Source organism: Humulus lupulus, chromosome 7 (genome assembly GCF_963169125.1).
Source record: "Humulus lupulus chromosome 7, drHumLupu1.1, whole genome shotgun sequence".
Lineage (NCBI taxonomy): Eukaryota > Viridiplantae > Streptophyta > Magnoliopsida > Rosales > Cannabaceae > Humulus > Humulus lupulus.
In genome coordinates, this window is record NC_084799.1 from 63215055 (window position 1) to 63287143 (window position 72089).

The window sequence follows — 72089 nt, forward strand, 5'->3', positions numbered from 1 at the left end:
TTGAGAGTATGTAGAACTGGACCAGATGTGATTTGTTAATACTTGTTTAAACACCGTTTCATAGTATTAATTGAACACATCAAACGATGATCATATACATGATGATCTTAATTCTAAGGTTGCTATGAACTCCTATATATGTCATATGATCCTTTGATTCATGCGTTAAGGTTTGTCAAATGATCAAGCTAAGAACAATTGTTTTAGGGATTCAATGATGTATATGGCTAAGGATGTAGTTTAACAGATATGGAATCTATACATTCTTATAGATTGAATAATGGTTCCCTATTGGGTTGGCTTTTGAAACTGAAAAAGTAATGCCCTGGATAGCCAAGACCGTTACATTGTGTGTTTATAAGGGTGCAAGACTTGCTAATCAAGTCATTTAGTTCAAAACATGTCACTGAAACTATAGTTGAACTGGGGTTAAAAGATTTTGGTCACAAAAGCTGCATTTCTTATAAATAAACCTTTTCTTTCTACATGGGATCCCAAAAGTAATAAGTTAAAGACTGTTTACAAAAGATTCAAGATTTAAATACAGTGATTAGCCACTCTAAGGCAAAACAAACGGTTAAGCATTTCTCGTCCTGTTCCACTCCTCGGCCGTGGTGGCCGAACAGTTGACTATGCACATTCAGCCCCGTAGCTCTCAACCTCAAGGTTGGCCCAACTTGCCTTTGCCTTTATTTGCACCACGTAGCACCTGTGAGCCAAGGCCCAGCAAGAAAACACAACAATAGAGCATAATCATTCAATAGACAATCAGATAACTCATACCGCATAAGCATGTACTCAACAATCTAAGCATTCATGTTAATCAAGTATTCAGCATACCAAGTATATCATTCCATATCAATAATCAATCCACATATGATAACTAGGGTTAACGCCCTTAGGTCGCACGCTCTATTTATCCCACTGAATCCGGCCCGCTTAAACCGAGCTCAGTGAATATTAAGCTGTCATCGGCTACCAGTGGCTGAGTCGTACCCTGTGCACAAGTATAATTTACGGCACCCTTAGGCTGTTTATCACATGTCCCATGGCATAATACCATCTATAACATCATACAGATCTAGGGAGCTCTTAGTCCCTTCACAAACACATAACCGGGTGCAGTTTTCTTACCTTTAGATTCGCTAGCTTTGTTTAATTCAATCCTCAAGCACGATCTCTCCTAATCCCTAGCGTACACCTAGTCATAGCCATAGATCAAAATCATCACCAAACCTCAAATCCAAAACCTAGCCTCGGGACCAATCCCGAGCCCTCGGGAAGCCCTAATTCCACCAAACGGGGTGGTGGAATCAAACCCCGAACCCCCGGGCAAAAACCCATTTCTGGAAACAGGGTAGCACTACATCGCTCTAAGGAGAGCGCTACAACACTACAAACAGAGCCTAAAATGCCCCAGAACATATGGCCTAGCGCTACAGCGGCCAGTGACTAGCGCTAGTCACAGCACAACAAACCCTACATTTTCCTCCTTCGATTTTCCCCGAGCCAAACCTTACCAAAACTCTTCCAAACTTCAACCAAACATAAAAACAAGCCTACCAACATCTCCAACTCACCCCACACATCCCAACCACACATAACTCAATCACATGCACCCCTAATCAAATAATTCACCATAGCTGAACCTAAAGCTCAGAAACTCAATAAGAACAACAGCTAAAACTACATACCTTAAGCCAGAGTTTCTTACCTTTGATGGATGAGCTTAACCTAGGTTATCCTCCTCACTAGCTTGGCCTTCACCTCCCCAAATCTCAGCTTCAATTTCCCTAGAATTCCCCATCAAGACTCAACTCAAAATCCATGTTTACATAAAACCAGAAACTGAAGAAAACAACCTTAGACCTTACCTCAAATGGATGGATTGCTCTTGCTAAATCCTTGCTAATTCTTCAAGCCAGACCAAGGACCCTAGCCTCAAGCTTCTAATCTGACTCTCCCTGAGTTTCTGTCCCAAAAGACCTCAGGAATTGATGAAGAAAAGCTTAAACCGAGAGAGAGAAAGATAGACTTCCAATTTCCCTTTTTTTTTCCTTTTCCTTTCTTTTCCTTCAGACTTCTAAATCCTTCTACTTATTCCACTAAGGTATAAAGCCTAATAACACCTATCCTTTATAAGCCAAATGACCACAATACCCTCCCATAATTCCTAAGCCTTTTAATCCACCTAGGGGCATTTTGGTCATTTCACCCAATTCCCGCTAATTCCTCGAGTGTCTCAAATATCTACTGCTTTCTTCCCGACACCTAACTAATCACCAATTATATTCCTCAATGTCAAAATTTACCCCAATATATTCTCTAAATTCCCAGAAATACCCCCAGGCTCGCCCTAAGCCGTGTATAAATCCCCACTGTGACTTTTTCGCTAAACCGCTCACTAGGATCGCCTCGAATCACAGATTACAAATATATCCACATAATAATGTGTTCTTGACAATTTATCACAAATATATACAGTTATGCCCTCAACGGGCCAAAATTACGATTATGCCATTCTAACCTAATTAGGGCCTACATGCATACTAATACACATAATCATGCATCACATATATTCAAATAGTCATATAACATGTTTTAATCATTAAATCACAAATAATCTAGTTATGCCCTCCTGGCACACTAATCAAGGCCCTTAAGCCTTATTAGTAAATTGGGTCATTACAGAAAAGGTTATGAGCACTAACGTCGCAAACTTGTTGTGACAAAACCTTCACTAGTAAAGTCAATGATACTGTAGGAACAAGATATAGCTGAAATGGTAAAACTATAATTTTATTTCCTTTTAATTATGAACCATTAATAGAGGATTAACGTTGCTTGTAATGATTATATCAATGGAAACTTTATTCTTTAATAAAGTACTCAGTAAATATATGTCTGTAATTATCAAGAGTTCAATCTCATATTTATAGTGGAATAATCATGAGATTAATAAATAAGATTATTTAATCAAAGAGCTTTGATTAATAATGTAACATTTATTTGAGCTTGATATTATAGGTCCATAGGTCCCCAGGGTGGCTCTATCAACATCATATCAATGTAAGAGTTGATACAATGGTATAACTATAATTTGGAAATTTGAGAAGAATTTTATTCTTCGGGTCAAGTATGCAATTATATGATAATTGATGTTGAAAAATAATTTGTAATTCATTATTAATTTTTGAAAAATATATCTATTAATTTATATATATAAATTTTCAAATTTCATATATATAAATAAATTTTTGAAATTTATTATTTTATTTGAGTGGGAGAAAATAAAATTGGTAAGTCAAAAAATAGTTTTTGATTTATTTAATTTTAAAAGACAATGATAATGATGATCATCAATTTGAATTTTGAATTTTGAATTTAAAATTTAAATTTTGAAATATGGTTGTCATTTTTACCTTAAAAAAATAAACACATTATTTTGTGGGAGATTGATTTTAATTAAATAATTAAATAAAAAATGAAAAATCCCTGAAAAGGGAATAGTGGGTCACGCATGGCACAGTCCAGAGACTGTGACATGCGTGCACCACATATACTGATATTGTATCAGTGTAGTTTTTATTTTATTTATTTAATTATTTAATAATTTGAAAATATTTTTTCAAATTCTGTAAGTTAGATATTTACCTAAAATCAAATCCTATCATCACTATTATAATATATTTATATTACTATTATTATAATAAGGTAATATAAATATCTATATATATGATATTGAAGAAGAAGAGAAAAAAAAACAAAATACACAACAACACAATACAAAGACGATTCAGAATAGTTCTTAGAGTTTTTGTTTGGCAAAACTTTTTTCTTCTTCTTCTTATTCTAGCCATTCTTAGACCATAATCCAAGTTCTCATGTGTTGAGAAATACTTGTGATTCCTAAAATTGCAAACCCATGTTCTCTATGTTCCCACACACATCTTGAGGTGTAGACAACACTCTAGAAGATCGTGGTTTGAGTACTCAAAGCTTTGGATAGGAAGATCGATAAAAATACAAAAAGACTCAAGGACACTTGATAGGTTTCAAGAGGTAATGGTTTATGTTCTTGATTTTTTGTGTTTATATGTTATATGTAAATATATTGTATATTTATATATAAATGTTGCATGATTAATAATATTGTATGTTAATGTTTCTGGATTGTTTTCTTGTTCATATAAACTGGTTATATGAGTGATGAAATGTTTTTATTGTTGTTGTTCCTATAAAAATGGGCCTACCACGCCAATTTCACTGCGTGCTCTGAATGTTTTTCCAACATATGATTAATTAATTATGTATTTTGGGCAACGGGCCCTGGTATGATTCATTAATCATTTAATTAGGGCAGCTGCCCCCATATGACGTTGTAGTCATTTATATGAATGGAATGCATGCATGAGTAGGGTTATTACTGCTAGGCATGCTTATTATGATTTGGGAACATGTTATTAACTGCTTATAAGCATGTTTAACTTTTCTTGTTGAGCAGTGGCTCACAGGGTGCTATGTGGTGCAGGTAAGAGGAAATGGAAGATGGACCAACCATGAGTTGGAGAGCTTCGATGGCAATGTGTACATATGCAGCTACTCAACAATCACGGCAAGGGTTTCTCAGAGGAACTAGGTTCAAACCCTAATTTTGCCGCTTAGGTCGGCTGGTTGTAATTTTTGAGTTGTAATTACCCCTTTGAAACTGTAAACAACTTTGTAAACGTTTATTATGGGATCCTATGTACACCTTAATGTTTTAACAAAATAACTATTCTTTTTTACCGAAATTTTTTAACCTTGAACCATTAATCACATTTAGATACATGTTTATGGCCAAATGACTCATTTAGCGAGTCTAACACTATTTAAAATACACAGTGTAACGATCTTGGCTAACCAGGGCGTTATAAGTACCGCCATATGCACCCTTGCCAATGGTTTAAGGTTTAGAGCAAGTCTTTGAACGTTTTAGGAAGCAAACCCCACCCAGCTTCGAAGGGAAAGCCGACCTGATGGTGGCGGAAGATTGAATTCGGTAGAAGCAATATTTTACCACATGGAGCTGAACGACCATTAAAGGGTTTCGTGTACAACTCACCTACTCAAAATGGATGCAAGGATATGGTGGGACGTGGTAAAGCAGACCCGTGAATTAAACACTATGACTTAGGAAAAATTCGTTCAAGAATTTAGCAAAAAGTATTACAGTACAGCTGTACTGGCAACTAGGGTGGATGAGTTTATGACCTTGGTTCAAGGAAACCATTCTGTAACTGATTACACCCAGAAGTTCGATTGACTGACGAGGTTTGCACCTGAAATAGTACCAACTGAGGCCATGCGAGTCCAGAGGTTTATGAGAGGACTTAAGCCCATGATTTCTAGAGATGTCAAGATGAATAGTGCCGAGGTGGTTAGTTACGCTGAGGTTTTTGATAAGGCTCTTAATGCGGAATACTTGGAAGACCACATATGGAAGAATAGTACTGCAAGAAGGGAGGCCAATAGAAACAAGGGTTTCTAGGAGGGTAACAAGAGAAGGTCCCATGAAGGACAAAGCAGTGGAAATAACAAGAGGCCTAAACCCCCGACCCCGAATGGAAACAACCACAACAATTGTAACGGTCACAACAATGGTCACAACACCGGAAACCACCATAACAACAAAGTTGAGTACCCCAGTTGTCATAAATGCTCATGCCGACATCTAGGAGACTGTCAGGCAGGCACTAACAAGTGTTACAAATGTGGTCAGGCAGGCCACCTAAAGAAGGATTTCCCACAATGGAGATCAGGAACAAGGCAAGACAGCAATGGCCATCTAATGCTAGCGATAGTCTTTGCTTTGACCCAAAATGAAGCAGCCAACAGTAACACCGTCGTCACATGTCAGATTCTTATTTCTGGTATGATATGTAGAGACATCATTGATTCTAAAGAGAATCACTCTTATGTTGCTATAAATGTAATGGATAAATTGGATTTTTGTAACTCCCTACTTCCTTAGATCCGTTACTAAGTGGGTTTAAAAACGTGCTTTTAACTCGCTAATCGAGGTTTTAAGTCAAACAGTGTAATTAAGCCATAAACAAAGGAAAGACTTGAGAAATAGTAATTTCCATAGAAAATTATAAAAGTTTTACACTTGGGATCCCAAAATACAGTTTAGAAATGTTTACAACATATAAACTGAACCAAGTCGGCTAGACGACAAAATCTAGGTTTATTTACAAGCATCTCCCAAAATCCTCTGGCTGTGGTAGCCAGACTAGCCAAACATGTACACGCCGCCTCACGCCTGCTGTACTCATGGTTGGTTGATCTTCTCTTTACCCTTACCTGCACCACAGAGCATCTGTGACCCGAAGCCCAGCAAGAGAACCCACAAACAAATAACATATGCAACACATATAACAGGCATATAAAGAGCCCACCAAAGGCTAAACACATACGGCCTAGCTGTCCCAGGCGTTTACCAAGCCCTGGGTTCGCGGACCACGCCGTGAGGATATCCCAGGTATCCTTCTAGGGACTTGCCCTGGCAACTCGCACTCTACGTGCTCAACGCTGCTCCCGGCCCCTTGCCGTTCTCGGCCTTGCACTCAACGTACCCAATGCCGTTCTCGGCCCTACGCCGTTCTCGGTCTACACCGTTCCCGGCTCAAGCTGACCATTCACATCATAATATACATAGCATAACAAGCAAATATAGAATTCTAGCATAATCAGATAAAGGCTACGCCCCGCAGTTCTAACATATTGGGCTCGACCCTGCACATCAATTCTATTCAAACACGTTGGGCTCAGCCCTACACACAAGCTCTATGGGAACAAGGGTTCTCTTACCTGAGTTCCGAGCTTTCTGAGCACCGATGCCCCGAGCATAGTCCTCTAACGTGAGCCTCGCCGAAACCCTAGTCACAACACATTAACAACGTCCATCCATCAAATTCTAATCCAATAAATAACTTCGAGCCATAACCCTAACCTCTGGGTCCTTGAATTCCATCAATCCGGGTGATAAAATCCACCCCGAGCCTTACCCCTTGAGTTCCCATGCCTAAAATACCCTAAAAACTCAAACTGGCACTAAGGGTCGCGGCTAGCCTCGAAACAGAGGCTAGCACCTCACTAACCCCCACACAGGCCGCGGCGCGCATGAACCTCTCGGCCTCCCATGGCCGCGCACGCATGCGAGCCGCGGCGCACCCCTCCTAGGGCCGCGGCGCTCCCCACCGAACCCAGATTTTCACACCATTTTCTAAACCTTTCCTCAAGCCAATTCGTCTTAAAAGTTGGCCAACATTCTTAGATATCCAGCACAGTTATTCCAGCTCAAAAACAACATCAAGACCCCATTAAGATATGCACCAAAATCTCAGCTAGAACACCCAAAGATAAATCATACTTAGCTAACATGCAATCCCCCTTAACCAGCAAAAATTTAAGACTAAACCTTAGTAATTAGAGCTTACCTTGTAGAGCTTAGTCCCTAAGTTTGATCCTCAATACCCAAGCTTCAAGTTCCTAGAGTATCCCAGCTGAAATCCCTTTAATTCCCCAGCCAATTCCTTTGAGTTCCCTTTGAGTTTTGCCTTAGAGAGAGAGAGAGACAAGAGCTATCTTCAGTTCAAAGGAAAATATGTGTCGGTTTCCTCAAGTTTCTAAACAATTCTCCCTTTTTGTTTTATTTGACTTAAGTCTAAAGGGTTACCTCAAGGCTCGAGGTACCAAAACGTACCCGAGGGCAAAATGGTAAATTTCCCAAATATTCCCGCCTAGACATTCTATCCTCAAATATATCTCCAAATATTTATTTTCATGTCTCGATAACCCCATAACTCATCTAATACTCAAATTACCCCTCGACTCGCCCCGAGTCCGAATCTCTACCCCGTTGTGACACTCTGGCTAATCGCTCCCCAGGATTGTCTTGGATCATGCTGTACAGACATATCACATATATACAACATTTATCTCATTTATCACACCTATGCCCCTAATATCCAGACAGGGCCCACATGCACACTTAACTCAATTAAACATGCATCATAATCATATATTCACATAAATCCACATATAAGCATATTAAATCACTTATTGCCCTCCTGGCACACTTAATCAAGGCCCTAAGCCTGATTAGCAAATTCGGGTCATTACAACTATCCCCTCCTTACAGAAATTTCATCCTCGAAATTACCTGAACAACTCGGGGTACCACTCCCTCATCTCTGACTCAAGTTCCCACGTCGCCTCCTCAACCTTGTTGTTTCTCCACAGCACTTTCACCAAGGCGATGGTCTTGTTCCTTAAGACCTTATCTTTTCGGTCAAGAATCTAAACCGACTTCTCCTCATAGGATAAATCTTGATCAAGTTCCAAATTCTCAAAACTTAAGACCTGCGTTGAATCTGACATATACTTCCAGAGCATGGATACATGGAATACATCATGAACCCCTGATAAAGCTGGAGGCATCGCTAATCTGTAAGCTACCTCTCTAACTCGTTCTAGAATCTCGAAGGGGCCAACATACCAGGGGCTCAACTTACCCTGAACACCAAACCGTTTCACACCCCTCATGGGTGAAACCCTAAGGAACACATGATCACCAACCTGAAACTCCACGCTCCTGCGTCTCAGGTCTGAATAACTTTTCTATCGACTCTGGGAGGCGAGCATACGCACTTTAATCTTCTCAACTGCCTCATTGGTCCTCTGAACCATCTCTGGACCTAAATACTTCCTCTCACCTATCTCATCCCAATGAATACGTGATCTACACTTTCTTCCATAAAGCATCTCGTACGGAGCCACACCAATGGTCGCCTGATAATTGTTGTTGTATGAGAATTCAATCAAAGGGAGATACTTACTCCATGATCCCCCAAAGTCAAGCACACAGGCTCGCAGTAGATCCTCCAATATCTAAATCGTCCTCTCAGACTGCTCATCCGTCTGAGGATGATAAGCGGTACTAAACCGTAACTGCGTGCCCATAGCCTTCTGCAGACTCTCCCAAAACTTGGAAGTGAAGGTGAGGTCTCTGTCCGACACTATCGACCTCAGAGCCTCATGAAGTCGAACAATCTCCTTCACATACAACTCAGCGTACTGCTCCACAGTATAAGTTGTCTTAACAGGCAAAAAGTGGGCGGACTTGGTATACCTTTCCACAATCACCCACACTGAGTCATGTTGTCCCACAGTTCTCGGTAAACCAACTACAAAATCCATAGTAATATCTTCCCACTTTCACTCTGGGATTCCCAAAGGCTGCAATAACCCCGCTGGCCTCTGGTGCTCAGCCTTAACCTGCTGACAAGTTAAGCACTTAGCCACATAATCCACCACATCCCCCTTCATGCCCGACCACCAATATAAAGCTCTCAAGTCCTGGTACATCTTCGTCGTACCCGGGTGCAAAGAATAGAGAGTGGTATGCGATTCATCCAAGATCTCTCGCCGGATATCAGAATCCATCGGAACACAGATCCGACCCTCATATTTCAGTAATCCCATCTCTGAGATGGAGAAGTCCTTTGTCACTCCGAATAAGGCATTCTCCCTATGACCTCGCAACTGAGAATCCTTCCCCTGTGCTTCCTCGATCCTCTCAAGGAGTGTAGACTGAAGAGTGATGTTGGCCAACTGACCAACCACCAACTCTATACCTGCTCTGGTCATCTCCTCAGCTAACTTATCAGATATCTGCCTCGAGCTAAACAACTGCCCTGGGCCCTTTCGACTCAATGAATCAGCCACTACATTAGCCTTCCCAGGGTGGTAAAGGATATCACAATCATAATCCTTAACCAACTCCAGCCACCGCCTCTGGCGCATATTCAAGTCCTTTTGGGTAAAGAAATACTTTAAGCTCTTATGATCGGTGTATATCTCGCACTTATCACCATAAAGATAATGCCTCCAAATCTTAAGTGCAAACACCACCGCTGCCAACTCCAGGTCATGCGTAGGATATCTCTGCTCATATTCCTTCAACTGTCTCGATGCATAGGCTATCACCTTACCAACTTGCATCAACACACACCCCAAACCCTGCCTGGATGCATCACAGTAGACCACAAACCTTTCATTCTCTGTCGGCAAGCTAAGTACTGGCACAGTAATCAATCGCCGCTTTAGTTCCTTAAAACTGTTCTCGCATCTGTCTGTCCAGACATACCTGGCCTTCTTCTTTGTCAACTCTGTCAATGGCGTAGCTATTCTGGAGAACCCCTCAACAAATCGCCGATAATACCCTGCCAGACCCAAGAAGCTTCTCACTTCAGGAACATTGCTCGGTCTAGGCCAATCTCTGACCACCTCAATCTTACTTGGGTCAACCAGAATCCCCTCCTTACTGACGATATGGCCCAGAAATGTAACTTGTGGCAACCAAAACTCACACTTACTGAACTTAGCATATAACTTATGCTCCCTCAACTGCTGTAATACCAACCGCAGATGCTGCTCGTGCTCTATCTCTGACTGAGAGTACACTAAGATGTCGTCGATGAATACAATCACAAACTTGTCCAGATAATCCCTGAAAACCCTATTCATCATGTCCATAAAAGCTGCTAGGGCATTGGTTAATCCAAAGGACATAACCAGGAATTCATAGTGTCCATACCTTGTTCGGAAAGCGGTCTTTGGTATGTCCTCCTCTTTAATCCTTAGCTGATGGTAACCTGATCGGAGATCTATCTTGGAAAACACTGTTCTTCCCTGTAACTGATCAAACAAATCGTCGATCCTAGGCAGTGGATACTTGTTCTTAATGGTTAACTTGTTCAGCTCCCTATAATCAATACACATCCTAAGGGACCCATCCTTCTTCTTAACGAACAACACTGGAGCACCCCATGGCGAGAAACTCGATCTGATGAACCCCAAATCAAGTAACTCCTGCAACTGAATCTTCAACTCCTTCAATTCCGCTGAAGCCATTCTATAAGGTGTCCTAGATACTGGCTCTGCTCCTGGTACAAACTCTATAACAAAGTCAATCTCCCTCTGAGGCGGCAACCCTGGCAAATCCGCTGGAAACAAATCCGAAAACTCACACACCAACCTTGTCTCACCCGGTCCAACCGACACCACCCTAGAAGTATCCACAACGCTTGCCAGGAATCCTATGCAGCCTTCCTGCATCAGGTCCCTAGCCCTTAAGGCTGAAATCATTGGCACACGCAGTCCACTAACTGACCCCACAAACACATAGGGTACCTCCTCTTCTGGTTCAAAAGTCACCATTCTGCACCTGCAGTCAATCGTTGCCCCATACTTGGATAGCCAATCCATTCCCAAGATCATGTCAAAATCATCCATCTCTTACTCAATCAAATCAACAAATAATTCCCTACCATCTACCTCCACTGGCAATGCCCTAATCCACTTCCTAGAGACTACCAACTCCCCTGTTGGCAACAAAGTCTGAAATCCCCTAGCATACACACCACTAGGTCTACAAAGCTGATCTATCACCTTAGCAAATACAAATGAATGGGTAGCCCCTGAATCAAACAATGCAGTATAAAAAGAACCAGCACTAGAGATCTAACCTGTCACCACTGAGGGGCTAGCCTCCGCCTCAGTCTATGTCAAAGTGAATACCCCGGCAAGAGCAAGACTGTCACTCTGCTTCTGCTCCTCCTTCTTAACTTGAGGACAATCCCTCTTAGATGGCTGGCACTCCCACAAACAAAGCAGGCCCTGATCCTGCACTCACCCTGATGTCGACGCCTGCACCGTAGACACATAGGAAAACTCCTCCAATTATCACTGCCACCCTGACAGCCAGTAGATGCACCTCACACTCTCCTATCAGAACTAGGATGAGTAAATGAATCTGGAACCCTTCTTTTCTGCTCACTGGGACCACTGCCCCGACTAGACCAAACAATAGGAGGCACCGTCCTCCTGACATCGTGCCTAATAGTGTTGTCCCTCCATATCTGATCCTCAGCCCTCTCTACAGTAAGGGCCTTATCCACAGCTTGACCATAAGTAGTAGTCGCTGGATCCAAGGTAATGTTCACATCACGGGCGATCATGACATTCAACCCCCGCACGAACCTATCCCTCCTGGTCGCATCTGTCGGCACTAGATCTGGCGCAAACTTCGCCAATCTATCAAACTTTATTGCATACTCTGATACTGTCGATCGATTCTAAGTCAGGTTGATAAACTCATCAACCTTCGCAGCTCGTACTGCCACACTGTAGTATTTCTCATTAAAGATACTCTTAAATTCCTCCCATGTCATGACTGCAACATTCCTCCGCTGACTTACCACATCCCACCAGATGCGAGCATCATCCCTAAGCATATAACTCGCACAAGCAACCCTTTCACTCCCTTCGACCCTCATAAAATCCAAGATCAAGGAAATCATGTTCATCCACTGCTCTGCCAACAGTGGGTCCGATCCACCCACAAAGGTAGGAGGTTGCTGCTTTCTGAACCTCTCATACAAAGGTTCCCACTTATTCTCTAAAGCAGACTGAACTAGCACCGGCGTTGCAACCTGCTGCACTGGCAGCCCAGTAACTTGAGGCGGGGCCTGCTGCCTCATCTATCGCAGCTCTTCCTCTGTTCTCTGCAGTCTAGCCTCCATTTCGACCAATATCTGTTGCTAGTTCTGTGGGGCAGGTGGAGGGTCCTGACCCTGATTGTCATCCTCGGCCCTACTGCCGTGGAGTCTAGCTGATTGTCGAGGCATCTCAACAAATATGCCTACAACCAACGACGCCGCTCATTAGGCATGATAACAACATCCATAACCACCTCCCAGGCACATCAGTAATCCACACATAATAACTCATATAGCATATAACACACAACGGGTCGTGCCCTAGCATCATGCATATGTTAATTCATTCATCATGCTCTATACAAAATAGGCAGGCAAACAGGGTATGCAAACACATTTTCAGACATATCAGCCAATCTTACCAACCAACCCTGAGTTAAGCCTATCACTGACTGCGTGTGTACATGTTCGGTCAATCTCCAGAACCAATAACCTTGGCTCGCTCTGATACCAATTTGTAACGCCCTACTTCCTTAGAGTCGTTACTAAGTGGGTTTAAAAACGTGCTTTTAACTCGCTAATCAAGGTTTTAAGTCAAACAGTGTAATTAAGCCATAAACAAAGGAAAGACTTGAGAAATAGTAATTTCCATAGAAAATTATAAAAGTTTTACACTTGGGATCCCAAAATACAGTTTAGAAATGTTTACAACATATAAACTGAACCAAGTCGGCTAGACGACAAAATCTAGGTTTATTTACAAGCATCTCCCAAAATCCTCTGGCTGTGGTAGCCAGACTGGCCAAACATGTACACGCCGCCTCACGCCTGCTGTACTCATGGTTGGTTGATCTTCTCTTTACCCTTACCTGCACCACAGAGCATCTGTGACCCGAAGCCCAGCAAGAGAACCCACAAACAGATAACATATGCAACACATATAACAGGCATATAAAGAGCCCACCAAAGGCTAAACACATACGGCCTAGCTGTCCCAGGCGTTTACCAAGCCCTGGGTTCGCGGACCACGCCGTGAGGATATCCCAGGTATCCTTCTAGGGACTTGCCCTGGCAACTCGCACTCTACGTGCTCAACGCCGCTCCCGGCCCCTTGCCGTTCTCGGCCTTGCACTCAACGTGCCCAATGCCATTCCCGACCCTACGCCGTTCTCGGTCTACACCGTTCCCGGCTCAAGCTGACCATTCACATCATAATATACATAGCATAACAAGCAAGTATAGAATTCTAGCATAATCAGATAAAGGCTACGCCCTGCAGTTCTAACATATTGGGCTCAGCCCTGCACATCAATTCTATTCAAACACGTTGGGCTCAGCCCTGCACACAAGCTCTATGGGAACAAGGGTCCTCTTACCTGAGTTCCGAGCTTTCTGAGCACCGATGACCCGAGCACAGTCCTCTAATGTGAGCCTCGCCGAAACCCTAGTCAAAACACATTAACAACGTCCATCCATCAAATTCTAATCCAATAAATAACTTCAAACCATAACCCTAACCTCCAAGTCCTTGAATTCCATCAATCCGGGTGCTAAAATCCACCCCGAGCCTTACCCCTTGAGTTTCCAAGCCTAAAATACCCTAAAAACACAAACTGGCACTAAGGGTCGCGGCCCCACCCACAAGAGCCGCTGCTAGGCTCGAAACAGAGGCTAGCACCTCACTGACCCCCACACGGGCTACGGCTCGCCCACCAGGCGCCGCGGTGTGCATGAACCTCTCGGCCTCCCATGGATGCGCGCGCACGCGGGCCGCGGCGCTCCCCACCGAACCCAGATTTTCACACCATTTTCTAAACCTTTCCTCAAGCCCATTCATCCTAAAACTTGGCCAACATTCCTAGATATCCAACACAGTTATTTTAGCTCAGAAAAAACATCAAGACCCCATTAAGATATGCACCAAAAACTCAGCTAGAACACCCAAAGATAAATCATACTTAGCTAACATGCAATCCCCCATAACCAGCAGAAATTTAAGACTAAACCTTAGTAATTAGAGCTTACCTTGCAGAGCATAGTCCCTGAGTTTGATCCTCAATCCCCAAGCTTTAAGTTCCTAGAGTATCCCAGCTGAAATCCCTTCAATTCCCCAGCCAATTTCTTTGAGTTCCCTTTGAGTTTTGCCTTAGAGAGTGAGAGAGAGAGAGAGAGAGAGAGAGACAAGAGCTATCTTCAGTTCAAAGGAAAATATGTGTCGGTTTCCTCAAGTTCTAAACAATTCTCCCTTTTTGTTTTATTTGACTTAAGTCTAAAGGGTTACGTCAAGGCTCGGGGTACCAAAACGTCCCCGAGGGCAAAATGGTAAATTTCCCAAATATTCCCGCCTAGACATTCTATCCTCAAATATATCTCCAAATATTTATTTTCATGTCTTGATAACCCCATAACTCATCTAATACCCAAATTACCCCTCGACTCGCCCCGAGTCCGAATCTCTACCCCGTTGTGACACTCTGGCTAACCGCTCCCCAGGACTGTCTCGGATCGCGCTGTACAGACATATCACATATATACAACATTTATCTCATTTATCACACCTATGCCCCTAATATCCAAACGGGGCCCACATGCACACTTAACTCAATTAAACATGCATCATAATCATATATTCACATAAATCCACATATAAGCATATTAAATCACTTATTGCCCTCCAAGCACACTTAATCAAGGCCCTAAGCCTGATTAGCAAATTCGGGTCGTTACAATTTTCCTTATAAACTGTTTGAGTGTAGCTTTAGTACTATGTTACCATTAGGAGACATTATGTCGTCAATTAGGTGGTTACAGTCACCTTCATAATAGCTGAGGGCGAGAGTGCCCAACAGACCTTATAGAGTGAGACATACCAGATTATGACGCTATACTTGGCATGGATTAGTTAGCCAAATATGGAGCAATGATAGACTGTCGGAGAAAGACAGTGGAGTTCAGACCTGAGGAAGGAGACCTCTTTTCTTTTATTGGAAAAGTGACCAGATTTCGCACACCTATCATATTTGCATTAGAAGCTCAGAACATGATGCAACATGGGTGTTCAACATTTTCGGCAAATATCATGGATAAGACAAAAGAGACTGAGCGAAAACCTGAGAATGTTCACACTGTTTGTGAGTTCCCTGAGGTGTTTCCCGAGGACTTACCAGGTTTACTCCTAGACAGGGAAATCAAATTTGTGATCGAACTTGCACCAGAAACAACAATAATGTCCAAAGTACCCTACTGAATGGCGCCTGTAGATTTGAAGGAACTCAAAACCCAGCTACAAGAATTGTTGGACAAGGGGTTCATACGGCCTTGTCATTCGCCATGGGGAGCACCATCTCTGTTTGTGAAGAAGAAATATGGAAGTATGAGAATGTGCATCAATTACCGAGAACTCAATAAGGTTATGATTAAGAAAAAATATCTTTTGCCTAGGATAGATGACCTCTTTGATCAACTATAAGGGGCAGCAGTGTTCTCAAAGATTGATCTGCGATTCGGGTACCATCAGCTGAAAGTGAAGGAAGGAGATATTCCTAAAACACCATTCAGAACCCGCTACGGGAACTATGAGTTCCTAGTGAGGTCTTTTGGACTCACTAATGCCCCAATGACATTCATGGACATGATGAACAGAGTGCTTAAGGATTACTTGGATAAGTTCATGGTGTTGTTTATAGACGATATCCTTATCTACTCAAAGACTAAGGAGGAGAATGAGGAAGACCTGAGTTTGACGCTCAATAGACTACGAGAACACCGAATTTATGCTAAGTTATCTAAGTGTGAATTTTGGTTGGAACAAGTGACTTTCCTAGGGAATATAGTGTCCAAGAATGGAATAGCAATGGATACAGCAAAGATAGAGGCCATTAGAGAGTGGCCTCAACCCAAAAATGCCTCAGAGGTTCAAAGCTTCTTAGGGTTAGCAGGTTACTACTGGAATTTTTTCGAGGGTTTCTTTAAGAATGCCACACCCTTGACAAACTTAACCCGCAAGCACCAAAAGTTCACATGGACTGAGAAGTTTGAAGAAAGCTTTCAGACTATGAAGGATAAGTTGATCTCTGCACCTATCCTTTGTGTTCCCATGGAGGGTGAGTAGTTTGTGGTGTATTGTGATGCATCTAAGAATGGTTTACATTGCGTATTGATGCAGAAAAAGAAGGTGGTAGCCTATTCCTCAAGGCAGCTCAAGGACTATGAGTAGAGATATCCCGCCCATGATCTTGAGTTAGTAGTTGTAGTGTTTGCACTGAAAATATGGAGGCATCATTTTTATGGGGATAAGTGTGAAATATACACCGATCATAAATGTCTGAAGTACTTCTTCACCTAGAAAGAGTTGAATATGAGACATTGAAAATGGTTAAAATTAGTAAAGGTCTATGATTGTCAAATTCTATATCACCCAGGCAAGGCCAATATGGTGGTCGATTCATTGAGTAAGTGAGAACATGGAAGCGTCTCAGCTCTAAGCACAATAGAGACACCTCTGCAGAAGAAATCATTAACGCTGGTATTGAGTTAGTGACAGGAGGTCTAGAAAACCTTACTCTATAGTCCTCCCTATTGGAACATATCAAAGAAGGGCAGAAGGTGGAAGAAGCCCTAATGAAGCAAGAAACTTTGGTACAGGAAAGTGGTAGCGATGACTTCGCTATATCTAATGGAGGATTGTTGAGATATAAGGATAGAATTCATGTGCCTAACGATGATGAGATTAAGGCAAGTATTATAAAAGAGGCACATACAACGCAATATTCCTTACATCCAGGGTCGACAAAGATGTACCAAGGCCTTAAATCATTGTATTGGTGGCCTGGAATGAAGAAATATGTTGTTGAGTTTGTCGCCAGATGTTTGACATGTCAATAAGTGAAAGCGGAACACCAAAGGCCAACAATGCTACTTCAACCACTTTGTTCCGAAATGGAAATGGGAAGACATAGCCATGGATTTTGAGGTAGGGTTACCTAGGACAACAAAACAACATGAATCTGCTTGGATAATAGTAGACAGGCTCACTAAGTCCGCCCATTTCCTGCCAGTTAAGACCACCTATTCAGCAGACCAGTACGCATAATTGTATGTTAGCAAGATAGTGAGACTTCATGGGGTGCCAAAGTCGATTATCACTGGCAGAGGGGCAATGTTCACATCAAACTTTTGGAAAGGATTGCAGAAAGCTATGGGTACAAGGTTGAAGTTCAGTACTGCTTTTCATACCCAAACTGATGGGTAGTCTGAGAGGACCATTTTGATTTTGGAAGACATGCTGATATGTTGTGCTTTGGACTTTTCAGAGTCTTGGAGCCGATACTTACCCTTGATGAAGTTCTCCTATAACAATAGATATGAGTCCACTATTGGGATGGATCCCTATGAGATGCTTTATGGGCGCAAATGTAGATCTCCCTTGCACTAGGATGAGGTTGGAGAAAAGCAGATTTTAGGCCCTGAGACTGTTAGGAAAGCTAGTGAGGTGATTGAGAAAATTCATCAAATGATGATTACCATTCAAAGTAGGCAAAAGAGCTACGAAGACCTTAAGAAAAGGGACATCAAGCTTTCAGTAGGCGAGTTTGTGTTCTTGACAGTCTCGCCAATGAAAGGTATTATGCGTTTTGGGAAGAAAGGGAAGTTGAGCCCGAGATTTATATGTCCATTTTTAGATTTTGGAGAGAGTTGGGTAGGCTGCATACTGTTTATCACTACCCCTAGCACTAGCCGAGATGCATAATCATATCTCGATGTTGCGTAAGTACGTGTTGAATCCCTCTCGTGTTCTGAGTTATGAGCCGTTGCAGCTGAAGCAGAACCTAGGTTACGATGAACAACCAGAGCATATCAGTGAAAAAGGAATCAAGGGACTGAGATCCAAAAGGATTCCATTAGTTAAGGTCATGTGGAAGAATATTGCAGAAAGAAAAGCAACATGGGAGCTGGAGGAAGACATGAGAGACCCTGAGTTATTTGGTAAGAAAGGATTTCGGGATGAAATTCCTTTTAAGGAGGGTATATTGTAGTGCACCATTTTTTTTTAATTTTATTAATTTGTGTTCGTTGTTTTTTTAATTAATTATTAAGTGTTAGGAAATTGTTTTTAATTTTATGGTAGAAATTATGTGAATTTAATTTTGTTATTTGTTTTATTTAATTAATTTATTTTAAGAGCCTTCTTGATATTTGATTGTGTGCACCAAGGTGCATGGTCATTAAAGATACACTTGAGCACTTGTGTGTGTGCATGTGTATGATTGCATGGTGAGCATGCAATAGTTTTCCCATGAATTATTAAATTTCTTTTATTTATTTTCCTATTATTTTTTTTATTTAATTAATAGAAAATAAGAGATTTAATAGGTAAGGTCTTGCACCAATTTTGGGAAAAATTGGGAAATTGAAAGCAAGAGAAAGGGAAAGGGATTGGCGTGGAAGAGAGGGGGATAGAGGAAATTCCTTTTTCTATTTATTTTAAATTTTTAAATCAATAAATAAAAATAAGGTAAGAGCATTTGAGGTATTGGTTGTCATGTGCTAATTTGGAAAGTTGGAATATTGGGAATGAGTGTGAATGGCCTTGTGGCCAAGACATAAAGAGAGAGAGGGAGTGATGGGGTAGTCGGTCAAGGCAAAGGATTTAGTTTCCCTTTTGTGCTCCATCACTTGAATTTGGGGGAAAATAATCAAGGGGGAGGATAGTGTTTTGAATGAGGATATATCCTCTTAGGGTTTGGCTTGGTGGAGATAAAAGGAAAGAGAGGAAATTCTCTCTACCATTGAGCATTGTGGCTGACTGCACCTAGAGAGAGAGAGAGTGAGAGGCGAGATTGAGAGAAAGAAAGAAAGGTATAGAGAGAGAGAGAGGGGGGGGGGGAGAGAGATTGTGAAGGAGAAGAAGGAGGAGGTTTTACCGATTTATGTTTTGTTGGTTTCCTCTTGATGTGACATGGACAATATGGGTGCCATGATCACATGATGTATGATTATGCTTATGATTATGAATTCTTAGGATTACGATATGATTATGATTTATTATTCTATGCCACGAGTTTACAATATGTACGTAGATTGCTTTGTGTTTCTTTTTTATTGATGTATTTTGTTTGTACTTCCTTATTGGGTTTTTAGCTCACCCCCTTGCTTTCCCCCTTTCAGATAGGAAATAGGATTTCCTTTTGGCACGCACAGTGATGTGGGGAGTTCCAATGTCTAGGCATGTATGATGCGGGGTGTCCACGAGCGATTAACGATCTAGTTGAATGCCAAGAAAGTTTATGAACTTTTATGATATGGTTTAAGTTTTCATTTGTCACAGTGAAACCTATATTTTTATTTTAAGATTGCATAAAGACACTTTATTTTTATTTTAAACTATTGGGTCCAAATTGCATGTTTTGACAAGGCCCCACTAAACATTTTCTCTAGAATGTTATTTCTAATAAATATGAATTGAGCGACGTTTTTTTACAAAGTAAATAGTTTTGAGTGATCTTACATTCAGAAACTTACATCACTGTGTTTGGTTATGTAGTGAAATCTTATCTATAGTTCCTGGAAATAATATGAAAACTGTGTTCGATTGTGGATAGAAATCATTCAATTTTTCATATTTTCATCAATTTAAAATATTATATTATATTTATATTAAAATAATCTAAATTTTAATCATAACTAGCACATGCCCTTTTAAAAAAAATATACCAAATTTTTTGTTAGATTATAATTTATGAACAATTTTACTCATGAAATAAATTTTAACAAAATTCAAAAATAGAGTTAAAAATTACTAGAATAAATGTTTAATTTTAAAAAACACAACAAAAACCTATATATTTTTTTAATCGTATTTGATTTGTTATTTTAAACTAAACAAATGATATAATAACTTTATATATCAATTTCTTTAAATAAACAAATATTATTTACCATTTTATAGTTTGTGTATAATTGTTTTTATATTATAAGTTTCAAAAATAAAATTATTCATTTATAATAAAACTATTGATATATTTTTTTAAATAATAATAGTTGTGGAATGTTTCACAATCCTGGGCATCTTAAAATCAACTGTACAAGTGGATTTCAATTGAACCCAGAATCTGGAAAAATTAAACCCCCTAGAGTTCTTGCTCTTGGGTTGCAAAATTTCAATTGCGATACCAAACATAAGAAAGAGTTCAAATTATCATTCTCGTGTTTAGATTTCAATAAACCAAAAAGCCTTTAGAGATAACCAAATAACTTGTTGGGTTATCCAGACAACTTGAACTGACATCCACATAACTTGTGAAATTCACCAGACATAGCACTTTAGAAACTTATGTCTGCCTCCCAAGAGCACGAGAGGAGCTATTCAAATTTCCAACATTTCCAACATGGATATCCAAACTATTTGTTCTAATAACCTATTTAACATTCCCAGTACCCATCAAAGTTAATACTTATATATTTGAAATATATAAGTTTTTAAAGGATTATCTTTACAATTCTCAAACTAACCATTGGATCCATAAGTCATCGAATTGATTGTATATTCATTTCCTACTTTTTATTTTGGCTGAGTGCAACTTTGGTACTATTTATTACGAATAATTATCATGTGGTATCCTCTAATTGTTAAATCAGTCAAAAAAGGTACCCTCCACTTAAATTTGGTCAATAATTTTTTTAAATGACAAATTTGCCTTTTTAAAACCTACTGAGTTCACAAGGTCAAGCTCGGTACAAATTTAGCCATGGATATTTCAGGTACTTTTGATATTTTAGGTTAAGTATGATTTTATATTTAAATTTTGAATATGGATATTATGTATTTTAATTTGTTGATTTTAATTCTATAAATATTTTTATTTATTAATTTGAGTGAGAAATTGATATCAGCTGGTGTCTGGGAGTCTTAATACTAATCGTTAAGCTGTTCTATTGTATTCCAGAGTGTCTCTTCTAAGGTGATGGAAGCCTTGGAGAATCGGCCTGTCTCCATTAGACTACGGGGCTTGGTAATAATATTTGTATTTGTTTAACTCAAAGAAATTTCATTGAGAGAAATAAATAGGGGAGAAAATATGATCTAACTTTGATGTAGATTATGATTATGATTGTGTGTGTGCTTTTTTTTTTTTTTTTCGTATTAGTCTGAATAAGTACAAACATTTAGATTGGTTTGGGTTGTGAAGAACAACCAGAAAATTAAATTTAGGGTAAATTTCACAAAAGCTTGTTAAATGAGAAACACATGTCAACATATTTGTACTATAGTCCAATTTTTGTAATAAAAATGAAGGAAAGACTATACATGGTTAGTTTCCATCATTCACGTGATTACTCCTATATTTACATACACGAAATGTACATATGCAATCATCTTTCCCCTCCCCACCCCTCCTTTAAAAAAAAATACATTCCAATAATTTAGTTCAAGTGTAAGATTTGATTATCTTACTTTGTGCTTAGTTTAAAACAAGTTAATTTATAAACAAAAATTAAGTTATAAGAGTCCTCATTCTTATTTTCCAACTCGTTGGAAAAAAAAGCAAGTCCCATATTTAGTGAAAGAATAGAAGCCCCTCATTAAGAATGACACAAGATTTCCAACCATTGAAAGGTCATTTCAAGTGTAAGACATCTTGAAAAGAATAAAAAATAAAAAAATAGAAGACCCTTTATTGAAAGGTGACTTCAAGTGTAACATATGGTTACCTCATTTCATACTTATTTTAAAACAAGTTATTGTATATATACATTTACATATAAATTAAATTATGATAGTTGTCATGGTTAGTTTAAAAATCATTCATGTGCTCATTGTCACACACATACAAATGTACATACAATTATCTTCCCCACCTAAAAGAAATAGTACAACAATACCCCTTGAAAGGTCACTCCAAACTAATTATTGATTATCCCTTAATTTAACTAAAAAAACATGTGAAGATACCTTTACTTTTTAATTATTTTTTATTGAAAAAATAGGAGTAAAACAACCCCATTTATATGTAAATTTAAAGTGAGAATGAAAGAAACTATATTACGGTTTTAATATTTGTTTAATTTTTCAAACAAAATGATAATTATTCATGACTTTAATAGGTCACTTTCATTTACAAACCTCATTTCTATATAATAAAGTCATTATTGTCACAGCTTGAACTGGTGAAATATGTTAAAACGGTAATGAAAATAAACCAACAAAAAAATTTCACTTCTATTTCTTTGTTTATCGTTATTTAGTGAAATACCATCCTCATTGACCCCAACCACAATAAAGTATATACAAAATTAACACAATTTACAAACGGGTGTCCATGTCTTTTATGTTAAAAACTGGAAAAAAATTTCCGACCCTTTTCTCTACGCTTGTATTACTATTTAATTTGTGCTCAGTTCAATCTTTTACAAAATAATGGAAATATCAGACTTTAATTAAAAATATTACGCATTCACACAAGATTATAAATATAAAACATCAAAACAATTTATCCATAATAATAATGTTAAATAAAATTACAAACATAACATATTAGGTCTGCAAAGCTAAATAAGAAAGTAGAAACACATCTAAGTGAATGAACATAACTAAAAGTACCTTACTAAAAGGTATCACTTTTCTAGTGTATTACTGGCAGCCTCTACAATATGCACGAGTACGTCCTGTCTCCTGTCCATCTCCCGAACAACAACTGTCAAGGTAGCCATCTCATTTGCTGCAACATTATACATTTCTAGGACTTGTTTCGCCAATTGGATGATTTCGCCACGAATATTTTCAGATTTCTTCATGGATTCAATTGATTGTAAGCAATTTTGACAATGATTCTTTAGTATTGGAACATTGAACTCATCCCCGCCATTCTCGAAGGCGCTCTCACTCTTTGAATCGCTTCCACCTGTGAACAAAGACATGATTGTAAGAGAATTGAACAATGAATAATATGTTTGCATTACCATCTGAAAAGCTTACAATAGAGTTTATATACCACTTAAGAGAAACAAAAGAACTAACAGAAAGCTAACAGAAACAATTACAAACAAACTGTAAAACAGAAGTAATACAACAGAAACTTTTAACTCCTAACATCCCCCCTCAAACTAAGAGGAGATGAACAATGAACTCGAAGTTTGTCTCTCAAGTGTTGAAAATGAGTTGTACATAAAGCCTTTGTAAAAATGCCAGCCACTTGATCTTGGGACGGAACATGTTTGACAGCAAGTTGTCCTTGAGCTATCTTCTCTCGCACAAAATAGAGATCCAGTTCAATATGTTTGGTGCGTTAATGCAAAACTGGATTGGAGGACATCAGGATAGTGCTAACATTGTCACACCAAAGGACTAGAGTGGCTGGAACAGAGACTTGTAACTCAGATAACAAAGACCTTATCCAAGTTATTTCAGCAGCTAAGTTTGCTAGGCTTCTATATATCAGCCTCAGTGCTGGAACGGGACACTGTAGGCTGTTTTTTGGATGACCAAGAAACTAATGTTGTCCCCAGAAAGACACAAAATCCAGATGTGGAACGTCTGTCATCCGGATTTGACGCCCAATCAGCATCGGAATATCCAATAATATTCATGGTGGGACTAGGTGAAATTTGCAAGCCATGATCTACAGTACTTCTGAGATACCTCAATATCTTCTTAACAGCTTTCCAATGAGAATAAAGAGGATTTTGCATGAATTGAGATACCCGATTTACAGAGTAAGCAATTTCTGGTCTTGTTATTGTAGCATATAGTAATGCTCCAACAAGTCTTCTGTACATGGTAGGATCGGGTATAAGATCACTTCCATAAGCAATAAGCTTCTCAATAGTAGACATAGGAGAAGGTAATCCATTGGCATATTGCATTTTGGCTCTCCCGAGAACATCCAAAATACACTTTGTTTATGACAAGCCCACCCCTGTAGCATTTTTGGTAACCTGAATCCCAAGAAAATAGTGCACATCACCCAGATCTTTAAGAGCAAACATAGTATGAAACTTAGAAATTAATCTCTTAATTTCAATCATAGAACTCCCTGTTATTAATATGGCATACACATAAATCAAGAAAAAAATAACATGAATTGAGTTGACACAAATAAACAATGAGGAATTAGCCTTGGAACTGTAGAATTTGAAACTGAGGAGTGCTTACTTTAGCTTCTCAAACCAGGCCCGAGGAGCCTATTTCAAACCATACAATGCTTTGTGTAATCGACAAACTAAATGAGGATGCTTAAGATCTTTGAAACCCGAAGGTTGAGCCATATATATTTCTTCCTTCAGATCACCATTCAAGAATGCATTATTGACATCCAATTGTTTAATGTACCATTTCCTTGCAATAGTAATAGTGAGCATTATCTTGATTGTTGTCGGCTTAACTACCGGGCTAAACGCTTCATGAAAATACAGTCCTTCCCTTTGAGTAAAGCCTTGAGCAACTAGGCGAGCCTTGTGTCTTAGTATACTACCATCTGGATTTTCCTTAATCTTGAAAATCTATTTGCACCCAATGGATTTTCGTTGAGGTGGAAGCTCAACCAATGACCAAGTTTTATTCGCTTTAAGTGCTGAAAGTTCATCAACCATAACCCTTTTCCATTGATCATCTTGCAGGGCATCAACAATTGACAATTGCTCTTGAGATGTCATAAATACCTTAGGTTTATGAATACCAGCTTTAGATCAAGTTACCATAGTGTGAGTATTAGGGGTTGCAGTTGGTATATTGGAAACAGTAGTGACAAATTCATTCTGAGATGAAATAGGTGGAGAACAGGGGAATTATTTCAACTAGAGGACACTTCAGTGAAAACATCTTGTGAGTTTGACAAAGTCCTAGAGTTTGTATGTCCATTTGAAGAAATATTAGGCATATCTTCAACAGATTGAATAAGCTGGTCATTTGATGGAGAAGCAAGGTCCTAAGTTGAATCACTTATATTTGGAGTTCTTTTTATAGAACTCAAAGTGGGAATGCACACATACACTTTATGAGCTAGAGTATTAGAAACAGTAATAGACTCTTTAGAATTAGTAAAGGAAGGAAACCTTGCTTCATCAAAAATAACATCTCTAGATATATATAGATGACCTAATTTATCCAAACACTTATAACCTTTGTGTTTGAAGCTATACTTCAAGAAAATGCACTCAACAGACCGAAATTATAATTTGTGTCTATTATATGGACGTATGTTGGGGTAGCAAGCACACCCAAAAATCTTCAACTTAGTGTAGTCAGGATTTTTGTTGAAAAGAAGTTGAAGAGAAGTGGAGTTAGCTATCACTCTAGTTGGCAATCTCTATTGATGAGATAAACGGCAGTTCTGACTGCCTCATCCCAGAAAATAAAAGAGATATTTGCATTAGCAAGAAGAGTGAGAGCTGTTTCAATGATGTGGCGGTGTTTACGTTCTACCACATCATTTTTCTCATGTGTAGTAGGACAAGACAAATGATGATTGATGCCATCATCAAGTAAAAATTGTGTGCATGCCCTATACTCCCCACCCCAATCTAATTGGACAGATTTGATTGTAAAACCAAGCTCATTTTCAACTTGTTTCTTAAAATTTATAAAGGTTTGAAGTGCTTCAGATTTTTGTCCTCAAAAGATAGACCCAAGTAAATCTAAAGTATGCATCTGTAAAATGGATGTAATATTTATAACCATTGCTAGACACATGAGAGGAAGGACCCAAAATATCAGCGTGTATGAGCTGTAAGGGCTGAGTGTACTGAGTAGTAGATGAAGGAAATGGGAATTTGTGAATTTTTCCTTTATAACATGCTGAACAAAAATCATTGTGATCTTTATTACTATGAGAAATGTTACAAGATTTCAGTATATTTGCAACAATCTTGGCTGAGGGATGTCCTAGCTGATTGTGCCAAAGCATATACATAGAAGACATGCCATTAAAGGCTTGTACAGAAGGAAATGAACTACAAGACTCATTTTGAACTTGAAAAACTTTAGCTGGAGTGGAACTTTTGTCTGATAAACGAACAGATGAGACATCAAGATTATATAGCCCTTTGTGAACTTGGCCCTGCATCAAAACTTCCCGAGTGACCTGATCCTTGATAAGACAAAAGGTTGGATGAAACTCAAAAAAGACACCATTATCTTGAGTAAATTTTGACACTGATAAGATTTTTTGTGAGATTTGAAACAGGAAGAACTTTATTGAGATATAAGTGTCGAGAGTTGAAATTGGAATTAGAAGTTAAGGTAGCCTTACCAATGTTAGAAATGGTCAGACCTGTGCCGTCCCCAACATGAAGTTGTTCGGATCCATTGTAAGAAACTTTGGATGTTAAATTATGGTCATTGGTTGTGCAGTGATGTGTAGCTCCAGAGTCCGAATACCAGGGCGGATCATTGACTGAGTCTGTTGTCGCCACCATTGCAGTCATAGCTTGAGTAGATGTGTCTAGAGGAAATGCACCAAACCCTGGAAACGACTGATTTAAACGTTGATAGCACTTTGAGGCAAGATGACCTGGTCTGGAACACAATTGACAGATTGGTCTGGTGCCAACTTTTTGAGATGAGAAACCCCCTCGACTGCCGCCTCTAGTTGCCTGATTTGAAGTAGATCCAATAGTTCTAGGTGGGGTAGCATAGGGATTCCATGAAGAACCATGACCAGCAGGTGCTACACTGAAATTGGAAGAAGAAAATTTAGGGAAATTTGATTTTGACCTTGGATTGGAGCACTGACCTCGTTTTTGGGCTTGGGCAAAATGTGCTTGAGGCAATTGCGAGTCCAGCTCCTGTGATTGCTTCTCGATTCTGCTCTCTTAAGCCAACAACAGAGATTCCATCTCAGCCACAGTGTATGGTTTGAGATCTGGAATTGACAGAGATGATGAATGTATCGTACTCCAGATTTAATCCATTGAAAATAGCCGCAATATGCTCCTTTGCCGATACCATTTCCCCTATTGATCGCAACTGATCCACCAGAAATTTATTCTTCAACAAATACTTATTCAGCGAGAGAGATCCTTTCTTGATGTTTCTGAGCTGCGACTTGAATTGATCCGCCTTCGCCACTGTCTGTGCAACAAAATACTCATCAAGCATATTCCAGACTTCAACCAAAGTCTTTGCTCCAATGATTCTTGTAAGTATTCCTTCAGCATAGAAGAAAGTAACCAAGAATACAGTAATTGTTCTTGTTTCAGCCATTCCTTGTACTTAGGGTTTATCTTCTTCAACGCTCTGTCAGATTCATCCACGAACTGAGGAGGCGGATCAAAATCTTTGTCGATGTAATCGTGAAGATCGTGACCACAGATTGCAGCCAAGATTTGAGGATGCCATAGTAAGAAGTTATGGTTGTCAAGATTTACGGAGAGAGTGTGAGAAAATACTACAGCCGATGGAGAAGATCCAAGAACACCCGATGGAATTGAGGATGCCATGAACGATTGCGAAGAAACGAATGGAAGAAAAATTGAACAGAGAATACCCAAAGGATCTTACGTCTCTAATACCATGTATGAGAATTGAACAGTGAATAATATGTTTGCATTACCTTCTGAAAAGCTTACAATAGAGTTTATATACCACTTAAGAGAAACAAAACAACCAAGAGAAAGCTAATAGAAACCGTTACAAACCAACTGTAAAACAGAAGTAATACAACATAAACTTTTAACTCCTAACAATGATTTATCACTAGAGTGCTTCCCCCTCTAATGATTTATCAATTTTTCTGCCAAACAATTTTAAATTTTGTAAGAGAATATGAACTGGTGGTTGTAGGGGCATACTATTTTTATAGTCTCTAAAATTTACACAATAACACGAGTAAAATTATTTACCAAATTACCTTTGGAAGGGAAAAACAAATTTTCTTTGGAAAAAGTTCACAAAAAATGCAGTAAAATATAATCAATTTCATTTGTTTCGGGTAGTGAGATTTCGTTGTCCACCCGACAAATGAGTCAATATTCTAATATTAAAAACAGTGAAAAGACAAGACAAGACATATTTGTCTTCTTCTAATTTCACCTATTTTTAATCCAAATCAACTAAACAAGCCTTCAAAAAAAAATTGTATATTATTATTGTATCCTAATAAGCAATAATCATTATTAAAGGAAATTAATTAGTAGCATATTTAACTTTATGTTCGTTACTAATAAATAATTCACTAATATAAATTATAATTTTTATGCGTGTTACTAATTAAAAATTCACTCCTTTAAATTATATTTATCATGTTTGTTACTATTTGGAATGATGTGACAATACAAGAAAATAATTTAAGAAGTATTACTTATTAATATGGATGGGACAACTCAAACTTTTGACCTTTGGTATAGGGATCCACTGTCACAAAGAGGATACAATTTTTTATCCGGTTCTAATATGTCCATCGGTAGAGTATTCTGCTCTACTCTATCATTCAATGTACCTCACTAGAACCTACACTTTCTATCATTCAATGAGAATAGGTGAACAAAGTTAATGGTATACCCCGTTAATAATATTCTAATACAAAATAATTTCCTATCAGACATATTTTCTTAACAAAATAAATGAATACATAATTTTTTTTCTAATAAATAATTATAGAAATGTATATATTATATTTAAGATAGATTAATATTAATTTGTGTGGTTTCGGAAACAATAATTATACAACTTTCATTCTATCAGTGAACAAATTTAATTTTTGACGGTTACTTTTTCTTTTAAAAAATAAATTACTTGTTATTCTGCAGTAATTGCAAAATAAAACAATTTTAGTTAAAATGACATGTTTAAAGTTTGAGAAGCACATAGTATCAACTGTGTCCCTTCCTACTACAAAATGTGATTAATATTTTGTTTCTTCATACAGATTATTTACAGAAAATTAAACTTGCGCAATGAAATTCAGATTTAATCTAAGAGAAAAAATATGGATGAGTCAAAATAATAGATAGTTTTTAGTGCATATTTTATACACAAGTCGTGCCACGTACTTTTAAAATAGCATGATAAATAAAGTATCACCTAATTCTTTGGTCGGAACAACTGCACCAATTTATAGTAAGACAAAATTACATATAAATTGACATATTGTTCTAACCTAAGTACAAAATATTTTCGGTTAACCAATTCAAAATATTATAAATGGATTCTTACGGATACAAGGTTAATAATAAAATTGCTACTCTTAAAAGGACTTGTATTGTGATTTCTAGCATGATTTCAATGCTAGAGGTCAGTCTATAGAAGTAATACTCTCCTCCAAAGATTACAGATTATTTAGTAGGTTTGTAATCTTCTCAATAACTGCATCAACACCCCTCATTTGTTCCCTTACCAAGCTGGACGTTTTCAATAGTTTGAAAATAATTTCACTTAAGTCATACAAAAAGTCCCTAGCTTCAACACATTGTGTGTTAGCCTTTCACTTTAATCGCCTCTCCTTGTCCAACTCATCATCTAAAATGGGGCATCTCCCACACTTGACAACTTTGTGAGCCACCTTCACTACACCAAACATCCATTACCATAACACATCATTATAATAGTATTTGAAAAGAGTTACTGTATATATATAGAGCACATTGTGTGTTAGCCTTTCACTTTAATCGCCTCTCCTTGTCCATCTCATCATCTAAAATGGGGCATCTCCCAGATTTGACAACTTTGTGAGCCACCTTCACTACATCAAACATCCATTACCATAACACATCATTATAATAGTATTTCATCATTATTATAATAGTATTTGAAAAGAGTTATTGTATATATATATAGAGTTATTGGGTAAAGTCACACGCGCGGCAAATTAAAAATAAAGCGCCAAGTGAAAAAAAAAAGAGGCAAATTTTTCTCATTTTCACTATCTCGGACCGGAGTCTTCTCTCTTTCTCATTTTCCCTTTTTTCCCCTTCTCCTTCTCGTCTCTCTCTTCCCTTCGCCCTAGCCGCACTCCCGTAACCACCATCATCCTCAGCTCCGACCACCTAACCACCATCCTCACACCCGTTTTTCTCCGAGCCAAGCTCCAAATCTCAGGCACATGTGAACCCAACCCCCGAACCAAGTGACCCCAGGTGCGAGCCCACCTCTGCGTGCCTTCGACCCAGTGCGACTTCCATTCGCGGGCCACCACCAAGCTTACGCCGTTGAGGAGAAGATGAAAGGTTCTTTTCATTTTCCTTACGACGTTTTATTTTTCTTTTTTTGTGGAAAATATTGGTATTCTGCTCAAGTATGTATTCACTGCATTAGATGTCAACCGATGGTTCCATAAGTAGTTTTCTACCCTTGAGCCTTTTACATTCCTAAAACTGTGTAGGCTTATCCAGCATTTTGATCCTCAACCAAGGCTATCATGCAATGCATCATTTGTTAGCATCAGATGAATATGCATTTGGATCCCTAGTTTGTGTTGTTTCTGCTCTTGCTTTTCAGGGTTGATTTCCTTCATTGGGTAGTTTACTTCACTGGGTTTTGATTGTATGCAGACAAAAATTCTCACTCAAGTAGAAAGTGCTTCTATATTTTACTAATGCTTGTATTATGTCATCTATGAGCAGGCCCGTGAGGCTGAAATTTCTGTACAGGGGAAATTGGTAGATCCCCAGCGCAAAAAGAGCAAAGGTTGGTATTTCTTTAGAGTTTTAAAAACTTGAACGATGGTGTGCTCAAATTTGTTGTGGAAGTGAGAAAAGCACTATGCAAAAACCAGAACTCTGGCTAGTATGTGACATTATTTGATTAATTGAGCTGGGAGTAGAAACAAAACGTTGCCGTTGGTGATAATAATGGTTTAAATTTTGTGTGATTAGTATTTATTTTAATTTTATTGAGAAAGTAATTTGATCACTGCTATTTTTCTAGTTGCCTCTGCTTCTTTGATGGGAATGTTGGCTCTGCTACTAATGTCGTCTTTTTTTTTTCTGCAAGTGATTTAGGTCAAGTTCTTTCAAAAAATATTTATATCTTCGTTATTTTATTTTTTGCTGTAAACTGTAAGCAGTTTTATCTTCAATAACAATTTAAGTCTGAGATGTATGCCAAAGCATTTTTATACAATTGAGAATTACTTAATCTAATGTGCAACTTTAACTTGTAAGATTTCACCTACAAATAAGTAAATAAAAATTGTATTGAGGGCTGAGGCAATTGCTTTATGCGTTTTGATACTTATCTTCGTGGTGCTTTATATATTTTACTCAAGGATAAGTATACTCAGTTCTATTATTTGTGTGTTACTGCAGGCTGCAAGTTTGGATTCTATCACTTCACTCGTTAAGAATGACTTGATAACTATTGAAACACTGGTAAGAATAAATTACCTTCTTGTCAGCTATAATTAATTGATTTATGTTCTTATATCTGGTTTTCTGTAATTTAGGTCAAAGAGATGGAAATGTATCTGACCACTACAAATAATGTCATTCGAGCTAGAGGTAAGTTGAAGTTGAATTCATTAAAAATTAACAAAGATTTAGATTTTTGTTTAAATGGTGTTCACTCCACAACTATTACAAAGTTGGAAACATAGTGGTCACATTTTGTATTGCATAGTGATTTTGTTAAATATGGCCCCATAGATTCTACTTTTAGTTTAGACTATACTAGTGAATTTTTACTCTAAACTTTAAAAATTCATTCTTCTTACTGTTTTGGAAACTGCTGTTCTGTTTGTGCTTCTTTTTGAGTAGCATAGTTATTTTTCCTTGGTATATCTGCATTGTACAACAGGTGCTTCAATTTATTCCTGGCAGTTAACCACTTTCTTTCTTTTTTCCCACAAGTTTTTATCTATTTAATTTAATCTGAAAATCTCATAGATTATGTCCTCATCTTCAGGTACCCTTCTTCTTGCGGAAGTTCTTGGACGTCTTGCTTCAAAGCCACTAGGCAGTGCTATCATTCATAGCTTAATTGGATTCTTCACAGATAGGCTGGTGAGTTAGTGCTCTTTCCCCTATGCAATTTGTTTGTTTTAAGTTGGTTTGATGGTGAAGCACATTGTCACAAGAGTTAATTCTTTGATTAAACGCTTAACTTTTGCTGTTAATGTATTATTTTGTAATGATATTAGGCAGATTGGAGAGCATTACGTGGGAGCTCTTTCCCCTATTAGAAGGAATGCTTCAATGGATGCAAGTCTAGAACAGGTACATTTATTACCAGTTGAGGGAATTTTTTTTCTTGATGCATTTACCAGTTGGGTAAGTGGGGTCTTGGATCCAGAAGGCAGTGCATCTGGAGATGTTGTTACATCAGTTAAAAGGTAGGCTCTTATTTGTTATCTTTGTTTACCTATTTATGTAGTTTCTGCTTTAATAGTTGGTGTAATTTGTTTTTGTCTTTTCTGTATATATACTCATTTGTATCATTACTTCTTTAATGAGAATTGATTCTATTAATTCAGTCACTAAGTTTGATTCTATCTGCTTTTCTGAATTCCATTGAGCAAGGAAGTTGTCTCGTTTTGCTTACCTTTATGTACATGTTTCTCTTGAAACTTTACACAAAAGTATTGTTTTATGTACATGTTCTAATTATCTATTTATTTAATTAAACAATATCACAATCACAGTCTAAATTCATACTGATCACCTAAGCGGGTCAGGGTGATATCCATTGGTCATTATGATGTACCCAAAAACGAACAGTGTTTTTGGGAGGTGAAAGGAAAACGATCTGCGCATGATGCTGAATGCTCCGAAGAAAAATTCAACAAATACACAGAGCAAAGATGTAACTGTTGTTAGCCCTGATAAACAAGCGCAAATGACAACCCCTAAACGAAAATCACCTACTCAGGGATCAGCTTCTCGAAAGGTAAATTAAATGAATTGTAGTTGAGTGGATTGATTCCATGTCTTCTTCTTCTTCTTCTTCAGAATGATGCAAAGAGACATGTGAATTGGAACTTTCAGTTATTTTTTTTAATTGCATTTTTGGCAGGCGAGAAGAAGAGGATCCGCAAATAGTACTCCAAAGAAAAATTCAACAAATACACAGACGGAAGATGTAGCTGTTGTTATGCCTGATTTGCGGTTAGAGGGACAGCCCAGGTTAGTCAATGTGATCTCTTGCCTTAAGGAATGTTCACTGTGTAACTAGTCTCTTTTCAATTGCTTCTTTTGTAACCTCCAACAAAATAAAGTTGTTCTGAACTCAATCAATTATAGGCATTATAGTCCCTCAGCGTTCTTTTTTTCTTTAGTGTTGTTCCTTAATCTAGCTTCTCAAAATATAGTCAATTACAGTGATGTTGGTTTGATGATGGCAAGATTTTAACTCGAGTTATTAGCTTTGATTTCCACATTACCTATTGATGTGGTGCTAAGTTTCCTTCGTTCACTTTCAACAAGAAAATTCACGGATGTTTGCAGGAAAAAAAACTTCATCCCTTTTTTTCATCTTGGAAGGAAGACAAGAAAAATCGAGGGGTAATTGATGTAGAGGGTAAAAAGTTAGCAGTTGGTAGGCAAAATAAAGAGAAGACTTGTGCCCTGATTCATGTATTTGAAAGAAGCCAGGTAAGCTTATCTCAGGCTAGCTCTTACTGCTATTATGGTAATTTTCGAGTTGCGGAAACTGAGACTGCAGTTATTGTTCTGAGTTCTGTTAAAACTTTCTGCTACAGGACACTGACATGCCCCTTGACTGGGGCACCTGGAAATTTTCTGAGGAGATCTTTAGGAGAAATATTTGTGACCTAGAAAGCACATGCCAATCAATTGTTGAAGGCTCCATTGAGTGCTTAAGTTTTCAAAAGTTTCCCCTCATTTTACACCCCGACAATGCATCAAGTTTTCAGGATAATGTTTTTTCAGAATGTGTTATTCAAGAAGATTGTATTTATGAAACATTTCCAACTGATGATCAAACAGAGGTATGTTAAGATGCAGGTGCTTCAGTAAAAATTTGTTTCTTTTTTGTAATTGTCATCCTGTGATTCTCATTACAAATTAATTATTGTGCAGGATAGTGAGATAAATAAAGTTGATTCCTTCAATGGACCTACTAGTGTGGTAAGAAAGCTAAACACTAGGAAGGGAAGTAGATCACTTGAGGACAGTTCAAATGATCAGGCATGTGGAAGATTTCCGGAGGACAGTTCAAATAGTCTAGCATGTGGTTTGCTCCCACAAGGTTTGAGGTTTGAGTCCCTCCTGAATACTGCATAACAATTATTATAGTTTCTTGGTAAAAATAATAAAATTTTCTGTAGCTGTTAATTTTTACATTGGCTTTTTTAGTAGAGTCAATATTAAATGTGTTTCATTTAATTGCTTTCACCCATTGTTTGTTTAATCATACGATATCTTATGTGTGTACTTTTTATCTTATTAGCTCCAATAGTGTTGAATTGATTATCATAATGTGTTTGAATAGTTAAGCATTGTTCTTAGTTGTAATTGTTTAGTCTATCTAGATATTTTATTAAGCTTATAGCTGCATTTTATTGCAGAATGAAGTCATACTATTTTGGTTGTGGTAATCAACCAAGGAATAGCTTATGGACTTACAGTTACAAGCCAAAAACTGCCATGGAGGTTAGATTTCTTGGACTATTTCTTCTTTGACTAGTACATTTAGAAGTTTCTTGAGTCTCTTAAACTGGAGAAAAAAAACATTTTCCTGCAGGTCTGTGGTAATGATGAATCTGTGAAGCTCTTGAGTGGGTGGCTACAACAATGGCGTGAAAGAGAGTTTCAAATATGCAAGGATCATATTGATTGTGATACAAGTGATAGGGAAAAAGATGATTATATCTATTCTGAAAGTGACTCTAATTCAGGAAGCCAATATGAGGAGGATAGGCTGAAAAACGTCCTCTTAGTTACAGGACCAGTTGGGGTAACTACAAAGACTGCATTATCTTGTTACAACTATGATGAGTCATGGTACTTGGTTTTGTTTCTAGATTACTTTGTGCCTGATGATGAAAACTTTTATTTTTGTATTGATATGTGCATTGATTTCATTTTGAGCCTCCATCTTTTCTACTCTCACCATCTTTGGTTCTCACCATGATCCATTATTTTATTTTATTTATTTATTTATTACTATTTTCTCATGTTGGCTGTGGTGATGATGATCTGTGTTTGCTGTTGGTGGTGGTGAATGCCAAAGGTGATGGTTAAAGTGGTGGTGTTTAAACCTTGAAGATGTGATTGGTTCTTAATGAATTTTCAATGTTCATGAAATTTCTAGCATTAATCTCGGAAGGCATTTAAATATTAAAATGGTCTCTTTTTACAGCTACAAAATATATATTTTATTGCCTTATGTAATAATATGAAGATATTGTCATTTTTTTTTGTTAGTTTTCACTTTCTTTGCATGCTTATTTGCCCTGTGATGGAAAATCTAATTTTCAGAAGCAGTTTCATGGTTTTGCATTATAAGCCTTCTCTCTCTCTCTCTCTCTCTCTCTCTCTCTATACATACATATATATTGCTCTCTCTCTCTCTCTCTCTCTCTACTTTTTCACCAGAAAAAGTCTATTTTACAGAATCTATTGTGAGTGCTCTTAAGGCTTATAATGAAAATTCTCATGTACACTGTTAATGACCATATTAGCTTATGAGATCTGAGGGCTTTTGAATATCCAAGTTTGTTATTCTCTATTTTATAATGCTTTATTTGCTTTATCACCTGTTAATAGATTAGAGGAAGAATTATTTAAAGATTACCTTTATTATTAATCTGTTTTATAATGCATGTTTTTGAACACCACTTGACAATGCCTTTGATGCTTTTGTATCAAGTAACTTGAGCCTGTTTGCAGTGCATTCTTGTTTACATTGGATTTGATTTTGTCGATATCTATTTTGGCCCATCTTTGCTTCTTAGATTATGAACTTTTTTTTTTTGGCCCGATGATGATATTTGTCTTCTGTTTTTGCTAGTCTACTTAGTTTTGTTTCCTCAACTGAAATATATGAGTACTGCCCTGTTTTTGTTTCTCAGGCAAGTAAAAAAGCCTTGGATCCAGTTGCTCCAGTTTATAAGTACTGCCTTGTATCAGTATCTAACATATTTACTTCAACATGCCAAAATGAGGTTAGTTGTCTCCATATTGACAGTTACGTATTTTAATCCTTGAAAACAAGTCATTGAGTTTTCTTTCTTTTCTTTTTTTTCTTTTTCTTTTTCTTTTCTTCTGGTATTGATGATGATAAGTAGTAAAATAAAAAACCCTGCTTTTTTCTGGACCTTAATCTCTCAAATATTTGGTCCTGCTAATATTTACGTATATATGGTCAAAGGATAAAAGAACTCTTGGCCTTAGGACCATAATGTCGGATCAAATAATTCAATGCTGGCAGTTAACTTGGTCCTAGTGTCTTACCAATTACTATAATAACATCTTTTACTTTTAAAAGCTTCTTGCTTTGCTTTTTCTGACTTTAGCTCCGAAAGTCTCCAATTTTTTGAGCTCTCTTAATTCTCATTAAAAAATCTATCTTCAAAAGCTAATTTATTTTCGAACCATATATAGTACATAACCAACTTACAACATAGTGACACATAAGAATTTTCCTTTTCTTTTTTATTAGGGTGTGACTATCAACACAAATGCCTGGACTGATGCTAGACATTCTGTGAATCAAATCTATGACATCCTTTACATGATGGGGCGCGATGATATCGCTGTTAGAGTTGGCGGCGAAGGTGGAATACTAAAAGATGGTACCATTCTTCCTAATGTTGGTGGATATCTTCCCATAATAGAACAGGCATGAGCTCATTGATTGCCTTCTACATGTTTGATTTTTGTTTTTCCTCATAAAAAAACTTAGTACATTGCCATAACATGTATATCATACAATCTCAGTTAATAGCCACTCTAATTTGCCTTCTACAATGTGCAGGTATATTGAGATGATTTCTTTGGAGCAATTCTTGACAACATTTGTAGTTGAGGCCTTTAGAATGGATGAATGCATTTCACTAATTTTTGTATACATTTCTTGTTTTGTATTTAGTGATAAAGGAATTTGAATTGGGCATAAATTATGTTGTAATATGATTTCTTAAGCCTAGACTAGTAGACTAAATATTGTAATTACATTTGAGTAATTAATAAAAATCTATTTATGTTAGCTTATTTGGCTTCAATTTTCATATTTGATTTCCTAGTTTTGTGTAAGTAAAAAAATATTATGTTTCTCTAAGCTAATATAACACATGTGTAGTATAACACAAAAAATGTGTTATACTAAAGTGTATCATAACACAAAAAAAGTGTTATCCTAAAGTATAGCATAACACAAAAAATGTGTTATACTAAAGTATAGCATAACACAAAAAAAGTGTTATACTAAAGTGTAGTATAACATAAAAAAAGTGTTATATAATCGACTATAAATAACATAATTAAACACTTATCTATATATTAAAATAACACAGAAATTGTGTTATCGTTGACAGTACAATAACACATCTGTATAACACTGATAAAGTGTTATGTAAAGTACCCTGACCTACGATAACATAGTCTGTCTTAACACATCAGAAAGTGTTATCGTAGGTTTTGATAACACATTTTCGGTGTTATTAAAAGCATTTTTTCTTGTAGTGCTTCCACCCACGACTCAAAATTACTGAAACCTTATTCCTTGTCGATCCATGAGTCTCGAAAACCATGGGGGAAGTACTTATTGGGGTACCATATTCTCTGAAAGATATTCCATTACAATTAGTTTTTTTGTTTTTTGGCCAAGAATTTTTCCAAAGTTCCAATTTTGTGGAATAAATGTAATCAACATAATTTCAACAACACATGCCTTTTAAATAGGTCTATTTTGACATTGTATAACAACACTTGTAGCCCAAAGACATAACATAATAGATTTCACATGAATAAAATATATTTTTAGAGTATCCATGTGCCATCACAATGAATAATTGTAATATCCAAACACACACATAATTTTAATTTAATTATTTATTTTCTTATATTCTTTTAATTATGTTATTTGGCTATTCTTTAATTTATTTATTTAATTACTTATTATAATTATTTACTATTTTGGTTATTCTTTTATTTATTTGTTTACTTATTTTAATTATTTACTATCTTATTTACTACATTGGTTATTCTTTTTGTCAAAAGTGGAGGGAATGAAGGGTTTGAATATTTGTGAATTAATGTGTTCATACATAAGAAAGCTTAAGAAAGGGGATTGATGAGATTTTCTTCTTCATTGAGAGAGGGAATTTCAAAATTGAGTAAATTAAGGAAGGTGATTGGTGATCTTGGTATTAAATGGAGAGATTGTAAGAAGATGGTGGAGGAGCCTAAAAATATAGATGCTCTAGTTCTCTTTTCCTCACACCAACAAGGAGAAGGCGTGAAGGAGAAGGGAAGAAGGAGGGGGCGTGAAAGATAGAAGAGAAGGAGGAAGAAGGAGAGGGGCTCGAAATCTTGAAAGAGGAAAGAAAGAAGGAATCAAGTTTGTAAGTTTTTTCCTTGAGAAGTTCTTTTCGTTAAGTTTATAGTTAACAATATATTTATAAGCTAAGAAATGAATTATTGCGTTGTAGAAGCTATTTTGGTAGGTTTGGGTTTGAAATTATCATTGATAATGTTGTAGAATATTGTAGCAAAATAATATAATATTGGACGCATATGCATGACCATGCAACATATGAGGTGTGTGGCATAGGGTATTAATCTTGGGGTAGCCTTGGAGTTATAAAGCTAGATCTTTCAATGATTATAGTTTGGTAACAAGATTATTTATTCCATGGAGATAGGTTGACTCTAAGCAAGTTCACACTCTCTTTTATCTCAGGAATCACCAATGTGCCAAGGAAATGAGGTTAAATATGTTTGCTTGATTGCTAATGTTTTATGGAATGTTGTTGTATGCTATATGTGTTCAGGGCATGTACTTGGAAAGGTAAAAAGAAAAAGAAAAGGAAGGAAATATGGAGAGTGGGCGCATGGCGTGTGAATGCAAGCTAGGGAGTTGTTTCCATCTTTTTGAAGATTCCCACATTAGTATGGAATTGAATGGGAAGAGAAAAGTCCACCACCCTTTATTAGAAATATAGGAAATCAAGGAATAAATTAAAGAAGAAATTGAAGTTACCTTTTCTAGAGAGAACCCTAGGGTACTCAACCACTAGGTAATAAAACGAAAATTTATCTTGGTCTCATTTGCATGGTGGCTGGCCAAGACATCTAGAGAGCGAGGGAGAGAGAGAGAGAGATCATGCAAGAGAAGAAGGAAAAGAAGAAGAAGATGAGAGGTTCAAAATTGTGCTAGGTATGGTTCTTTGTTTTTTATCCTCTAGGTCTAAGTTCCTTCTCCTCAATCCTAAGAATTTTCTTCTCTTTTCTTGATATGGGTTTCGAAAACCCTAGGTTGTAAAAAGAGGATGGCCATTTGTTTTGGGTACTTGATTTCTGGCAAGAGAGGTAATGGGAATCTACAACCTTATTGTTGTTGTTTTGTTACCTTGATTCTTGTTTGTTCTTGTCTTCAAGAGAAAATATGTTTAAATGATTATGGTTAATTATTTTTGTGTTATGGTCTTGATTTATGGAATAATTCCATTATTTATTATGGGAAATTTTAATAAAGTTATAGTATGAAAAGTCTTGTTTTTTATATAAGCTATGGTTTGGTGCATGATGATAGGTTAGAAATCCTATTACTATATGGTTGCTTGGATTTTGTCTACTAAATATATGTTGATATCGATTTTCTTTTAAATTTTAGAAAACATGCAAGGTGTTTGTTGTTGGTGGAACATGTAGAATTCGGCCTAGGGGTCCTTTGGCATGTTGGGTTATATTTTTTTTATTTGTATTACATGTTGTCATTTGTGATTATAGGAGTATGATAGGTTTTGCTTTGGGTTTGGAAACAACAAGAGATAGAAACAAGCCATAGGTTTCGGCCTAGTGCTTTAATTAAAAGGTTGTGAACTTTGTTTGGTTTTCTTGACTTTACTTTACTATTTTGGGGTAATGAGCATACTGTTAATTGTGATATTTCATGTTATTAGGTTGTATAGAATTCGACATGAGCATGCATTATGGTATAAGTTTGTTTTTGTTTTGATTTTGATATTGGTTTTGCATGATTATATGTATTATTGAATTGTTCAAGTGTAGAAACATGTTAGGTTATGTTTTAACCTAATTAAAGGTGTAATTTTGATAAATATATGTTTGCTGTTTTTTTTTTTTTTTGTGATGGTGATGATAAATCAATGATTTAAAAATGCACAAGAGAAGCCTCGAAGTGGTGTTTTGATTTTATATAAACAAAAGACATTTTACTTCACATGTTAATGGGGTTTTTTTTTTATCAAAATAAACACATGCAGATATTTTTATATTTTGTGAAAGAAAATATGGTTTTAATTCAATTATGTGATTTTAATCAAATAAAATGCTTGCTGGAATTTTCGGTTTATTAAGAGGAGAAATCTTTTAAATAAAATAAGTAAAGCATGTGCTCGAATAAATTAAGTCTTAGATTTCATATATGATAAATGTGATTTTTCCACACCTTAAATATGTATTTTCTCATTTATAATTATGCAGATTTTATTTGCAAAATAATTAAGTGAAATTATTTTTTTTAAAAGGTGATCAAGAAATTCATTTAGTAATTATAAGTAACTACAAAATTTTGTCATGTTCTTTTAAATTTTATTAAATAATAAATGGGGTTATTATTTTACACAAACAAAAGTTAAGGAATTAGTTTAGTAAATTAAATTTTCGTAATAGAATTTAAGAATGACAAATGTGTGATTTAAAGGAATAATGTAGTATTTACTTAGGTGGAAAATTATTTATGCTTGCTGAATTTTTAAGAAAAAGGCAATGAAATGAGCATGTAGAATTTATCGACTTTAAACGTTAATTTTAAGAACACTCTCACGTATGCATGCTACATGCAAGTGTATTTTTACGTTCAAACATACGCCTATTATTCAACCATATGATTTTTGTTTTGTACCTATGAAGGGTTGATTGGAAGAATTGACATTATTCTTTATGATTCTATGTGACGTTGTTGTATGAATAGAGTGGTGGTGCAACTTGTGCCAAGTGTGCATGGCCCATGCACACATGGGATATGTATGTTGGGCATGTGCATTCTTACGTGATTTTAAAGACAAACGTTTGATTATTATTATAGGCTCGTTGTGACATACTCGCACTATACTTTTGCTTGGACTTGAGGTAAGGAAGTTAGTTAGAATTTTTCTATTAATTATGTTATGAAATGTATGAATTGTTATGTTGCTAAAGTTAAAGTGTTATGAAAAGCATATGTTGTGATAAGCCAAGTGCTATGGAAAGTGTGAATTCTATGTTTTGATATGAACTGTTATACATGCGCTTGTATGATGTATGATAAGCAATAGGTTTCTAGCGTGCTAAACGCGACAGAACAAAGGAATTACTAAGGATATGACATAGCTCATAGGGTGGACGTACCGAGGTTATTCGAGGACCTGGGATCTTGTTTACCTCATAGAGGAGGTCTTACTAGTTTATGCTTTTGCTGGTTACCTCACGATAAGACATAAGTAATAGGGGTGCCATGATCACAAAGAGTGTGATTATGATGTATGACTATGACAACGATTATGATTATTATTATGATTTATGAGTATGAATATGATATGTTTTTCCCTGAGTTTACGATACGAATATGTTTTTCTTGTGTTTTCTTTGATATTGTTGTATTTGTTTGTACTTCCTTACTAGGCTTTTAGCTCACCCCCTTACTTTTCCCCATTTTAGGTAAACAATAGGGTTTCTCTTTGACACGCAAAGTGATGGGGGGAGTTCCGACGTCTATGTATGGCATGGGGTGTTTAATGAACGAATAACAATCAAGATGAACGCCAAGAATAATTAAGAAATTTGTGTTATGAACTTTGTTCAAATTATTTCAGTAAAACTTATTATTTTATTTCCAAATACTGCATAAAGGCATAATATTTATATTTCAAACTATTGGTTGCATGTTTTAACAAGGCCCCACTAAACTTTTCCTTAAAATTGTACTTTTCTAATTCATGTGAGATGAGCGATGTTTTATATTGTAATAGATTAGGGCACTCTTTACAAATGGTTTCAGAGACGGTCGTTCATGTTTCAAACGACCCTCCACATACATACTAAAGACGGGAAAATCTCACATCACTATGTCGTAAGTAGTTGCTTTAATTTTTTTTTGTTTTTCTTGTTTTAAATATTTAGTTTTGTAATTGCAGTATAGAAAGATGCTTCCTATCATTAGGACCACTAAGAATAGTTACTTAAAGAGATCCGCGCTATACCTAAAGTGCAACTCAACGGGGATAATGAAGATTGGAGGATTGATATACTTAAGACGACTGCAGTAGTATTCGAGTGTATTCAGAGAATGATTAACAAGAAAGGAGTGCTGCTTTGGCCCATTGAGCAATATTGGATGTCGAGGGAATCACTGTCAATATACCCCGAGGCTCTCCTTCAGTTGACCATAGCATGGCATGACATCGTCTAGGATGACTTGGACTTCGACACTATCGAGTACACTATTTATGACCTTGTGGACAACTATGAATTCAATTTTTTAGAGGCGGTCCTAGTTAGGAAGGATGATGGAGAGATGGAGGAATGTTATGAGATGGTACATGACATTGAAGGGGAAATGGCACGTCAAGAAGTAATACACGCCACACCAAAAGTGAGCATCAGGATGCAAGCGATAGCTAACGCCCCTGACTACTTCCACATCTCGAAAAACATCTTCGATTACGATTCAGAGGACAAGTCCACAATCGAGGACTAGAGTCCGTCTCAAATTTCCATAAATAAATCTTATTTAAATAAAATAGGACTTCCTTAAACACATTTAAAAACCTATGGATTCTTTTTATGGTTTTATTTTGACACTTTGTTGGATGTTTGATTTATGGGGTACTTTTGAGAAAAATTTGGATATTATAGTTTTATATTTCTCTCTCTTGCAAACTCTAAATGATGTGTGGATGTGAGTATGTATGACAAATTTCATGATTAGCTTTTAGGTAACCAAAACACGATGCGATTTATCTCCTCACATGATTTTCTTTTGGTGACATAGAATTTCATAATGTCATCAAGAGGAAGAGGAACAAGAGGTGGAAGAGGAAGAGGCTGAGGACAAAGAGCCTCTACAAACCTAAATGTTGCAGAAATCCTTGAAATGAGAATGCCACCGACCCAACCAGCAACCCCAGCTGCACCAGCTGTGGATTTGGCTGCAGAAATAGCAAGATTTAGGGAACAATTGAGACAGAGGGATGAGGAGTTGGCCCAAGCCAGCCAAGTACCCCAAGCGCCCCAAGTACCGTTGGCATAGCCTAAGCCTCCAGTACCACCACTTGTACCATTGCCAATGGCTTACAGTTTTGAGCCAGTCTATGAACACTTTAGGAAGCAAGCCCCACCTAGTTTTGAAGGTGAAGTCGACTCTATGGTGGCAGAAGATTGGTTGAAGTCAGTAGAAGCTATCTTTGACCACATGGAGTTGAACGACCATAAAAGGGTTTCGTGTGCAGCTCACATACTCAAGATGGATGCAAGGATATGGTGGGACGTGGTGAAGCAAACTCGTGACTTAACACTATGACCTGGGCAGATTTTGTTCAAGCATTTGGCAAAAAGTATTACAATTCAGTTGTACTATCAACCAAGGTGGATGAGTTTGTGACTTTGGTTCAAGGAAACCTTTCGTTACCGATTAAGCTCATAATTTTGACAGGATGGCTAGGTTTGCACCTGAAATTGTACCAACTGAGGCCATGCGAGTCCAAAAGTTTATGAGAGGACTTAAGCCCATGATTGCTAGAGATGTCCAGATGACCAGTGTTGAGGTGGTTAGTTATGCTGAGGTTTTGTATAAGGCTCTTGAAGCATAGTACTTAGAGGACGTCATATGGAAGGACAAGAGGCCTAGATCCCGACCACAAATGGCAACAATCATAACAACCGTAACAGTCACAAAAGTGATAGTAACAACGGAAACCGCCAGAACAACAAAGTTGAGCACCCCAGTTGCCCTAAATGCTCTTGTCGACATTTGGGGGAATGTCAGGCAAGCACCAAAAATTGTTACAAATGCGGTCAGGCAGGTCATATGAAGAAAGATTGCCCATAGTGGAGAGCAGGAGCAGGGCAAGGAAGCAATAACAATCTAGTGCCAACAAGAGTCTTTGCATTGACCCAAAAGGAAGCAGTCAACAGTAACACCGTTGTCACAGGTCAGCTCACTATTTTTAGTATGATATGTAGAGTCCTCATTGATTCTGGAACGACTCACTCTTATTTTTCTATGAATGTAATTGATAAACTAGGTTGCCTTGTAAATTGTTTGAGAGTAGTTTTAGTACCATGTTACCATCAAGAGACATTATGTCGTCGACTAAGTGGTTACAATTAACTTCCATAATAGTTGAGGGCAGAGAGTGCCTAGTAGACCTCATAGAGTTAGACACACAAGATTATGATGCTATACTTGGCATGAATTGGCAAGCCAAATATGGACCAACGATAGATTGCCAGCGAAAGACAGTAGAGTTCAGACTGGACGAAGGGGAACTTTTTTCTTTTAGGGGAGAAGTGACGGGATTTCATACACCCATCATATCGGCATTAGAAGCTCGGAACATGATGCAGCATGGGTGATCAACATATTTGGAAAATGTTGTGGATAAATCTAAGGAGACGGAGTTAAAACTAGAAAATGTCCACATTGTTTGTGAGTTTCCGGAAGTGTTTCCCGAGGACTTACCAGGTTTAACCCCGGACAGAGAAATCGAATTCGTGATCAAACTTGCACCAGAAACAACACCAATATCCAAAGCGGCCTATTGAATGGCACCTGTAGAGTTGAAGGAAATCAAGACCCAGCTACAGAAATTGTTTGACAAGGGGTTCATATGACCTAGTCATTCACCATGGGGGGCACCAGTTCTGTTTGCGAAAAAGAAGGATAGAAGTATGAGAATGTGCATAGATTATCGAGAACTCAATAAGGTCACGATTAAGAACAAGTATCCTTTGCCTAGGATAGATGACCTCTTTGATTAACTACAAGGGGCAACATTGTTCTCAAAGATTGATCTGCGATCCGAGTACCATTAGCTGAAAGTGAAGGAAGGAGATATTCCTAAAACAACTTTCAGAACTCACTACGGACATTATGAGTTCCTAGTGATGTCCTTTGGACTCCCTAATGCCCCAATGATGTTCATGGAGATGATGAAAAAAGTGTTTAAGGACTACTTGGATAAATTCGTAGTGGTGTTTATAGACGACATCCTTAGCTACTCAAAGACTAAGGAGGAGCATGAGAAGCACCTAAGGTTGACACTCTATAGAATACAAGAGCACCAACATTATGCTAAGTTCTCTAAGTGTAAATTTTGGTTGGAACAAGTGACTTTCCTAGGGCATATAGTATCCAAGAATGGAATAGCAGAGGATTTAACAAAGATCGAGGCCATTAAAGACTGCCCCCAACCCAGGAATGCCTTAGAGGTTCAAAGCTTCTTAGGGTTAGCGGGTTATTATCGGAAGTTTGTCGAGGATTTCTCTAAGATTGCCACACCCTTGACCAACTTAACCCGGAAACATCAAAAGTTCACATGGACTGAGAAATGTGAACAAAGCTTTCAAGCTATGAAGGATAAGTTGATCTCTACACCTATCCTTTGTGTTCCCACAGAGGGCGGAGAGTTCATGGTGTATTGTGATGCATCTAAGAATGGTTTAGGTTGCTTGTTTATGCATAATGGGAAGGTGTAGAGTCCAAGAACTTTACTTAGCTAGTTAGATAGTAGTAATAGTAATAGCTAGTAATAGTTATAGTATGTTTATTATTGTGGATTTTGGTTCAAGTCAGGACTTAGTTGGGCACTCGTAGCAACACTTGTAGATTTTATAAGTTTAACCTATATTTTAAGAATATTAATTATAACCTAAGGTTTGATTAATATGACTGATTATGGAGATGATATTTATTATACTATAAGGTTTAGATAGACCCAATAAGATAATAACACTTGTCAGATGTATGTTTAATGAGAAATTAAGTATTTTTTAGGAATAATTTATTAAGAATAATATTTGAAAATCCTAGAGTCTGCCAGCAGCTTTGAAATCGTTAAAGGACTTAGTCAAGGCTGTTTACTCAATTCAAATTAGGCTGAAAAAGTGTAATTACGTGTATAATATTTCAGCGTATGCCGATATATTGCAGCTCTAAGGGGCAATATATCGCTATACAGGGATATGGAAAACACGTAACTTCGCACGACCATTTTGACGAGCCTCGGGAATATGAGCCCAGGCAATATATCGGCTCTAGGGCTATATTTTCAAATGATTTTGAAACCGAGCTCATTTTATTCCATAAACCTCTTGATAAGCCAGAATCTTTTTAACTGAGTCTTCAGCCTCTGCTGAACGATTATTCAAATGTTTTTCAATTAAAAAGCAATTATTTTATTTAAGCTAAATGAAGATATTTTCATTGTTGAACTCTATAAATAGGACCTAGTACCCAGCCATTTCTTCATTCTTCAAGCTGAGTTCAGAGCCTATAAGCTGCTAGGATTACTTTAGAGTGTTAAACACTTGGGTTGGGGTTATAAGCTTTATCATTATAAGATTATCAAACACTTGGGAAGTAAGATTTATAGTGTATTTCAGTTTCGAGGTATAGTTTGGTTATAAAGCAATCAAAGGTATTCCTATTCCTAGTTCATCTCTGTATATTTCCTTAGTTTTTTTTTTATAGTTTTTCTCTACTCAAATCCTAACTCAGTATTCTTTATTCTTGGTTAGGCATCTAAGTTCTTTGAACTTGAGGTTCTTGTTGGTAAGTATCTTCCCGATGGTTTAGTTCATTCTTTTCATCTCTTTTCTTTTAGAACACCCACCTCTCTATTAATGGTTTTTAGGAGTGTTCCAAAATCTCGACCTTGTTCTCATCATCCCGGTATTTTGGTAAGGAAAGTAGGATAGTTCTTATGTGATATGTGCTATGTTTATATAAAAGTGTTATGATTATGCTATAGTATGATTTTATGTGTTACGATATATGCATGTTTTGGGGCTTATAGTTGTTATATAACAAACCCTAACACTTTTATGTTTTGGGCTTATAGTTGTTATATATCAACCCCCAACATTTTTATGTTTTTGGGGCTTATAGTTGTTATATAGCAAACCCCAACACTTCCATGTTAGACACTTCCATGTTATCGCCAATGTTATCCAGTGGGCGATAACATGGAAGTGTCTAACATAAGCCCCATAAGACACTCTCAGCACAATGGATACACTTCTATAGAATGAGATTATTAACGCCAATATTGAGTTAGTAACAGGAGGCCTAGCAAACCTCACTCTACAGCCCTCGCTATTTGAGCAGATTAAAGAAGGGTAGAAGGTGGATGAGACCCTAATGAATCAAGAGGCTTTGGTACAGGAAATGGGTAGTGATTATTTCACTATGACCAATGATGGATTGCTGCGATATAAGGATAGGATCTGTGTGCCTAACAATGACGAGATTAAGGCAAGTATTATGAAAGAGGCGCATACAACACCCTATTCCTTACATCTAGGGTCGACAAAGATGTGCCAAGACCTTAAAGCGTTGTATTGGTGGCCTCGAATGAAGAAGGGTGTTGCTAAGTTTGTTGCCAGGTGTTTGACATGTCAGAAAGTTAAAGCAGAGCCCCAAAGGCCAGCAGGGATACTTCAGCCACTTTATGTTCCGAAATGGAAATGGGAAGACATAGCAATGGATTTTGTGGTAGGGTTACCTAGGACCACAAAACATCATGATTCTACTTGGGTAATAGTGGATAGGCTCACTAAGTCTGCCCATTTTCTACCAGTAAAGACCACCTACTTGGGGGATCAGTATGCAGAGTTGTCTGTTAGTGAAATAGTGAGACTTCATGGGTTCCCAAAGTCGATTATTTTTTATCGAGGGTCAGTGTTCACATTGAACTTTTGGAAAGGATTGCATAAAGCTATGGGTACAAAGTTGAAGTTCAGTACCAATTTTTATCCTCAAACTGATAGGCAGTTTGAGAGGACTATTCAGATTCTAGAAGATATGTTGAGATGTTGTGCGTTGGAATTTTCAGAGTCATGGAGTCGATATCTACCCCTGATGGAGTTCTCCTATAACAATAGCTATCAATCCACTATTATGATGGCTCCCTATGAGATGTTTTATGGATGCATATGTAGATATTGTTAGAGAATATATATTTATACTCAATGGAAACATGGAAAAACCAAAATACAACTCCATGCAAAAAATACAATAGACAAGATAATATTGATTAAAGAAATATTACAACTCATTTGCTCAAAATACAAGTAAATAGAAAGATGTAGAAGAAGAAGATTACAAACTCAAACAATAATAATACAAGTAAATAAGATCAACAAGATCAAAATAATGAAAATAAAACCAATAAAAAGAACAAACTCTCACACAACCAAAGTGTAAAGTAGTGGGGATCACCAACTTGAACAAGGTTCAAAACCTTTGTCCAAAAGCTTATTTCCCCCTATTCTCTAAGCACTAAGGGATCTCTCTAGGAAATAACTCTCTGGAATTATCAAGCCTCTATAGTGTATTTTCCAGCCAAGTGCTTTGTGGATGGAAATTGGTGTGTCTTACAAGTGAGCATTAGGCTCCTATTTATAGAATTTTTTGAGACACCCTTTGAATTTTAAATTCCACCAACCCCCATGGCTGTTACCAATGATTAATTGGATGTTTATGAAATTAAAATAGAGATTTGGGAGTTGCTTGGCTGTTGGAAATGTTCAAAATTGGATAAAACTGAAGTTTGGAAAATGTTGTCAGCCGCTCAGGCCGCGGCCTGAAAAACATGAGCCGCGACCCACGATGTTTTTTGCCTCTTGGGCTGCGGCCTGAAAAACATAGGCAGCGGCCTAAGTCCTTTTTTCAACAACCAATTTTCCAAATTTGTCAAAACGTTCCAAATTCATTCCCACTTGATTTTGTAACTTCCATACACATTATGGGAGTTAGAATCACATCTCTAACAGCCATATCTCTTATGGCTTTTGAGAAATTCAAATCAAAATGTGTAATATCAAATCTACACATTATTGGGTAATATTTGGGAGTTACAAGTTTTTTTTTTTTGTAACTCCAAAATATGTCACATTTGCCACACACATGTATCCAATTTTTGTGACTCTCAATAATATGTTACAAGTTGTGACAAATCACATTATGTCACATTATTTAATCTAACATTATATTATTTAAAATAATATAACATATCTCTCTTGCACTAGGATGAGGTTGGGGATAAGCAGATTTTAGGCCTAGAGGCTATTATGGAAGCCAGTGAGGCAATTGAGAAGATTCACCAAAAGATGTTTTTTTCTCAAAGTAGGCAAAAGAGTTACGCCGACCTTAAGAGAAGAGACATCGAGTTTTCAGTTAACGAGCTTATGTTCTTGAGAGTCTTGCTAATGAAGGGTTCTATGTGTTTTGGGAAGAAAGGAAATTGAGCCCGAGATTTATAGGTCCATTTGAGATTTTGGACAGAGTTGGGCAAGTTGCGTACCGTTTAGCACTGCCCCCACCACTAGCCGAAACGCATAATGTCTTTCATATCTCAATGTTGCATAAGTACATGTCAGATCCCTCTCATCTTCTGATATATGAGTCGTTACAACTTAAGCATGACTTAAGTTATGATGAGCAACCAAAGCGTATCATCTAAAAGGGAATCAAGGAATTGAGATCCAAAAGGATTCCATTAGTTAAGGTCCTGTGGAAGAATAGCACGGAAATAGAGGCAACATAGGATTTGGAGGAAGACATGAAAGAAAGATACCCTGAGTTATTTGGCAAGAAAGAATTTCGGGACGAAATTCCTTTTAAGGATGGTATATTGTAGCGCACCAATTTTTTTATTTTATTTTATTAATTTGTGTGCTTTATTTTATTATTAAATGTTAAGTGTTAGAAATTATTTTTAATTGTTGAAATTATTTAGTAGGAATTATGTGAATTTAATTTTTGTTAATTGTTTTATTTAATTATTTTATTTTTAAGAGCTTTCTTGAGTATTGGTTATGTGCACGAAGGTGCATGGTTAGTAGAGATGCACTTAAGCACTTGTGTGTGTGCATGTGCATTGTTCCATGGTGAGCATGCAATAGTTTTTCCCATTCATTATTTCTTTTATTTTTATATTTACTTAAGTAATTAAAAAGAAAAAGAAAATGAAAGAAATAGGGAGAGTGGGTGTGAGGTGTGTGAATGCAAGCTAGGGAGTTATTTCCATATTTTTGAAGATTCCCACATTAGTATGGAACTGAATGGGAAGAGGAAAGTCCACCACCCTTTATTAGAAATATAGGAAATCAAGGAATAAATTAAAGAAGAAATTGAAGTTACATTTTTCTGCTAGAGCCCTAGGGTACTCAACCACTGGGTAATAAAAGGAAAAGAAAAATTGTCTTGGTCTCATTTGCATGGTGGCTGGCCAAGACATCTAGAGAGCGAGAGGGGAGAGAGAGAGAGAGAGATCGTGCAAGAGAAGAAGGAGAAGTAGAAGATGAGAGGTTCAAAATTGTGCTAGGTATGGTTCTTTGTTTTTTATCCTCTAGGTCTAAGTTCCTTCTCCTCAATCCTAAGAATTTTCTTCTCTTTTCTTGATATGGGATTCGAAAACCCTAGGTTGTTCAAAGAGGATGGCCATTTGTTTTGGGTACTTGATTTCTAGCAAGAGAGGTAATGGAAATCTACAACCTTATTTTTGTTGTTTTGTTACCTTGATTCTTGTTTGTTCTTGTCTTCAAGAGAAAATATGTTTAAATGATTATGGTTAATTGTTTTTGTGTTATGGTCTTGATTTATGGAATAATTCCATTATTTATTATGGGAAATTTTAATAAATTTATAGTATGAAAAGTCTTGTTTTTATATAAGCTATGGTTTGGTGCATGATGATAGGTTAGAAATCCTATTACTATATGGTTGATGGGATTTTTTTCTGCAAAATATATGTTGATATTGATTGTCTCTTAATTTTTAGAAAACATGCAAGGGGTTTGTTGTTGTTGGAACATGTAATATTCAGCCAAGGGATCCTTTTGCATGTTGAGTTGTATATTTTTTTATTTGTATTACATGTTGTCATTTGTGATCATAGGAGTATGCTAGGTTTTTCTTTGGGTTTGGAAACAACAAGAGATAGAAACATGATATAGGTTTCGGCCTAGTATTTTAATTAAAGGGTTGTGAAATTTGTTTGGTTTTCTTGACTTTACTTTACTATTTTGGGGTAATGAGCATATTGTTAATTGTGATATTTCATGTTATTAGGTTGTATAGAATTTGACATGAGCATGCATTATGGTGTAAGTTTGTTTTGATTTTGATGTTGATTTTGCATGACTAAATGTATTCTTGAATTGTTCAAGTGTAGAAACATGTTAGGTTATGTGTTAACATGATTAAAGATATAATTTTGATAAATATATGCTTGCTGTTTTTTTATTTTTGAGATGGTAATGGTAAACCAATGATTTAAAAATGCAAAAGAGAAGCCCCAAAGTGATGTTTTGATTTTGTATAAACAAAAGACATTTTACTTCGCATGTTAATGGGGGTTTTTGTTGGGAAAACATATACAAGATCTTTATTAATTTTCATGTAGATCTAATATTAAACTAATTAATATGAGATAACCTAGAATATATTTCTAAAATTGAATTCAAAGAGAAATAATGATAATAATACTAACATTATACGCAGCGGAATAAATGAGACTTTCCTTCAGTTTCTCTAACCCTTGTATCCTTTTTGTCACAAAGTATTACCAAGAAACTGAACCGATCTTCAATTTTCTTCACAGTCTTCCAAAGTATCCTAAGAATCACCTAGACTAGAGTGGAAAATTCTCAACATATGAGATGGATACATAGAGAAGAAGAGAAAATAACATTAAGGCTTAGAAAAGGACTTATGTTTAGAGAGAATCTAAAACCTATCAAAAAACCAGTGTCTGTCATCTGAAATCTGACTTGTGTTTTCAACTATCTCTTAGCATTCCTTTTATAGACTCATTAGGTCATTTATTTAATTAAAAAATTAATAAAATAATCACCAATTAACAGCCCTAGGTCAAAATTATCACGGGCTCTAGGCCCGTGAAATTTCTCATTTGATTATGAGCCCATTGGACTTAAAATCAAGGCCTATATTTTTTTCTATTGATTTGATTAAATAAATAATTATTTAAATCTTTTATCAAATTAATTATATATAATTTGAACCTTGATTTAAACTTATTTATTAATTTAGATACAAATTTATCTTAATTAATTAATCTGCCTTAATTTCTCTTTTCTTCTCAAAATTATATAAATTTGTGAAACTATCCAAAATTGACCTGGTCAACTTTGATAATTAAATCAATTAATTGAGACTATCTAAATGATTTTATCCAAGGTATAGTGGGGACCATGGGCCTATGAAATCAAGCTCCAATAAGTTATCATAAATCTAACAAATAAATTTACTAACTTATTAATTCCTTGTGACACTATTAATTATCCATTGTTACAACAATAATTGTCACTCAATCCTCTATAGATGGTCTACAATGAGATGGGACTAAAATACCGTTTTACCCCTCATTGTATTTTATCCTTAAAACACTTAGTTCCTTGTAAATGATATTTTAGTAAACTAATTAAATTACTGAAATGAGATCTCTATCATTTAACACCTTTAACCAAAATAAAAGGAAACCATCATTTCACGTCTTCATCAGAAGCTATAGATGTTCATATATATGATTAACACTCCCACTCAATTATACTACCGAGTTCCCAAGATGTAAGTATGGGCTAGTCCGTAGGGTAAGCTGGTAACGAACAAGTCAAAGAACTCAAATAATATAATCAGTTAGAATACTAACAACTCAGAATTGATATTGAATTGACCTATGGTCAACTATATGATATGACTAGAATAGATAATATCGGTATGTTTACTTATCCTATCAACTGTCAATATTGGTCCAGTCCGATGTAACAAATACATCTGATCTTAATATTTTGAACATATAAATACGATTATCTATATGCTCGAGATTTAATAGAAGTTTATATTAAACAACTAATCATGAAAATAAAACATGTGAGCAAAATGATTGACCATGTCAAAAAATGATATCTATTCTTTTATTGATAATACATGAGATTACAAAGAAATTGGGTTTTAATTAGGGAATAAAACCCTAACAAACTCCCACTTGCACTAATTGAAACTAATGCCTTAATTCTACTAATCTCATTTCCTTGATATGCTTATCAAATGTAGCTTCTGGTAGTGTCTTCATAAACGGATCTGCAAGATTGTCTTCAGATTCAATCTTCATAAACTTCACATCTCCCCTGACTACATATTCTCGAATAATGTGATACTTACTTTCTATATGCTTACTCCTCTTGTGACTATGAGGTTCTTTCGAGTTGGCTATGCTCCTATATTGTCACAAAACAACACAAGCGGTTTATCCATTTCTAGAATAACACCAAGATCTGAATAGAACTTCTTTAGCTGCTTTTGACGTGACTATGTACGCAGCCTCCATGGTGGAATCTGAGATTGCAGATTGCTTTACGCTTCTCCATATCATAGCTCCACCCCCAAGAGTAAGCACCATTCCATATGTAGACTTCCTGCCATCGACATCAGTCTGAAAATCTGAATCGGTGTAGCCTACAGGGTTTAGAACACCACCCTTGTAGACTAACATATAATCCCTAGTCTGCCTTATACTTCAGGATATGCTTAACTGCCATCCAATGTTCCGGTCCTGGGTTTGACAGATACCTGCTCACTACTCCCATTGCATAGCAGATAAATGGTCTAGTACACAACATGTCATACATCAGACATCCAACTACAGATGCGTAAGACACTTTTCTCATTGCATCTCCCTCTTAAAGAGTTTGGGGAGACTACTTCTTTGAAAGATGAATTCCATGGTGGGACAATAAACGTCATTTATTGGAATTTGTCATTGGGAATCGTTCAAGCACTTTATCTACGCAAGATGCTTGAGATAGAGCTAAGAGTTTGTTCTTTCTATCCCTGATGATCTGGATATCTAGAACATAACTTGTTTCACCCAAATCCTTCATCTGGAATTGAGTGCTCAGCCAATTCTTCACATCTGATAATTTCTTAACATTGTTTCCAATGAGTAAGATATCATTGACATAAAGAACAAGGAATACCACTATTTGATTTGCCTTCAGTTCATAAACACAAGGCTCATCAATACTTTTTTCAATGCCATAGGTCTTGATTATTTCATCAAACCTAAGATTCCAGGAACGAGAAGCTTGCTTAAGTCCATAAATGGACCTATTCAACTTGCAAACATTTCCTTCTTGTCCAGCTACTTTAAATCCTTCTGGCTGATCCATATAAATGACTTCGTCAAGCTTCCCATTAAGAAAAGTTGTCTTGACATCCATTTGCCAAATCTCATAGTCGAGAGTGGCTACTATGGATATGAGGATGTGAATGGACTTGAGCATGGCTACCGGACTAAAAGTTTCCTCATAGTCCATGCCTTCTCTTTCGGTATAACCTTTTGTCACTAATCGAGCTTTGTAAGTCTCAATATTTCCATCAACACCTCATTTCTTCTTTTAGATCCACTTGCACCCAATGGCCCTAAAGTCACTAGGTGCTTCCATAAGATCCCAGACGGAACTTGAGTACATGGAATCCATTTCCTATTTCATGGCTTCGAACCATAGCTCCTTTTTAGGGCTAGCCATTGCCTGTTTGAAAGACAATGGATCATCGTCACCAGTGTCACCAACAACCATATTGGTTTCACCATCCAAACCATAGCGAACTAGGTTCTTGTAAACCCTCCCACTACGACGAGGCTTCATGAATGTTCGCTCAAGAACAGTGGTGCTGTCTTCATTTAAATCGATTTGCGTCGGTTCGACATGAAGAGTGGGAATTTCATCATCAACTCGCGTTGATGACGATGGACATTTGTTGGAGTCAATTCTTTAACCATCTCTTCTAAAACTACTTTTCCAAAAAATTAGCATTCGTAGAAGTAAACACTTTCTTTTTTGAATGACTATAGAAAATTCCATCCCGAGTACCTTTAGGATAGCCAACAAACATGCAAACTTCAGTTTGCGGTTCTAGCTTTCCTTCCTTTTTCCTCAGGACGCGGGTGGGACACCCCCAGATTCTATAATGGCATAAACTAGGTTCACAACCATTCTAGCGTTCTAAAGGTGTTTTGGGGATTGATTTAGACGGCACGACATTGAGAATGTCGTTCATGGTTTCAATTGCTTGACCCCAGAACAAAGTTGGTAGAGTTGAGTAACTAAGCATGCATCGAACCATTTCCAATAAAGTTCTGTTCTGGCGTTCTGCTACACCATTTTATTGCGAAGTACCTGGGGCAGTTAGTAGTGATAAAGTCCCAAGATTAGTTAAATGATCTTGGAACTGCATATCCAAATGTTCTCCACCCCTATTAGATCGCAAGATCTTTAATGTTTACCTAATTGGTTCTGAGCGGTTGCTAATTCCTGAAACTTTGAAAATATTTATGATTTCCTATGCATTAGGTAAAGACATGAATATCTAGAGAAATTGTCAATGAAAGTGACGAAATACACAAAACCACCCCTGGCTTGTACATTCAAAGGTCCAAAAACATATGAATGCACCAAGTGGTACTTTGGTACTTTGGCCCGATCACCCTTTGCAGAGAATGGATGCTTGGTCAGTTTGCCTTCTAAACAAGATTCACCGACAGGTAATTCACCTAAGGTGAGTTCCCTCAAAGGCCCATCCTTTGTAAGTCTTTGAATCCTATCATAGCCAATGTGACCTAGTCTCAAGTGCCATAAATACGACATATTTTCGTTATAAGTCTTTTGACGTTTATTGGTCCTAGGTTTAGCTACTTTGAATAAATCATTGTTAAGAGCGAGGGGTTCGTTAGGTCGCAGAATATAAAGCCTGTTTCCAAACATGCAATACACAATTGTGATCCATTGAAAGAAATAGATATATTAGAACTTGCGAAAGTCATTACAAATCGTTCTAAATGCAACATGGAAACTGAAATTAAATTTCTACTAAAATTCAAAATAAAAAATACATCATTTAAAATTAATTTTTTTTTTCTGAACTTCAGACAATCTCTTCCTCTAGCTTGGACCGCAACGAACTCCATTCCCAACTCTAAGCTTTAAGCCGCCTTCGTCCACTTCCTCCCATGATTCAAGAAGTTGTAAAGAGTTGCAAACATGATTGGTAGATCCAAAATCAATAATCCAAGCGAAATTATCATTCTCTAAAAATCATGTTTCTAAGATAAATGAACTATAATCATTACCTTTGTTTTTTGTTGCTAGAAACTTGGGGAATCTTATTTCAAATGCCCCTTCTTTTTGCAGTGAAAACACTTATCTTTACCTATCTTGTTTTTCTTGTTCTTCCCCTTAGGCATCTGTGCATTTGGTTGTGCACTCGTCTTTGTATCCTTTCAAGGCTTGGGGTTGTTGTTTTGTCCACCTTTCCTCTTGTTTTTAGCTTTTGATGACGAAGCTTGGTTAGCTTCAGCCTTAGTTGGATCAACAACAACACCAGTAGTCTTATTTTCTCCTCCTTTACTAGTTCCACCCATGATAGGCTCAATAAAGTGAAGCTCGTTCATGTGCTGCGTCAGACCATAGTTGAGTTGATCACGAACGTGCGAACATGGTGCCATTCGAGCATTCACGGTGTCATCACGTATGTGCGTTGACAATGCTATCCAAGCATTTACGGTGCCATCATGAGCATTGACGATTCCATCACGAACGTGCGGACACGGTGCTCATTCTGGGGATTCCTCAATCATGACGAACTCAGAGTTGTCACCAATCAACTCTATGTTGATATTCTGCTTCCAATTAAGGAAGTTTTCTCCAGTGAGTTTCTCCATCGGAAGTTGAGAAAGGATGGGAGTAGACACAGACACTACTTAACTTAAAACTACAAATTATCAATAAAATAGAACGCAATCACATTTGCTCAATAAACCTCCTATTCACACAAATTTCAAGAAATAGCACAACATATATAAAAAATATGTAAGTTATGAGAAAAAATACCAAAAACAAGCATATCTCTATTTCTTTAGGTTTTTGACTAATCTATGATATCCTTGTCCCGGTTGGCGAGAGTAAAAAATAACACTAGTTAAATAAAGTTGTAAACTTATTTAATAATGGACACAATTATTAACAACCTACCATTCGATCAAAATAAGAAAACAAAATCTCTTATTTTATGAGCTGGACCCACGGTTTCGATAATCACAGATTTAGACCTAGTAGTCACCATAGATGTGAGTCTAGTAGAATTTGACCTATAACTATCTATCTTTCGAAATTTAACTTTGTTAAAATAACGTATGAGCACCTTCCGTAGGGGAACGAATCAAAGTGTCTCGATGCTCCATTAAGCTATTGACTTTGTTAAACCAACGGTAGAGAATGAATATAATTATTAAAATAAGCTCATTATAAAATTAAAAAATAGTATTTTTATTATTTATTTTTAGAAAATTAATGACTATGTGTTGACCCAGATTTTGGTCAACTGACACGGAGTCAGAATATGCTTGACTATGTGAATGAATGCGTTGAAAAGAACCAAATGACAAAAAGTAATAAGAACACGATATTTTATAGTGGTTCGGCCCCAGGATCTGGTAATGACCTACGTCCACTTAGATTGTTATTGATATGAGAACCAAAGGAGTGATCAAAGAACAAGGGTTCAATGAGTTTCACCAACCTATGAAGAACAATACAATATTTCAAATAGAATTACACTAGTCTCAAGTAATTCCAAAGCCAAAGGTAAAGTTCCTCCCTTGAGCTATCTTTTTCTATTTATAGGCTCAAGGGGGATTACATGATTTTGTTGCCGATATTCTCTCCTAAATAACCGGATATCCAGGAGATTGTGTGAGTTAAATTCGGGATCTACAAAGATCTTTATAGTAATATTACATTGCATGCGGAACCATCGACCAGACTGGTCGTAGGTGAGACTGGGCCGCCTCCTGCTTAAAATGTACCTTCTGGTCGATACACTAGCAGAGTTCCTCCAGATGTCAGCCACGTGTCCAGGGATCACTTGCCACGTCATCAATGCCAATTTTTTGGATAACACTATGGTTTACCAAAAAATTAAAAAAATTAGAATTTTTAAAACCAAAGTCCTATAATTTCCTATAAATTCTAAAGTGTCACATTGAAACAAATTCAATTAATTTAGAATCAATTTGTTGCTAATCAATAATTAGGTTTAACTAATATAATGAACCTATACAATTAAGTCCAACTCAGGTAAATGGGTCTTAACAACTGGGCTTATATGGAGGAGGGCTGGGTCCAGTATGTTGTTCCCACTACAAAGGCCCCCAATCTTCCATACAAGGTCCAAAAAACAAGAATTTAAACATTCGTTTTATTAATTGATTAGGCTCACTATAGTCATGCAAAACAAATGGGCCTTCACAAGTGGAATGACCCACTAGAGAGGAATTTAAACTTTACATTTTCTAATGGGCCCAAATAAAACCTATCATTTTATGAATATTTTATTTGGCAAAATCCATATATCTAACAAACATATGGGCCACTATATGCATCTAAGGCCAATTGCAAAAATACCACATATAGTGCAAACAGACGTGTTATAATTGGATGGGCCTACTCATGTTATTATATGAGCAATTCTATAAATTTATGCAAAAATATCACAATTGATTTTATTTGCAAAAATACCACAATTAATTTCTAGAATTTATCAAAATTTTACAAAAAATAAGTCAATTTAAATAAAATTTATCAACAATTAACAAAGTTAATTTAAATTTCATTTATCAACAATCAACTTGGTTTAGCTTAATTTGAAAAAAAATATATATCAATTTAATATAAATAGGATTTATCAACAATTAACCAAAGTTAATTTAAATCTCATATATTAAAAAAATATTTAATTAATTGGTTGAGAAAAATGATATTTTTCAAATTTTAAAAAATTTTAAATTTTAAAATCAATATCTTAACTGTTTTTCAAAAATATCTTGTGTTGTTACAACAATAAGCTAATATTTCAACCATTTTAAAAAAACATATATTAATGGTTATAACAACCATAAAATATCTTAAAACAGTTAAACAAATTCAAATATCTATGAAAATATCTAACTAACAAATTTCAAAATTTAAATAATTTAAATATTAAAAACTATAGAATAAAGAAATATTTATATTTTCAAATAAAGATTTAACAAAAAATATCAAGTATTTAAAAGAAAATATCTTAAATATCTCATATCTTAATTCTAATATTTCAATATTTTAAAAGATTTAAAATTAAGTTGTTATTCTATTTTTAAATTTGAATTTGAATCTTTGTAGAAAACATCTAATTATTTAAATCTCAACTAGCAAAAATATCTTATTTTAAAAAACAATTTTAAATGATAAAATAAATCTGATATTTTTGGTTTTGTTATAAATAATCAATTTCATATTTTTATTTAAAAATAAATAAATAAATTCTGGGATGAACAGTGACGCGCTGCGCGGGTGCGTGCACGCATGGACAGCCAGGCCAAAAAAAATTCAGAAAAACTTTTTGTGCAAATTTTTAAACCAAAAACGTTTTCTAATTAATTTTTAAAATGTTTTACACAAAATAAAGCATATATAAAAATTAATGACATAGAAAACTCAACAAAATAATCTAAAAATTGCTAAGAATCACATAAAATCAATATGCTTCATAAAAATATGAAAATCCATCCAATTATTCAAACACATCAAATAATTCAATTTTTAACATGTTCATGCCAAAGGCTTTGAGGATTACCAAAGGCTCTGATGCCAGTTATTGGGAAAACTTATATAGGATCTTTATTTATTTTTATGTAGATCTAATATTAGACAAGTTCATATGAGACATCCTAGAACATGTTTCTAAAATTGAATTAAAAAAAGAAATAATGATAAGAACACTTACATTATACGCAGTGGAATAATAGAGTCATTCCTTCAGTTTCTCTAACCCTTGTGTCCTTTCTGTCGCAAAGTATTACTAAGAAACTAAATCGATCTTCAATTTTCTTCACAGCCTTCCAAAGTATCCTTAGAATCACCTAGACTAGGGTGGGCAATTCTCAACACATGAGAAAGATACAAAGAGAAGAATGGAAAAGAACAATAAGGCTTAGAAAATGACTTATGTTTAGAGAGAATCTTATAATCTATCAGAAAACCAGTGTTTATCATCTGAAATCTGACTTGTGTTTTCAACTCTCTCTTAACATTCTTTTTATAGACTCAATTAGGTCATTTATTTAATTAAAAAATCAATAAAATAATAGCCAATTAACAGCCCTAGGTTGAAATTATCATGGGCTTTAGGCCCGTGAAATTTCCCATTTGATTATAAGCCTATTAGACTTAAAATTAAGGCATGTATTGTTTTCTATTGATTTAATTAATTAAATAATTATTTAAAGCATTTATCAAATTAATTATTTTTAATTTTAACATTGATTTAAACTTATTTATTAATTTAGATACCAATTTATCTTAATTAATAAATCTGCCCTAATTTCTCTTTTATTTTCAAAATTACATAACTATGTGAAACTATCCAAAATTGACATCATCAACTTTGATAATTCTAATTGATAATTAAATCAATTAATTGAGACTATCTAGATGATTTTATCCAAGGTATAGTGGGGACATGGGCCTATGAAATCAAGCTCCAATAAGTTATCATAATTCTAACAAATAAATTTACTAACTTATTAATTCCTTGTGACTCCACTAAAGACTCAGAATTGCACTCTTGAATTCATAGAACGCTCTATAAGCAATATAGATACACTATTAATTATCCATTGTTACAACCATAATTTTCACTCAATCCTCTATAGACGGTCTACAATGAGATTGGACTAAAATATCGTTTTACCCCTCATTGTATTTTATCCTTAAAACACTTAGTTCCTTGTAAATGATATTTCAGTAAACTAATATTGATTACTGAAATGAGATATCTATTATTTAGCACCTTGAACCAAACTAAAAGGAAACCATCAATTCATTTCTTCATCAAAAGTTATAGATGTTCATATCTAAGATTAACACTCCCACTCAATTATACTACCGAGTTCCCAAAATGTAAGTATAGTTTAGTCCGTAGGGTAAGCTGATAACGAACAAGTCAAAGAACTCAAATAATACAATCAGTTAGAATACTAACCACTCATAATTGATATTGGATTGACCTATGGTCAACTATATGATATGACTAGAATAGATAATAACGGTATGTTTACTTATCCTATCAAATGTCAATATCGGTCCTGTCCGATGTAACAAATACATCCGATCTTATCTACTTTGCTAATGTTCTAGAAAGAACATAACATTGCGATGTGTAAGTAGATCATATCATAGATTGGCAAGTCAGTGTAAATCCTGTGCATCGACTAGTCTTAGGACTAACTTATTTTGAACATATAATCATATATTATATTGCACTGTGATTACATCACTATAAATACGATTAGCTACATGCTCAGGATTTAATAGAAGTTTATATTAAACAAATAATCTGAAAATAAAACATGTGAGCAAAGTGATTGACCAAGTCAAAAAAATGATTTCTATTCTTTTATTGATAATAAATGAGATTACAGAGAGATTAGGTTTTAATTAGGGCATAAAATCCTAACAGTTTTATCAAAATAAACACATGCAGTTTTTTTTTTATATTTTGTGAAAGAAAATATGGTTTTAATTCAATTATGTGATTTTAATCAAATAAAATGCTTGTTGGAATTTTTGGTTTATTAAGAGGAAATTTCTTTTGAATAAAATAAGTAAAGCATGTGCTCAGATAAACTAAGTCTTAGATTTCATATATGATAAATGTGATTTTTTCACACCTTAAATATGTATTTTCTCATTTATAATTATGCAGATTATATTTGCAAAATAATTAAGTGAGATTATTTTTTTAAAAGGCGATCAAGAAATTAATTTAGTAATTATAATTAACTACAAAATTTTGTCACGTTCTTTTAAATGTTATTAAATAATAAATGGAAATATTATTTTATACAAACTAAAACTAAGGAATTATTTTAGTAAACACTACTAGAAATATAGGCTTTTACTTCGGTTTTTATACTGAGCATACGGAAAAATTGAAGTAAAAACCTTTTTAAACTCTTTTACTTCGCTTTTGAATTTGGCGCTTTCAAAAAAATTACATACTACTTCGCTTTTTTAAAAAAACGAAGTTAAAAATTCAAAATAAAGAGGGCCATGTTTGGTTGCACAGGCCCGTGAATTCTGTTTAGAGAGAATAAAGATGTGAAAAAAAGGCCAAGCCAAACGCGTCCCTTGTGCACCTTTTACTTCGGTTTTTACCTAAAAACTGAAGTAAAAGGGTTAATAACCCTCTTCTCCCACCCGAACGGTCATATCTCTCTCTCTCCTCTGTAGAAAAAAACCCCAAAACCTCCATTAATAACCGTGAGACAACACCATTTTTCATTTTTCAAAACCTTTTTTTTTCTTTATTTCTTACCACTTTCCTTCACTATAAACCGAAATATAGCCCAAAAATCTTTTTTTTTTGTTTTTTAGAGAAAAAAAATACATTTGGCCGTGGGTATTATTTCTCATGGTTTCTTGGTGTTTCTTGCCGGATTTTGACCGGATTTTTGTCATTGCCAAGTGTTTTTGAGCTTCAAAACAGGTATGGATTACTAAAACATTGTTTTGATGATAATTTTTTATTTTTCTATGTTTTTTTTATTTTTTTTATATTATTCCGAATTTTATAATTAAAATTATTAATATTTTGATAACTTTTCTTATTATTTTTTTATTTTAAATAATGTGATAAAAATTTGGTTTATTATAAATATATATATATATGTATATTAGTAAATTTTAGAAATTGTGGCAAGAGATGAATTTTCTTTTTAAATATTAAAAAAAATAAATAGCTTGAAGATGATCAAAGTGTTGTTCATTAGTTTATATAACTAGTTTGATTTTTTTTTATTAATTGGTTTAATAATTAATTATGTAGTTTACTAATTATGTAAGTAATGTTTTAGTAGGGTCATCGATTGAGTGGTGAACTTTGTTGTTCATTTCGGGTGAATTGAAGAGTAATATTGAAGGTTATTTTTTTTTTTTTTTATTTATATTACTACAACATTTATGTATAAAGATAAGGCTAATTAAATCATGCATATTGGATTTAGTGAAAGTTATGTTTAAAAATTAGTGAAGTAGGCTCTGGGAAATTTGCGTGCTGTGGTGATATAAGGATGGATTCATTTATGCTTGATTGTTGTGTTTGTTTGTATTGTTTTTATAGGAAATTATGAAATTGTGGTATGCTATAGAAACAGAGGATACTCTGCCGAATTTTTTAAAATTTTTATAAGACTAGAACCTAATAATGATGGATTCATTTATGCATGATTATTGTGTTTGTTTGTGGAAATTATGAAATTGCGGTATGCTATAGAAACAGAGGATACTCTGCCGAATTTTTTAAAATTTTTTATAAGACTAGAACCTAATAATGATGGGTTCATCTATGCTTGATTATTGTGTTTGTTTGTATTGGTTTTATAGGTAATTATGAAATTACGGTATGCTATAGAAACAGAGGAAACTCTGTCAATTTTTTAAAAAAATTTATAAGACTAGAACCTAATATAAGTTTTTTTTTCTAACTTATTAGGAATTTAATATTGTTATTAGTATGGATAAATCATGGATGCTTGAGAGGAGAGAAACATCACAATTTCAAGATGGATTCAACAAATTTTTAGAGTTTTGTCTAAAGAATTGTAGTGATCCACAAAAAATTCGTTGTCCTTGTATCGATTGTGGTAATGGAGTAAAGGGGAATATTACCATGACAAATGATCATGTATTTTGTCGGGGATTTGATATAAGTTATAGTAAATGGTATTGGCATGGAGAATTATTAAATGACGATCCATATCCATTAGGTAGGCGAGGTGTAGATGATTTTGAGAGTAATGATTTTGATGATCATCCTATAGAATTGCTTGATGAAGCACAAGAAGAGTTTTTTCATAATCCAGAAAAATTTGATAGTATGGTTAGAGATGCAGATAGACAATTATTCAGTGGTTGCAATAAACTAAGATTGCCAACAATGGTTAAATTTTATAACATAAAAGCAGAAAATGGAGTTAGTGATAAGTGTTTTAGTCAATTTTTAGCTGCTTTCAAAGAGATTTTACCGCTAGAAAATTGTTTTTCGGAGTCTACATATGAAGTAAAGAAAACATTAAGTTTGACAAGGTTGAAGTATGAGAAGATTCATGCATGTCTGAATGATTGTATTTTATATCGTAAGGAGTATGCAGACATGGACACTTGCCCAGAATGTGGTTTATCACGGTACAAACCTAACAAAAGTAAGGAGATTAGGAAACTTGTTCCTTAGAAAGTGTTATGGTACTTACCTTTGATTTCGTGGCTGAAGTGATTACATCGAAGCACAGAACACTCTAAGAACTTAATATGGCACGGTACTGGATGAGTGAAAGATGGTAAACTCCGGCATCCTGCAGATTCACAGGCCTGGAAGAAGGTAGATTATATCAATCTAGAATTAAAAAATGAACCAAGACATCTTCGTCTCGGTTTAGCTGCTGATGGAGTAAACCCGCGTAGATCTCTTAGTAGTAGGCATAGTTCATGGCATGTCTTCTTGGTTATGTACAATCTTCCTCCTTGGTTGGTCATGAAAAGGAAGTTTATGATGATTTCATTAATGATTTCAGGCCCAAAACAACTAGGACATGATATCGATGTTTATTTGGCACCATTAATGGATGATTTGAAAGAGTTGTATGAAAATGGTGTTGAGACATATGTTGGTTTTAAAAAAGAAGTATTTAATTTGAAAGCGGTGTTGTTATGGACTGTTAATGATGTTCCAGCATATGGTAACCTATCAGGTTTGAGCACAAAAGGTTACCAAGCTTGTCTAATTTGTTGCACCAACACAAGGGCCCGTCGCTTGTCAAAGGGACGCAAAATGTGTTATATGGATCATAGACGATATTTGCATTTAAGTCATCCTGACAGAAATAAAGAAAAAGCATTTGACGGTACTGTGGAATGAGACCTTGCTCCTTTGCCATTGTCAGGTAAGAAAATTCTTAAGGAAGTAGAAAAAGTTGACTTTAGGTATGGGAAGAAGAATAAAAACAAAAAAGTCAAAGGATGTTTTCAAAGAAAATCAATTTTATTTCAACTTCCTTACTGGAAAGATTTACTCGTTAGACATTGCTTGGATGTCATGCACATAGAAAAAAATGTGTGTGAAAGTATAATCGATACATTACTTGATATCCTAGGTAAAACCAAAGATGATTTGTCTAGTCGTTTAGATCTTGTTGAGATGGGTATAAGACACCGCTTGGCACCTGAAGAAAAAGGTAAACGCACATATTTGCCTCATGCTTGTTTTACATTGTCTAAAGAAGAGAAGCAAGTCATATGTCAATCATTGGCAGAGATGAAAGTGCCTGATGGTTATTCATCGAATGTTCGAAACTTGGTGTCTATGCAAGATTTGAAGTTAATTGGAATGAAATCACATGATTGTCATATATTAATGCAACAATTACTTCCAATTGCCATTCAGTTAGTTTTACCAAAAAGAGTTCGAGATTGTGTGACAAGTGTGTGCATCTTCTTTAATCAACTATGCGGAAAATAATTGGAAATGAAGAAGTTGAATGCGTTGCATGATGAAATAGTTGAAACTTTATGCAAGCTTGAAAAATATTTTCCACCATCTTTTTTTGACATCATGATACATTTGATGGTCCATTTAGTAAGAGAAGCGAAGTTGTGTGGGCCAGTTTGGGCAAGATGGATGTATCCATTTAAAAGGAATATAAATGTGTTGAAAGGATATGTACGTAATCACCATTGCCCTGAAGCTTGTATGGTTGAGTGTTATTTAGAATAAGAAGCTGTGGAATTTTGTTTAGAGTACATGGTTGGAGTCGACACAATCGGAATTAGCAAACCACGAAATAACTCGGATGGAGTTGATAGAGGATTACGAGGGAAAGGAACAGTAGTGACCATATCTCGTGCAGAATTAGATCAAGCTCATTTAGTTGTGTTGGAAAACAATCCTGAGGTTCAACCATATATAACGTAAGTTATAAATTTAATAAACATTATGCTCATTTTTATGTATAATTGAAATTTTAATGTTGTACTTTGTATTTGCAATGAGCACATGGAGTTATTACAATCAATGATTCCAAACAAAGTTAAAAATAAACAGAAAAGGATTATAGATGAGCATCATAAAACATCTACCCTTTGGCATTGCTTAATAATCGCGGGAAGAATGATGAGAGATTTTAAGACCAACATCACTAGTGACTACATCTACCCTTTGGCAAAAGAGGGTCTGATAGATGAACTCCAATTCATTCCTAAGAAATATCCAGAATTTGACCTAGAAGATTGGAGGACCTTTGTTAGCCACCGTTTATCTCCTGAGTTTATGGTACTATTACGTATATGATTTATTAGTTTTGAAGTATTAATAATTGCTTAAAAACTTACCGTTACTTATTTTATGTAGGCTTTGCGGGAAACACAACGTGAAAGAGCTCTCAAATATACTTCGAGGCATCGTACGTCTCGTAGAGGGCTTGCCAATGTTAGAGAGGACTTGGTAAGTAATTTACATCACTATTTTACAACTGTCAACCTGTTATGAAGAATATTACACTCACCAACTTTAATTAATTGTTGTATGTTGTAGAAAAATGAACTAGGTGTGGCAGATGTAGAATGGTACCAAGTTTGGATAAGAGAACGAGAAAAGAAGAAGGTTCTTGTCACAGATTTGGCAAACAAATTGAAGCAAGAATTGTAAGTGGTTTCAAGCAAGTATTTTAAAGTAATGTAGGAATGATAAAGTTCATATAAGTTACTAATATAAGCGATCACTGGTTTGTTTGACAGAATGAGCTGAAAGAAAAAGTTAGTAGTGGAGAAATCATTGCAAAGGGTCGGAATGACACATTAACGCAAGCTTTAGGGACACCTGAGCACCCAGGCCGTGTTAGAGCACTTGGGTATGATATTGTTTTTTATTTGTTGCATTTAACTTCATTCTACAATATTTTAGTTTTTAAATAATTGGGTTGATTATTGTAGGTCATTTGCGAAGATTTTGTCCGTCTTTGGAAGAAAACCAAAAATAGCAAAAGAAATGGTTGATGTTGTTAGTAAGAAAGATGCAGAAATTGCGAGGCTCATAGCAGAACTTAAAGCTTTAGAGGAGGAAAGAGCTAAACAAGCAGGTGGGATAGATGATATGGATGAACATGACAACGATGATGAGCAGAATGACGAAGAATGTCACACACCGTACATGCAGGATGACGTGCCTCCACAATCTACAACTGATGTGTTACTTTGTTAAGATAATATTCATAATGTGGTGGTAGAGGGTGCTATCATTGATGGGGTGGGTCCACTAACTATTCATGGTGTTCAACTGACAGACGAATACGCGAGGGTGCGAGTCACCAAAATGTTACAAGAGGATGCTGAAATCCCATGTTCTGCTGGGGAGATACGCTATGTTCGAGATACCTATGACGTATTCATTCCTTGGCCAAAAGAATTAGTTATGACTGATCCAAGGATAAGACGAACCATAATTCTCTTACTAGCCCACGTCAATCTAGAAAACACTCTGATAGAAGGCCAACCATTTGCTGATCACATCATGAATCGCATCCATGTTAGCCTTCAGTTTATGGTGAGAGAATTTTGCAGAGTTAAGGGAATAAACACAGTCGTCTCAATTCCAGTGGACCCATCATTCATGAATCGCGAGTCAATCTTTATAACTTCAGAGGATGTGGAACAAGTTGCTACTTTGCATATGATTGGAGGCTCAGCAATGATATTCGAACTAAGGCATTCCTTCAACTAATTCTTTGGAATGATATGAAATTTATAATAGTTATGAGTACTGCTCTGTGATTTGTTGCAAATTTTCATAGTAAATTGAATGTTTACAGGTTTGGGTAGTCCTATTTATAGGGGAAGCTCTGTCAAAAAATTTCAAAATTATTTAACACTTAAGAAAATTTTGCAGATGCATTTGGGAGTCCCTATTTCCAAATCAGTGTCTTTTGCAAGTTTTTTGACATTGAGCGTCTTAGCATTAATAATGTTAACGATGTAGAACGATCAACCATTGACTTGGAAAATTGGTTGATGACCATGGATAGAGTTGGTCAACTATACTTTATACCTTGGAACATATGGTAAGAAATACTATAAACTTTTCTTATTTGATTATTCATATATTAAAAATTTAATTATTTTATTTAACACGCTTATGATTTTAGGGAACATTGGACTTTGGTGATTGCTATGCCAAAAGGAAAAATCGTGTTCTTGGATCCACTGAAAGCACACAAACGTCCTGAAGAAATTGATTCAATGATAATGAGGTAAGTTTTAAAATTTTAAAAATATTTCTTAATATGCAACAACTATTACATGTTACTACATCTTAATAACTTTTGTTATTTTTCTTTTTAAATAGTGCATATTATAAGACTTCTTCCAATGAATTACTCGGCAATCCTACATAGATATTCAATGTTTCATGTCCAAGACAACCACAAAGTCATGAAGTTGGTTTTTATGTGTTGAAGTACATTAGAGATCTTGTAGGGGCATCAAATGCAATAGAAACCTTAAAAGAAAAAGTAAGTTCAATTTTTATAACTTATTTTGGTATGGATAATCTATAAAATAATCAATGTTGTTATTAATTAATTTATATTTATTAATTTTACAGTTTGATGGGAAGAAGCAATATTGTGAGATTGCAGACCTCTTGCCAATCCAACATGAATGGTTAGGTCGATTGATGACATACATTTATCAGTAAGCCTATTTTGCTTATAAGTTCGTTTAGTTCTAAGTTTAGTTTTATGTAAATGTATTAATGTTAATGCTAACTATCTTACTCAAGTACTTGTGTTTTATATGCTTATGTATGACATTTCTAATTAATGAAAGTTAGCATATTTTCATTAAAAAAAAATTCATAATCAAATCCAATTGTAAAAATATATATAACTATAAATTCATATAATTAGATCGTTTAAAAAAAATTAGGCCAAAAATATATATATATATATATATATAAGTAGACCATTAAAAAAAATTAGGCCAAAATATATATATATATAAATAGAATTTGGCCATTTAAAAATAATCAGAATTAATTATTTTTAAAAAAGGGGGCACTTTCTACTTCGGTTTTTAGGTAAAAACCGAAGTAGAAAGTGCCCAGGATGGAGGCGTACCCCACTTTCTACTTCGGTTATTATGTAAAAACCGAAGTAGAAAGTGGGGATTCTACTTCGGTTTTAACTACTTTTTTACTTCGCTCCGAACTACTGCGGTTGCAAATTTTAGCGAAAACCGAAGTAAATCAAGCTTAAAAACTGAAGTAAAAGCCCTTTTTTCTTGTTGTGAAATTAAATTTTTGTAATAGAATTTATGAATGGCAAGTGTGTGATTTAAAGGAATAATGTAGTATTTACTAAGGTGGCAAATTATTTATGCTTGCTGAATTTTTAAGAAAAAGGCAATGAAATGAGCATGTAGAATTTATCGACTTTAAACGTTAATTTTAAGAACACTCTTACGTATGCATGTTACATGCAAGTGTATTTGTACGTTCAAACATACACCTATTATTCAAACATAATATTTTTGTTTTGTAACCATGAATGATTGATTGGTAGAATTGTCATTATTCTTTATGATTATATGTGATGTTATTGTATGAATAGAGTGGTAGTGCAACTTATGTTACGTGTGCATGGCCCATGTACACGTGGGGTATGTATGTTGGGCATGTGCATTCTTACGTGATTTTAAAGACGAACGTTTGATTATGATTATAGGCTTGTTGTGATGTACTCACACTATACTTTTGCTTGGACCTGAGGTAAGGAAGTTAGTTAGAATTTTTCTATGAATTATGTTATGAAAGGTATGAATTGTTATGTTGCAAAAATTAAAGTGTTATGAAAAGCATATGTTGTGATAAGCCAAGTGCTATGAAAAGTGTGAACTCTATGTTTTTATATGAAATGTTATACATGTATGGCGTGTGGTGTCCTATGAAAGAATAATGATCAAGATGAGCGCCAAGAATAATTAAGAAATTTGTCTTATGAACTATGTTCAAGTTATGTCAGTGGGACTTATTATTTTATTTCATTTCCAAATATTGCATAAAGACATAATTTTTTTTCTTCAAACTATTGGGCCCATATTGCATGTTTTAATAAGGCCCCACTGAACTTTTCCTTAAAATGGTATTTTTCTAATTCATGTGATATGAGCGACGTTTTATAAAGTAATAGATTATGGCGCACTTTACAAAGGTGGACAAAGGTAGCCACAAAGTTGACCATGGAGGTCATATAGAGGACCATTAGAGCTTTCTCGTAGTTATCACTTCCATTTACATGCGTAGTGCGCACATAGATTTTCTATATGATGATGATTGTGATGATGTTTATGATGTTATGTCTTATTATGATATGAGATGATGGTTTGGCTATATCAGGTTTGCTTTATGATGATGTTTGGTTTGATTCTCTTTACTGGTCTTTAGCTCACCCTCTTTTTCCTCTCCACATGCAAGATTTGATTATATATGTGCATGGTGAGCAGGGACCGTTCCAAGAAAGTGTATGTGCTCTGTGAGGGGACCCCATGGACGACGAATATCCTAAGAACACCATAATTTATTATTAGTTTTATGAAATACATTTATTTTATGTTCGAGCATATTTTATATAATTGCCTGTTTTGGCATTATCTTTTATGAAACTCAGATATGGATCATTTATAAAGACTACTTTTTTTTTGCATTTATAATGTTTACTCAAAGAATATGTCCTAGTTAAATTAAATTAGGGTGTTACAATAGTTTATCACAATACCTTGACACTACAACAAAATAGAGGTTTTATGACTTTATTTGGGAGACATTGGAAGTCTACAATGTCTCCCAATTGGGGAGACGTTGCTGCTAGGGTCATTGTAGGTATATATCCCATGTCTCCCATTGGGAGACGTGGGAAGTGACTCACCTCTCCCAATGGGAGACGTGGGAAGTCCCTAGGAGACATCCAACGTCTCCCATTGGGAGAGGTGAGTCACTTCCCACCTCTCCCACTGGGAGACGTGGGAAGTCTCCCACCTCTCCCAATG

At 35.8% G+C, this 72089-nt stretch overlaps 2 protein-coding genes and 1 long non-coding RNA gene across 5 annotated transcripts; 2 read left to right on the forward strand and 1 right to left on the reverse strand.

The window, feature by feature from the left end:
* Window positions 1–22979: 22979 nt before the first annotated feature.
* Window positions 22980–28281, reverse strand: LOC133792796 (uncharacterized). 3 transcript variants are annotated; one of them, XM_062230742.1, is made up of 2 exons: window positions 26792–28266; window positions 22980–23446 (listed from the first exon to the last, which is right to left on the reverse strand). In XM_062230742.1, exons 1-2 carry the CDS (start codon window positions 26964–26966, stop codon window positions 23160–23162), a joined length of 462 nt encoding a protein of 153 aa, XP_062086726.1. In that variant the 5' UTR covers window positions 26967–28266; the 3' UTR covers window positions 22980–23159. The 3 variants fall into 3 exon arrangements, 1 of the variants encoding a protein (XP_062086726.1); XR_009874279.1 differs by lacking the exon at window positions 22980–23446 and adding an exon at window positions 26379–26623 and having other exon boundaries at window positions 26792–28281; XR_009874278.1 differs by lacking the exon at window positions 22980–23446 and adding an exon at window positions 26379–26629 and having other exon boundaries at window positions 26792–28281.
* A 4465-nt stretch (window positions 28282–32746) lies between these two features.
* On the forward strand, window positions 32747–37367 carry LOC133789673 (uncharacterized). The gene is made up of 3 exons (XR_009873657.1): window positions 32747–32806; window positions 36506–36598; window positions 37096–37367. It is a non-coding gene; the product is annotated as an uncharacterized LOC133789673 (long non-coding RNA).
* LOC133789570 (uncharacterized) lies at window positions 34431–35565 on the forward strand. Its single transcript, XM_062227375.1, has 4 exons — window positions 34431–34436; window positions 34512–34687; window positions 35000–35084; window positions 35176–35565. The coding sequence occupies exons 1-4, from the start codon at window positions 34431–34433 to the stop codon at window positions 35563–35565; spliced, it is 657 nt and encodes a 218-aa protein (XP_062083359.1).
* Window positions 37368–72089: the final 34722 nt, after the last annotated feature.

Excerpts from the sequence above, each read along its gene's own strand:
- LOC133792796 (XM_062230742.1), bottom strand. The coding sequence starts at position 26,966 with ATGACTGCAATGGTGGCGACAACAGACTCAGTCAATGATCCGCCCTGG. Across the intron at positions 23,447-26,791 it reads TCTGACCATTTCTAACATTG|GTGGAAGCGATTCAAAGAGT; the intron begins GTAAGGCTACCT and ends CTTTGTTCACAG.
- LOC133789570 (XM_062227375.1), top strand. Across the intron at positions 34,688-34,999 it reads TTGCTCCCACAAGGTTTGAG|AATGAAGTCATACTATTTTG; the intron begins GTTTGAGTCCCT and ends ATTTTATTGCAG. Across the intron at positions 35,085-35,175 it reads AGCCAAAAACTGCCATGGAG|GTCTGTGGTAATGATGAATC; the intron begins GTTAGATTTCTT and ends ATTTTCCTGCAG.